Here is a 72,089-nt window from a genome sequence, read left to right on the forward strand (position 1 = left end):
ACCGGTGAGTAACCGGGCATTACCTCCTCGTCCTGTCTTCCCGTCCCATTCCTTACCAGTGAGCCCATACCAAAGCACACGGTGATTGCAAGAAAGAAAGACCAGAAATCCGTGCAAAAACAGGTCCATTTAATCAAATGAATGCAGTACAACTCAAGCATCATGTACAGCAGACAGAACATGATAACCAAATGCAGCCAACTGAAGACGGTAGTGGGACACAAACGTATGAGGAGAGGCCCAAGTGGCAGCATTGCAAATGTCACGCAAGGAGGCACCCTTGAACAAGGCCCAAGATGAGGAGACACCTCTGATAGAACGACCCTGCACCGAAGAAGGGAGGGGACAGTGAGCTGACTCATAGGCAGAAATCACAGCACATTTCACCCAACGGGACAAGGTGGACAGGGAGGGACGAAGCCCCTTACCCGAGGTCCCGTAGGTAACAAATAAAGAGTCGACCTTACGAAAGGCACTGGAGCGATCCAAATAGATGCGGAGAGCCCGCAAGACTTCCAAAGTATGCAGAACCACCTCCTCCGGGGAAGAGGGGTCGGAAAAAAAACAGGGAGGACGATATCCTCCTGACAGTGGAAATCAGACAACACTTTGGGAAGAAAAAACTGACAAGGACGTAGAATCACTTTGTCCAAGCAGAAACGTAAAAAAGGGGGAGAGGCCGTCAAAGCACTAATCTCACCAACCCTCCTACCAGAAGAAACGGCCACCAAAAACACAACCTTAGCCGTAAGGAACTTAAGGTCCACCGAAAGCAGAGGCTCAAAGGGGGGCCCAGTCAAGGCCTGCAGAACAAGGGGAAGATCCCAGGCCGGGACGGGAGAGCGAGAAAAAGGACGCTGAATCAGAAAACTCCGCAGAAGGCAGGCCACCAAGGGGGAGATAGAGGACAACTCAGAATCCCGGAAAGCAAGAATGGCAGCCCACTGCGCACGGAGCGTCGAAACAGCAAGACCCAAGACAAAGCCATCACGCAAGAAGTCCAGAACCCGAGCAGCCACACAGGAGGATGACAACAAACCCTTCCCAAGGCACCAAGAGGAAAAGTTATTCCAATGACGGTCGTAAGACCGTAAGGTGGAAGGACGCCTCAACAACTGGATACTCAGGGCCACTCCATCATAACAACCCTGTACCAACAAATTCAACCTTTCAAGTGCCAGACCCCCAGCCGGAGGTGACACAGAGAGGACACCCAGAGGAAAGGAGTCCGCAGGGGGGACGGCCATAGAGGAAACTGCCAATGGGGGCAAACCGACAAGGACAACAGAAGGGGAAACGAAGGCCGCCGGGGCCACTCCGGCACCACCAGAAGAATCTCTGCCCAATCCAACCGAAGCTTCCGGAGGACCCGGGGGATCAAAGAAAAAGGCAGGAAGGCAAACAGAAGATCCAGGGACCAAGGAACCGTGAAGGCGTCGACCGCCCAGGCAAGGTGAGAAGGAACCAGGCTGCAAAAATAAGGAAGAAGGGCTGACTCCACCGAGGCAAACAGATCCAGCCAGGGAAGGCCTAACCGGAGGACAATCTGCTGAAACAGAAGAGGAGACAGACACATCGTCCCAGAGGAAGGGAACACCCTGCACAGAGAGTCCACAGGCCCATTTTCCGTCCCCGGGAGATACACCGCCGTCAGAGACAACAGATTACGCTCGGCCCAAAGACCGATCATCCTGGAGAGGAGAAACAGAGACCGGCACATGCCCCCTTGGTGATTGACATGAGCCCGAACAACCTGGTTGTCGGTCTGCACCGAGACAGCACGACCCATAAGAAGCGGAGCAAACCATAGTAGAGCCAACCAAACTGCCCTCAACTCCTTCCAGTTCGATGACTGGCGAGACTCGAACAGGGACCACCGACCCTGCACCTTGGACGGACCCAAGACCGCCCCCCAACCCATGGCACTAGCATCCGTCGACAGAACAACCACAGCCTGAGGAGGAAGCAGGTCGAAGCCCCGGGAAAGAGACTGAGGGGACAACCACCATTGGAGGGCAGCCCGAATCTCCGGGGTGACAGGAATAAGAGTCTCGTAGTCCAGAGAGGCAGGGTCCCAGTGGGCCAGAACATGATGCAGGAGGGGATACAAATGCAACCGGGCCCAAGGAAGGAGATGTAGAGTGGAAGCCATCTCCCCCTGACTCCGCAACCAGAGCCGGGCAGACACCTGGGAACGGGACAGAACCCAAGAAAGGTGACTAAACAAAGTCAACTGATGCTCCTTGGAAAGGAACACCAACCCCAGATCCATGCGGAACAGAGCCCCGAGGAACTTCAGAGACTGGGAGGGCACTAGGGAGGTCTTCCGGTGGTTGATGAGGAACCCAAAGGACCCTAGAAGATGGCACACCAGGTCCACATCCGACAGAGCCTGAGAAAAAGAAGGAGAGACAGTCAACCAATTGTCAAGATAGGGAAAAACCTGAACACCCCTGGAATGGAGAATACCCACCAGAGAGGCCAAGAGCTTCGTGAAAACCCTTGGCGCCGATGAAAGGCCGAAAGGAAGCACCCGGAACTGGAAGTGCCGGGAGCCAACAGCAAAGCGGAGATACTTCTGATCAGCAGGATGGATAGGGACGTGTAGGTAAGCATCCATCAAGTCCAGGGAAGTCAAAAAGTTCCCGGGAAGCACCAGAAGCAGGATGGACAACAAAGTCACCATCTTGAACGTGCGACGGGGGATGGAGAGATTGACACGCTTGAGATCCAATACAGGGCGCAGATCCAGCGTATCCTTCTTGGAAACCAGGAAGAGGATCGAATAACAGCCCTGGCCCCGCTCCAGAGGAGAAAACTCCACTATAGCCGCCTTGTCCAACAGACGGCGCACACCGTCCAACAAAGCCTCCCGATGGAGAGGATGACGGGGAAGGGGTGTCACCTGGAAGACGGGGGGGGGGGGGGGAAGAGAACTCGATCCGGTAGCCCTCAGACACAGTCTTCACCGCCCAGGCATCCGGAACCGACAACCACTGGGACAGGAAAAAATGCAGGCGACCCCCAACTGGAAAAGGCAGACAGTCATTGTGCAGAGGAAGGGGCGGGGGCAGCACCACCGGCAGGGGCACGGGGCTTGGCACCTCCAGGGGCTCCCCGGCCTCGAAAGGGCTGCGAAGCACCTCGAGCCGCAGGACCAAAGGCACGGCAATAGCTAAAACCACGACCCCGAGAAGGAGGGCGGACTGGAGCCAGCAAAAGGTCGAGGACCCACAGAAAAAAACACCCTTTTAAAGGGAAGGAATTCCCGAGGCCCCCAACCTCTCGCGAAACTGACTGAGAGGCGGAAGCATAAAGGAGATCCCCGGCCGCCGGAAACCTCTTAACGAGGTGGGGAACCCAGAAGGACGCTCCGCGCCGCAGGGAACCCAAGAACACCCGCGCCCGCTAAAGCAGGGCGCAAACGGGACAAAAAACAGGTGAGCGGCCGCTACAGCATGCCGTACACCACATGCGATGAAAAAATAGGAGCAGACGGCCGCTAGTGCGAGCCGCGGAAAAGCACGCACAGAGTCACCACACGCAATGAAACACAGAAGAAGGCAGCCGCTACAGCAGGCCGCCGGCAACAAGAAAAAAACGATAAACTTACTGCACCACGACCACCCACGTCCTGCTAAGCAAAGAGACTGCGAAGGCAGAAAAAAATGAACAGGAAGTTTGTGTGACGCACTTCCCCCTATATGCTCGCCTGATTGGTGGCGCCATATTGGGGGAAGTGCTAAAAACGTTCTGCTAGGTATAGGGTTCTGGGGAGCAGACTAGCTGCTCACTGGTAAGGAATGGGACGGGAAGACCGGACGAGGAGGTAATGAGTGCATTATCCATGGGACGGACAAACCAAAGAAAATGAATGAAATCCCAAGATAATGAATAAGAAGCCAGCAAAGGACAATATAGCCAACCAATGGTAAGCAATGGGCAGGTTCTGAGCCCACTGTACGATAATAATATGTCTCGCGACAGACAACGCTTGCGATGTATGCATGTCTTTAAGTGAGACCTAAAAACAATTGTTTTGTTTTCTGTAGTATCCACATTTCAGATGCTTTTGTCAGCGCTAAAGTAACCATTGTTTCTGCAGCATCCATCTTTCAGATGCTTTTATCTGCATTTTAGTGCAATAGGTTTGGTCTTTGTATGGCATGTGCATGTCTGAGCAGCATGCCGTAGAACCGCAAACCTGTTGGCTTTGTTCGCCTTTGTTATCCCTTTCCAACCTACACTGGCTAGGCTACTGGATTAAAACAAGGGTCCCACTGTCAGTCAACTTATGTAATATGTATAATCAACTGTATATATGCTAATATAGAGCTGACGCCCCATTTGAAAGAAAGTCTGATTTAAAAAGAAAAATTGGTTAGGCTATTTTTGAGTTTACGTTCAAGCTAAAGCTGTCTAGGCCACCTATCGAACAGAGGGCGGTTTTCCGCCTGTGGCATCGAATCACATTGTGTTATCACTTACTCAGGGGCCATTACAGAACTTAGGGCTTGATTCTGAGGTTGGGCCCGAAAGAAAATGTGATTTGTGTAGAAAATTCTACATCCGCAGGAGAATCCATTGCAGATGTTTTTCTACTCCATCCTAAGGAGGAAATTCACCTGATGCAGTCTTCTCCGGAATTAGTAAAAAATCAGGCTACTCTTGCACTCTTGCACTCTTTATCACTTTTTCTTTTAAAGCCAGCCACCACTCCACTCTTGATTTCATTAAGAGCATAATTTTCATTATATATGTATCTGTATATCCTGCTGTTTGTAATAACATTTGTGAATTTGTTTTAATAGCGGCTCAAAGCAATACTGCAAACTTAGCATTACTACACATGTACATGTATTTGAAATGCACTGCCATTTTGTTATCCCATGATGCACACTGCACGTTTAGCCTGGCTGTTGAAGTAAGGATAGCCTCGTTTAGAAGTTGGCACTACACAGAGAGAACTATAGATTTAGTGAAGCAAGCCTTTTGCCAAAGCTTGTTGTATCATAATTTCATTCCCTTCTCGCATTCTTCCCAGAAGAGTCTGGTCGTGCACGTTAGTGTCTAACTGAAGTTTCTGGTTGATCACATGTACTGTACCCCGCTTATTATATTAACATCAAATGTAAAACGTTAGTGCTGAAATGTATAGAATTTAGCATTACATGCTCCAACTGATCAGACGGCGGAGCACTGGACACATAGATTACTTTTGATGCTTCCTAGTTTGCATTAAATACGTGTGCCGGATATCTGTTTCCACTGACATCATTCTTTCTAAACCAGCTACTGTCTGCACTCTCTATCACTTTCTCTTTCAAAGTCAGCATTCTTATACAGCTCTCTGTGCGGCTTAGGCTTTGGGTTCCTTCGACCTTCAGAGGAGACAGCGGGTCATGTTGTCCAAGTCCTGTAGATGTAATGAAAAGCGACATCTGTGTGAACAAAACCAATGTGCAACTCAGGTCCTGGTTCCGGGGAACCCACCCGATGAAAGGGGCGTATCGTCTTGGAGCCACAAAGTTCTGTCATAAGGAGTTGACCATCAGGCTTCATCTTGTGTGGCCTCGTCTTTCCTACTGGGAAGACGGTGATCTAGTTTTATTCATGTAACGCCATAGCCTTTCGTTCACCTTCATCGAGTGAGGCCCAATGTCTTTCCCAGGTGGAGAAGGTGATCAAGCTTTTCTCATGTGAGGCCTAAACATTTTTCCTACTGGAGAGACGGTGATTAGGTCTTCATCATGTGAGACATCGATGAGTTTCCTACCGATGAGGAGCAATCCGTAATTCGTTGTGCATGGCATGCTCATCTTTCCTACTGGGAAGAAAAGTTTTTTATGTTTTGCCTTCAAGGGAGAAAGCTATCCGGTCTACATCGTGTAGAGCCTCAACGTCTTTTCTATGGGGGAAGGTTTCAGGTCTTCATCGTGAGGGTCCTCAACGTATTTCATATTGGGGAGGAGGTGCTCGGGTCTTCATTGGGTGAGGACTCCATCCCTTTCCTTGTATAAATAATGTAATTAGATCTTCACTATGTGAACCGTGACCTCTTTCCTACTGGGAAGTAAATGGTTAGGCATTTGTGTAAGGCCAAGACGCCGTTCATACCCCGGAGAAAAAAGCGATCCAGTAAGACCATAATGCCTTTCCTACTACAAAGAAAGCGAGTAATACGTCTTCCTCATGTAAGGTCTTGATGTCTTTCTTTCTTCGGAGAAGGTGATCCGGTCTTCAAGAGTGGCCACAACATACATCCTGCTGGAGAGAAAGCAAGTGGTGCTGCATTGTACGAGGACGTGCTCTCTTTTACAATAAGACAGCAAACAGGTTTTCATTGTGTGAGGCCTCCACTTCTTCCTTACTGGTAAGAAGGTAAGGAGGTTTTCACTGTGTGAGGCCTCCACTTCTTCCTTACTGGTAAGAAGGTAAGGAGGTTTTCACTGTGTGAGGCCTCCACTTCTTTCTTACTGGGAAGGTAAGGAGGTTTTCACTCTGTGAGGCCTCCACTTCTTTCTTACTGGCAAGGTAAGGAGGTTTTCACTGTGTGAGGCCTCCACTTCTTTCTTACTGGTAAGAAGGTAAGGAGGTTTTCATTGTGTGAGGCCTCCACTTCTTCCTTACTGGTAAGAAGGTAAGGAGGTTTTCACTGTGTGAGGCCTCCACTTCTTCCTTACTGGTAAGAAGGTTTTCATTGTGTGAGGCCTCCACTTCTTCCTTACTGGTAAGAAGGTAAGGAGGTTTTCACTGTGTGAGGCCTCCACTTCTTCCTTACTGGTAAGAAGGTTTTCACTGTGTGAGGCCTCCACTTCTTTCTTACTGGTAAGAAGGTAATGAGGTTTTCACAGTGTGAGGCCTCCACTTCTTCCTTACTGGTAAGAAGGTAATCGGGTTTCCGTGTATGCGACCTCCTCTTTCGTTCAATAGCGGAGGCCGCCAGGTCTTCATCAGGTCAGCACTCCTCTACTGCCCATGGGGTGAAGCAGAAATGTTTCATCCACAAACAAATATGTTTTCAGGTCAAAACAATAACAAGGGGGGCAGAGGGCAGAAACAGTTTGCCTGATCACCAAACTGAGCACAAGTTACTGTCCATCAAAGGTGTTTCGCCTTGCAGGGCTACACAATTGAGAGTGTGGGAAAAAGAGTCAAACAACAATAGAGATGATTCATGAGAGAGGGGATGAGAGTAAGAGAGGGGCATTAGATAGTTTGGACTCTACCTCTTCTTCTGTATCTCTCCCTCTTTGTCTCTCTGTGAAAGGGAGAGAGGGGCAGACATAAAGGGAAAGAAAAACAACAGCAGGTCAGATGGGGAAGCTTTCGATGAGAGGAATGTGATGGACAGATGGCTAAAGGACAGGGAATCCCTTCTCGGTGTGCTCTCCAGGATTATCCTGGGGCCTCCCTCCTACCTCCCTACCCACCACAACACTCACTCACTCACGTACTCTCTCCCCCGCCCATCAAAGCTACTTATCGTCTGTGAGCCTGTGCATGCAGTCTCAGCAAATGCACCTGTGTCTGAGCTGTAAACGAGAGAGAAGGCTGTACCTGCCTCTGTGGCCTGCAGTGAAAGAACACAAAAGAAGTGACCGCTGGCCCCTACTAGAGAGGACCTCCAACTTCAACATACAGGGTCCTGAAGAGAAAATCGATTCAATGAATATGGCTTAAACACCAACACTGGCAAAGACTACCCTTGCAACAGAACCAGGAGAGCCCGAGGGGTCCGAGAGAAGGTCAGGATGGGCACGCGGGACACCTGGGGACCAACTTAAGACCAGGAAGTGCAAAGTGAGGAACTACAGGGGACCTAAAGCAGGCACGATGCAGAAGTAAAACGCGCCTCTCAATCAGGTGCAGGATTGGCAGCAAACGGAACCTCGAAATGCAAGTTTACATCCGTTTCCGGTATCCAGGATAGATCCATTAAACCGTGCATTTTAGACCTGAAGGGAAGCTTGGTGTGCTCTTGGGGCGTTCGGTTTTCCAGTTGGATCAAACACTGGTTCTGCAAGTTGTGATATTTTATACCCCTTGACCAACCGTAGACTTCAGCCTGGTTCTCTCTGTATTGCAACCGACCAGGCCTTGTGTGCACCTCTCATGGGCTTCACAGACCCAGGAAATGCCGCGGCGGCGATGGTGGTCCCGCCCCCGGATGGCGGCTGGGGCTGGATGGTATTGTTGGGCTGCTTCATCATCACTGGCTTCTCTTACGCCTTCCCCAAGGCGGTTAGTGTTTACTTCAAGGAGCTGATGCGTGACTTTGGTGTGGGGTACAGCGACACGGCGTGGATCTCATCCATCATGCTGGCCATGCTCTACGGCACAGGTGAGGCGCAAAACCCATCCCACGCTCCACGACCCAGCCCATGGCGTTGGATCGCACGAGCACCAAGAGTTATACTCACATTGGAAACAGAGAGGTGCTTGTACTCACTGTCCCACAGCACCTGTTCTCTAAAGAGAAGCTCTCACCCATGAAAATAACTGAGGACCCTGCTGAGAAGTGCAGGTGTTGTCCTAGCTAAATTTAAGAAGTACAGGCACTCAGTACCGCCCCATTCAAAGCACTGATAATGTTCATCGGTAAGGTGCTAGGTGGGGGCCAGGCCCAGCCTCTTAAGGGCATGCCTGGGAGGCGGTTGACTCTGGGAACAGTAATTGGGCTTTGGACATAAATCCCTGCTTAAAATTGGCCTCTCCTTCGCAAAAAGCATGAAGCGCAAGCCAAGCATTCATTTCTCAAAATGAAGGCGCTTTTGTGTTTATCTAAAGATTGGCCAACATATACGTATGTGGGTGGTGTTTCACATCAAGCCCTTGGCGAACGTTGGCCTAGGCCTGTGGCGAACATTTCCTTATGATTTCGTCATTTATTTTCGGGCACAATAAAGAAAGGTGGCAAATGTTTAAAAGAGGGGGTGGAAGTTGTTCAAACTTTCTGAAATGGGACATCTGTGTCTAAAAGAAGGCGCCCGACCGTTAACAACAAAAGGCCGACCTTTGTAAGTGTGACCTGAAGCTCACCGGTTCGAATCCCAGCAGGAAGAAGTCACATTGAGTACTATTAAACTGAGTAATAGTAATACCTGTAACATGTATCTATATGAAATGCTTTAACAAGCGCTATATTAAAAGGTTAGTAAAATAAGCTTGTGGGGTGCAAAAAAATTACTTAACGTGTGGCAGAGGGAGTTTAATTCCAGGCCAACGTTTAAAGTTGATGTTAAAATATAAGATTTCGCAACATGAAAACAAAAAATGTATTCCTCCCGTTTGAGCTCAAATATTGGGGTGTGTGATCGCATGGGTTGGTAACAAGAGCTGTATGATATGATGTGATGGGTGAGGACCTACAGCTTGTAGCTATGCTTCTAGGAGCTATTCTAAGTTTTAAGTTAGCCTTGTGCTTCCACCCTCCTAATAACTAGGGAATACGTTCCGGCGTGGCACTCAAGGGCCCCAGGGAACGAGAAGCAATAGGTGTTTAATGGTACCCAAAGGGAGGTGCTCCAGCGTACGCAGACCGTAACGTACTCGCCGGGCCAGGAGCGGCCGGCACCGATCAGGGGTGGCGGAGTTAAGTGGGCTTAAAAAAGAAAAGAAATAACTTACGCCCTTGCTGCGCCTCTCCGCCGTCATCCCGCCATCTTCTGTCCTGGCCGGTCTTCCAAACAGGAAGCACCCAGGCTGAGGACCCCCGAGCCAATCACAACACTGCAATGCAGCCTTGTGATTGGTCTGAGCGTCGTCGTTCAGCTCAGACAGGGTCTGGGGGTCTGGGCATGTTCTTCACGTGGGCTGCAATGAAGCCTGCATGGAGAAAAGGCAAAGTGCGCATGACGGTTTGGCTGACTCGAGAGGGCTGGGGAAGCAGTCATGCGCACTTTGAAATGGGCAAACCTCTCCTTCCCTGCTCCTCTGTCATCGGAGAAACCACGCCCTGCCCGCAAAGCTGGCTGCAGCAGGAGAACATAAAATGATAATAACCTTGAGTTATTATCTCTTTATTATTCCTTTCTTTCACTGCAGCAAAGCAGTGGGGAGATGCTCCTCCGCCTTAGCGGAGAAGCCGCCACTGCGCAGGGCACCGAGAAGGGCAAGTACCTTCTGGTGACTCTGAGTGTCATGTACCCAGCGGCAGAGGGATATCTAGCCATGGGCGGGTGTGTACTCTGAAAAGTAGATACCCCAGAGCAGGAAGACGATATACCTTCGCCAGGCACACAGAGGCTAGGTGCCCCGGAACACCTAAATGGGCAGATGCTCCTAGACGTCTAGTAAGGTGTCTACACCAGGTCACCGAGAGAGGTGGAGAGACCAGATCACCAAGCGGGTACCTCTTTGTACCTCAAGGCACTGAGGGTGTGCAGTACTCATAGGCCATCCAGAGGGTATCTGCCCTCATTGAATACAGGGGACAGATAATCCAGTGCATCTGAAATCTGAGAAACCATCTAGAGCCCTAGTAGGGCAAGGGCCCCGGCACACAGAGGCGAGTGGCGCTCGGGACAGAGAGGCATGGATATCCTCAGTACACTGAGATCAAGGTTCACAGACAGGTTCAATACGCCCTGGACACGCAAACAGCAGGTGCCCTATTGAAACTACCCCTGGAGTATCAAAAGACTCAAGTACCACTGGGAACTAAGAAGTAAATACCCAGGACTCCCTGAAGGAAAGGTACTTGCGGGGCACTGAGACTTGTAGAGACCCCTAGAGGATCAATGTGTGCAGACACCCACCTAAAGTACTATCCTAGGCCACCACAAATGGCAACCTGATGGGCCAGTGTCTATGTCAACTACAATGACAGGTAACCCTGGGGCATCGAGGCAGGAGCTTGTAGGTTACTCAGTAGACATGCATCCCAGAGGGACAAGGAAAGTCCGGTTCCGTTGGGACTACCGGAGGAGTATGTATCCCTGCGGTCACCATCCAAATGATAGAGGGTTCTTCTAAGACTTCCACTGAAGATCCTGGCACCTGAGTGTGCCTCCTTGCGCACCAGTATGAGCTATCTACATGTCTTCTCACATGCAGCATGGGAATATGTACCTCCAGCATTTTCCCTGCCCAGGAAGGGGGTGTGGCCTATGAAGGTGGCTGGCTTGCGGAGCGCCTCTATATTGTTATATCGATGAGACTATTTCCCTCGGAATGACCACAAGAAAGTGCTTTAGGTTGGTGGTCAGCAAGCCCCCCGGCATGCTTTCAATTGTCCATCTCCTAGGCTTTAAGGGTAGGGCTGTTTTGATTTGTTTATGAGAAAAAATAAGGGCTCCCTATTTATGAACTCCTCACTTTGGCCTGCCTGACAAGGGTGGTAGTTTTCAGTAGTACAGTTGCAGTTATTGTATGCAGGTAAAATAAAACTACGTTTGTTATGTTGGTAGAAAATGGTCTCTCCTGCTTTCTTTATCTTGTGAATGCAAAGCAGCTCCTTCCACATGTGGCCTCTGGAAACGTTTTCTGCTGGAAACGTTCAATTAGCTGACTGGCGCTGTCACATAACCTCCCCTCTGGCCCTAGGATTTTGAACATGGGCATCCGCAGAATTTGTTTCGGGGGGGGGCATAATTTTAATGCCATCCCTCCTCCAACCTTTTTTGACAATGTCAAAGGGCAGGGGTATAGTCATTAAAGGACAAGTGAAAAATCCGGGGGGGGGGGGGGAGTTTGAATTGGCTGTGCTTGTGAATGGAGAGCCAGTGAAGCTTACTGAGACAATGAAGAACAAGATGCAGAAGTCACATGTCATCCATACTGGTAGGCAACATTTTTTTAAAGTGTGTGGTCTGGCACAAAGACAGGATTTAAAACCTTAACACAATGGTTGAGGTTGGCTTTATGAATAAGAATGTATTTCTATTAAATATGCCCTTCTTAGAAACATTAGGATAATGGAAAATGAGGAAAAACATAACCTTCTAACCTGTACCCTATTTTCCGCATGCAGTTTTTTTATAACAAACAAATGATGGACGGAATGCTGACAATGCATACATTCTCCCCCAGTCAAGAGATCTGGGTTAAATCCATCGTTCTTTTGCCCACTACACCACCCCAGTTCAGACATGGCCATATGCAAATCAGTCTTGACCCTGTGCCTCATGGGAACAGTCCAGCCCGAACTGCCAAGCCATGTCTTCCCTGGACCGGAATCAAGCATTCTAGGACCGGTTTCTGGCTATCAGCCGTCATCAGCCAGGATAGCTTGACTCCAGTGGCGTAGTGAGCACGGGTCCCACGTCTGGGAATACCCATCCCATTTAGGGCGAAAAGCGTTACAACAAACAAATGATGGACGGAATGCTGACAATGCATACATTCTCCCCCAGTCAAGAGATCTGGGTTAAATCCATCGTTCTTTTGCCCACTACACCACCCCAGTTCAGACATGGCCATATGCAAATCAGTCTTGACCCTGTGCCTCATGGGAACAGTCCAGCCCGAACTGCCAAGCCATGTCTTCCCTGGACCGGAATCAAGCATCCTAGGACCGGTTTCTGGCTATCAGCCGTCATCAGCCAGGATAGCTTGACTCCAGTGGCGTAGTGAGCACGGGTCCCACGTCTGGGAATACCCATCCCACTTAGGGCGAAAAGCGTTACAACAAACAAATGATGGACGGAATGCTGACAATGCATACATTCTCCCCCAGTCAAGAGATCTGGGTTAAATCCATCGTTCTTTTGCCCACTACACCACCCCAGTTCAGACATGGCCATATGCAAATCAGTCTTGACCCTGTGCCTCATGGGAACAGTCCAGCCCGAACTGCCAAACCATGTCTTCCCTGGACCGGAATCAAGCTATGGCTGGGTTCAAACTGGAACGGCATGGTGAGCAAAAAAACGATGGATTTAGGCCCAGATCTCTGTACTGGGGTGAATGTATGACATTGTTCTACATTCTGTCCATCAATTGTTGTTTTGCATTTGTCACCCCGAGTGGAAAGGGTATGCCCAGACGTGGGTCCCTTGCTCTCCATGCCACTGAAAATCAAGCAAGCCTGGCTGAAGACGGCTGAAATGCCAGAAACCGGTCCTAGGATGCTTGTTTCCAGTCCAGGGAGGACCTGGCTTGGCAGTTCGGTCTGGACTGTTCCCATGAGGCACAGGGTCAAGACTGATTTGCATATGGCTGGGTTCAAACTGGAACGGCATGGTGAGCAAAAAAACGATGGATTTAGGCCCAGATCTCTGTACTGGGGTGAATGTATGACATTGTTCTACATTCTGTCCATCAATTGTTGTTTTGCATTTGTCACCCCGAGTGGAAAGGGTATGCCCAGACGTGGGTCCCTTGCTCTCCATGCCACTGAAAATCAAGCAAGCCTGGCTGAAGACGGCTGAAATGCCAGAAACCGGTCCTAGGATGCTTGCTTCCAGTCCAGGGAGGACCTGGCTTGGCAGTTCGGTCTGGACTGTTCCCATGAGGCACAGGGTCAAGACTGATTTGCATATGGCTGGGTTCAAACTGGAACGGCATGGTGAGCAAAAAAACGATGGATTTAGGCCCAGATCTCTGTACTGGGGTGAATGTATGACATTGTTCTACATTCTGTCCATCAATTGTTGTTTTGCATTTGTCACCCCGAGTGGAAAGGGTATGCCCAGACGTGGGTCCCTTGCTCTCCATGCCACTGAAAATCAAGCAAGCCTGGCTGAAGACGGCTGAAATGCCAGAAACCGGTCCTAGGATGCTTGTTTCCAGTCCAGGGAGGACCTGGCTTGGCAGTTCGGTCTGGACTGTTCCCATGAGGCACAGGGTCAAGACTGATTTGCATATGGCTGGGTTCAAACTGGAATGGCATGGTGAGCAAAAAAACGATGGATTTAGGCCCAGATCTCTGTACTGGGGTGAATGTATGACATTGTTCTACATTCTGTCCACCAATTGTTGTTTTGCATTTGTCACCCCGAGTGGAAAGGGTATGCCCAGACGTGGGTCCCTTGCTCTCCATGCCACTGAAAATCAAGCAAGCCTGGCTGAAGACGGCTGAAATGCCAGAAACCGGTCCTAGGATGCTTGCTTCCAGTCCAGGGAGGACCTGGCTTGGCAGTTCGGTCTGGACTGTTCCCATGAGGCACAGGGTCAAGACTGATTTGCATATGGCTGGGTTCAAACTGGAACGGCATGGTGAGCAAAAAAACGATGGATTTAGGCCCAGATCTCTGTACTGGGGTGAATGTATGACATTGTTCTACATTCTGTCCATCAATTGTTGTTTTGCATTTGTCACCCCGAGTGGAAAGGGTATGCCCAGACGTGGGTCCCTTGCTCTCCATGCCACTGAAAATCAAGCAAGCCTGGCTGAAGACGGCTGAAATGCCAGAAACCGGTCCTAGGATGCTTGTTTCCAGTCCAGGGAGGACCTGGCTTGGCAGTTCGGTCTGGACTGTTCCCATGAGGCACAGGGTCAAGACTGATTTGCATATGGCTGGGTTCAAACTGGAACGGCATGGTGAGCAAAAAAACGATGGATTTAGGCCCAGATCTCTGTACTGGGGTGAATGTATGACATTGTTCTACATTCTGTCCATCAATTGTTGTTTTGCATTTGTCACCCCGAGTGGAAAGGGTATGCCCAGACGTGGGTCCCTTGCTCTCCATGCCACTGAAAATCAAGCAAGCCTGGCTGAAGACGGCTGAAATGCCAGAAACCGGTCCTAGGATGCTTGTTTCCAGTCCAGGGAGGACCTGGCTTGGCAGTTCGGTCTGGACTGTTCCAATGAGGCACAGGGTCAAGACTGATTTGCATATGGCTGGGTTCAAACTGGAACGGCATGGTGAGCAAAAAAACGATGGATTTAGGCCCAGATCTCTGTACTGGGGTGAATGTATGACATTGTTCTACATTCTGTCCATCAATTGTTGTTTTGCAGTTTTTTTATGGCAGTTAATAGCTCACTGAGGTATATTAGGTTTGTAATTTACACAAGGCACAGTCACAGTCCGACAATGACCTGTCGCAGTGACATCTTGTCCATAAATGTTGTCCCCTTTTAGTTTCCAGACTTTTACTCTAAGAGGGTCCGAAAAATTCTAGTGGTGGGGGGGTGAGTGATGAAGAATGTGGAAAGGTAACAAAGTATCCATTATCAATCAATCAATCAATAAACTTTATTCGGATACAAATACATATCCATAAAAGTGCAGACAAACAGCAGTATATTCAACGAAAAATATCAGCATCAAAAGAACAGTTAAAAAGAATCCAGTTGAAATTAAAATTAGTCCTCCAGTAGTACAGTACACAAGATAGATAGTGCAAATCCATTAAAATGACATATAACTTAAAAAGTTGAAATATCAAGGTAAAATACAAAGAATTCAGCAGGGGCACAAAGAGTTATATTATAACCAGCACTGCTGCAGCTATGTAACTTTTATTCTTTTAAAATATTCTATTACCTCTATGTATTCTTTAGCTTTAAAAGATTCACTAGCAATACCTAGTCATTTAGATCGAAGATCCCTTATCGTAAAGAATATAAGAGATCTTCCTTACAACATGCCAGATACCTGGTCTTTCAAACCAAGCATCAGTCACCGCGCCTGACTCCAGGCAACCATGTTTCACAAACCTGAGAAGGGAACGCCAATTGGTGGTCTACAAAGCTCCCTTCTTAATAAACCAGCACTGACTGCTCTGCAACTGCTAGAAGGTGCTGCTATTTTACCAGGTGGACTTCTGTTGGCTGCTTCAAAGAACCCCCTAACGCAGGGCACTATTTTACATAATATCAGCTTTTTGTAATGAACACACCTTTGGAATCACTCCCAGAAGTGACAAAGAGCTGTGGAGCGTATTTATGAGATGACCATGCAGCTCAGTAAGGCACCCTGCTGCGCTGCGTGATAGGGAAAGGGCAGGAAAGCGCCGTACTTATTAATATATGGCGCACTCCTGTCATTTCCCAGCGCAGCAAACAAATCCACGAGCCAACATCTTAACTCTTTAAGACTTCAGACCACAAATCCCACAGTGCTGAAGGCTCCTCTTCCATGAAGACATCTGATGCCTGAGAGCATGCGCTTCAAAACTGCTATCACCCATCAGATGAACTGCTTGACAGTAGCTAGCTCCTGGCAGGGGTAGTAGACAGCATTCCCGGCTGGGTGGCATAGGGGCAAATTATTTTTAAAAATCTTGACGGAGTAGGGAGCATGGCTGGTCCTGGTGCCAGGAGGAGATGGTTCAAATGCAGAGGTGGCTTCTCTGCTAAGAAGTGTCGCCCCACTGCTTTTCAGCAGTGCGAAAAAGGAAAAATAAAATGATAATAACATAATGTCATTTTTGTTATATTTTTCTCTGCTAAAGCCGGTTTTGGAGCGGGCGGGGCTTGGAAGTCATCACAGTCAGCAAGAGAGGAGTGGTAAGTGCACTTAAGTGTGCATGACAGTTTGGCCGGATGTCTTGGGCGGGCCAAACAGTCAAGCGCACTTCGCATGTTCTCCACCTGGCTGTATGCACAGGCTCCCACTCTGCCTGGACCAATCACGATGCTGCAGTCATGCTGGTAACAGCAGCGTCTCGATTGGCTACAGGAACCTGGGAGCCTGTGTGCTTTCAGTTCACAGAAGGAGAGGAATAGAGGTGAACCAGCCGACAGGTAAGTAATAGTTTTTTTTTAAAGTTTTTTTTTTAACCTTCTCATCCCCCGCCCACCGCTACTGCCCGGGAGCAGCTGCCACTGTTCAAATGTAGTTACTAAAGACATATATATATAAATACTATACATAGCTCGAAACACAGTAGAATTTAATGGCTAATTTACAAAGAGTTGGTTATGTTTAACCGCATTAGGCTAACAGTGTAAAGTTATTGCATAAAATAAGGGCTGGAGCTCTCCTAAAGCATTTACAAAATATAATAGAGAATATGAAATGAAATGAAATGAAAGGTAAATTTATAAAAGCGCGATTGCTGCCCGGGGGCGTCCAAGCGCTAGGAACCAACAGAGAAGGCGTGACAGAGTAGCTAGCTAAATTTACTGAGGGAGGTTAAATAGAAATGTTTTTAGCTGTTTTCGGAATAAAGAAAGGTTGGGGTTAGATCTGAGATGAAGAGGGAGTGAATTCCAGGACTTGGAGGCATTATGGGTGAACGTCCTGCCGCCAGACCTTGCCTTTTTTATTCTCGGAGCTATAGCCATGAAGGCTTGGCTAGATCGGAGGCTTCTGCTGGGTTGATACTGTTTTACAAGGTCACTGGTGATCATAGGACCTGTATCCCAGAAAGCCTGGTGGGCAATACACATGGCTTTGAAGAGGATTCTCTGACGCACTGGTAGCCAATGCAGGCTAATCAGTCCAGCTTTGGCTGATAGTCTGCGTGGGAGCTGTAACAGTGTGCGGGCCGCACAGTTCTGCACTGTCTGAAGTCTACGCAAGGTGTACTCCGGAGCACCAAGGTAGAAGACATTATTGAAGTCTAAGCGGGAATGTATCAAACCCTGGATGGCCACCTGCTTTGCCTCCATAGGTAGAAGAGGGAGGATTTTCTTTAGCATCCTAAGAAGGCCAAAGCAGGTAGCCGAAAGTTTTGTAGCCTGGATGTTAAAAGAAAGGGTCTTGTCCAGCCACACCCCGAGGCTCTTAATATTGTCCTTGGGTGCTGGAGGGGTGCCTAGACAGGGGGGCCACCAAGAGTTGAAGAAGATGGGGTTTGAGGGGCCCAGGAGCATCAGCTCCGTTTTATCCCCATTGAGCTTAAGGGATGATGAAGACATCCAGCCCTTTACCTCCTCGAAGCACTTTCTTAGCCCACCTGACCGTGGCATGTCGGCCTCCTGCGCCAATGAGACCACCAGCTGGGTGTCGTCCGCGTAAGAAATAATCTTAACCCCAAATGGACGAACAACCTCAGCAGGTGGTCTCATATAGATGTTGAAAAGCGCAGGGCTTAAGGAGGAGCCTTGTGGGACTCCACACCTCAATGGTCTACTCATGGACACTGTCTCTCCATCAAATACTTGAAAAGATCTATCCCTCAAGAAGGACTTGAACCAAAGCCAGGCTTTATCCATTATTCCGACACTCGAGAGACGGCTCAGCAGGGTGTCATGGCTGACCGTATCGAATGCCGCGCTAAGGTCAAGGAGGATCACTGCCACTGATCCTCCCTGATCTAGGATTTTTCTGGATTCCTCGGTGACTACTAGGAGGGCGGACTCAGTTCCATGTTTGGGTCTAAAACCCATCTGGGTGGTATCTAACAGCTGGTTGTTTTCCAGGAAGTTCACCAGTTGGAGGTTAATGTATCTCTCCAAGATTTTACTCACCCAGGGGAGCAGGGAAATAGGCTGGTAGTTGCTAAAATCCGAGGGATCCAGATTGGGTTTTTTCAGCAGGGCTCGGACCATGGCCCGCTTCCAAGCGGGGGGGACAGTGCCAGAGGTAATGGATGCGTTCAGGAGGTCCATAATGGTTGGTAAGGTGACCTGGGATGCTGACATCATGACCTCTGGAGATGCCGGATCGCCTGGGGATCCAGATTTTACCTTACGAGCCATGGATTCCAAGGTTTCCAGATCTAAAAGGGGGAAGTGATCCAGTATAGGTGGAGGCTCTGATGGAGTGTCTACCAGATTTGCTTTGGCCTGAGCTAAGGGGACAGTGGCTATAGAGGGGAAGGATGAGTAGATTTTGTTGACTTTTTGGTGGAAAAATTCTGCCAAGTCATTGCAGTGGGCTGTTGTTTTTACCTCGTGCAGGCTAGAAGATGGAAGTTTTGTAAGTTTTTTCAGTATTTGAAAAATTTCTTTGGGTTTGGATTTGGCTAGTATAATTCTATCAGAGAAGTATACAGATTGGGCAGCTTTGACTTCGGCTTTGTAGGCATTAATTGCCTCTCGATATCGACTTTTTACCTCCAAAGAGTAGTCTAGACGCCATTGTCTTTCTATTTTCCTACATTGGCGTTTCTTTTCCCTGAGAGCCTCTGAGTACCAGGGGCAGTTTTGTGGGAACGTTTCAGCGTTATTTTACTCAGGGGGAGAGTGGCTTCGAGGGATTGTGTGATCCAGTCTTCGTAAGCCTGATTGGCCAGACAAGGGTCCTCTTTGTAAAAGGGTTGATCACTGGCGAGCTTACTTGTCCATTCATCAACTGGCAGCTGCGCCCAAGATCTGGCGTGTCTTATCGTGGGTCTTACGGGGGGTGGCTTAAAAGTGGTCCAGGTAAAAGGCACCAGTAAATGATCTGTCCACGGGAGGGGGATAGGAGGTCCTACCGCAAGGTCTGCACAGTTGCTGAACACAGGGTCCAGCAAGTGGCCCTTAACGTGAGTCGGGGTCTTGACATGTTGGATTAATTGTAAAGCGGCTAGGTCATCTGCAAGTGTCATGGCTGTATGATCCAGAGCAGTGTCGAAATGAAGGTTGAGATCACCTAGCAAAGTAAAGTTAGAGGCAGTGCTAACGCGTTCAGCCACAATCGAAGGGAGGTGATTGTGGAACTGCTTAGGGGGGCCTGGGGGGCGATATATTACTGTTCCCGAGAAGCAGTTGTTAGGAGAGAGTTCCAGAGTGAAGGCTAAGCTCTCACAATCTGGGATTGCTTCCGGGATAACTCGACAGTGAAACTGTTCTTTGTGAATAATTGCTAGGCCTCCTCCTCTCCCCTCAGGTCGATCCTGCCGAGTAATTTGGAAGCCTGGAGGGAGGGCTGTTACTAGGACAGGGTCGGAGTCTGTCGCAAGCCACGTTTCCGTGAGGAACACTACGACGTCTGGCATGCGTTCTTCTAACAAAAGGGCAATTTCCGCCCTGTGTTTAGGCAGGGATCTGCAGTTTAACATAAACATACAGTACTCGTGTGTCGTTTCTTGAGTCTGCTTAGGTTTGAGAGTTAGTTTACATTTTGGACAAGTATCTGGAAGTTCTACTGCATGATAATGCAGGCCACAGTCCATTCCTAGGGGCCTAATACTGTGGAGAGTATCGGCGCTGTATTGTCTGGTCTTTTGAGGCTGAGATGTAGGGGGTATGGCCCTGGGCCCGGTCTCGGCACGGACGAGCGCAGACGAGCTTGCTTGTCCATTCATCAACTGGCAGCCACGCCCAACATCTGGCGTGTCTTATCGTGGGTCTTACGGGGGGTGGCTTAAAAGTGGTCCAGGTAAAAGGCACCAGTAAATGATCTGTCCACGGGAGGGGGATAGGAGGTCCTACCGCAAGGTCTGCACAGTTGCTGAACACAGGGTCCAGCAAGTGGCCCTTAACGTGAGTCGGGGTCTTCACATGTTGGATTAATTGTAAAGCGGCTAGGTCATCTGCAAGTGTCATGGCTGTATGATCCAGAGCAGTGTCGAAATGAAGGTTGAGATTACCTAGCAAAGTAAAGTTAGAGGTAGTGCTAACGCGTTCAGCCACAATCGAAGGGAGGTTATTGTGGAACTGCTTAGGGGGGCCTGCGGGGCGATATATTACTGTTCCCGAGAAGCAGTTGTTAGGAGAGAGTTCCAGAGTGAAGGCTAAGCTCTCACAATCTGGGATTGCTTCCGGGATAACTCGACAGTGAAACTTTCTTTGTGAATAATTGCTAGGCCTCCTCCTCTCCCCTCAAGTCGATCCTGCCGAGTAATTTGGAAGCCTGGAGGGAGGGCTGTTACTAGGACAGGGTCGGAGTCTGTCGCAAGCCACGTTTCCGTGAGGAACACTACGTCTGGCATGCGTTCTTCTAACAAAAGGGCAATTTCCGCCCTGTGTTTAGGCAGGGATCTGCAGTTTAACATAAACATACAGTACTCGTGTGTCGTTTCTTGAGTCTGCTTAGGTTTGAGAGTTAGTTTACATTTTGGACAAGTATCTGGAAGTTCTACTGCATGATAATGCAGGCCACAGTCCATTCCTAAGGGCCTAATACTGTGGAGAGTGCTCCCGGCTTCCGCCTCAGGAGTAAAGGTTCTGGTCAGATGCTAGCACTCAGCGCCTTTTAAGCTTGGGCGGGGGGCATGGCCTCGAAGGGGCGTGGCCTCGGTGCACGCCGGTAATGGCGGCAGCAAGTGTTTGTATTAGCGAAGTCCGCGACAGCGTTAAATCCGCTGCACGGGATGTCAGGATGTGAGCTTCTGCCCCAGAAGTCAGCAGAAGTGAGGTGAGTTAAAATTGCAAATGCACACAGATAAGTGACTCTCAGATGTTATAAAAAGGACAAACAAATAGCGCTCCCGGCTTCCGCCTCAGGAGTAAAGGTTCTGGTCAGACGCTAGCACTCAGCGCCTTTTAAGCTTGGGCGGGGGGGCGCGGCCTCGAAGGGGCGTGGCCTCGGTGCACGCCGGTAATGGCGGCAGCAAGTGTTTGTATTAGCGAAGTCCGCGACAGCGTTAAATCCGCTGCACGGGATGTCAGGATGTGGGCTTCTGCCCCAGAAGTCAGCAGAAGTGAGGTGAGTTAAAATTGCAAATGCGCACAGATAAGTGACTCTCAGATGTTATAAAAAGGACAAACAAATAGCGCTCCCGGCTTCCGCCTCAGGAGTAAAGGTTCTGGTCAGACGCTAGCACTCAGCGCCTTTTAAGCTTGGGCGGGGGGCGCGGCCTCGAAGGGGCGTGGCCTCGGTGCACGCCGGTAATGGCGGCAGCAAGTGTTTGTATTAGCGAAGTCCGCGACAGCGTTAAATCCGCTGCACGGGATGTCAGGATGTGGGCTTCTGCCCCAGAAGTCAGCAGAAGTGAGGTGAGTTAAAATTGCAAATGCACACAGATAAGTGACTCTCAGATGTTATAAAAAGGACAAACAAATAGCTCTCCCGGCTTCCGCCTCAGGAGTAAAGGTTCTGGTCAGACGCTAGCACTCAGCGCCTTTTAAGCTTGGGCGGGGGGCGCGGCCTCGAAGGGGCGTGGCCTCGGTGCACGCCGGTAATGGCGGCAGCAAGTGTTTGTATTAGCGAAGTCCGCGACAGCGTTAAATCCGCTGCACGGGATGTCAGGATGTGGGCTTCTGCCCCAGAAGTCAGCAGAAGTGAGGTGAGTTAAAATTGCAAATGCGCACAGATAAGTGACTCTCAGATGTTATAAAAAGGACAAACAAATAGCGCTCCCGGCTTCCGCCTCAGGAGTAAAGGTTCTGGTCAGACGCTAGCACTCAGCGCCTTTTAAGCTTGGGCGGGGGGCGCGGCCTAGAAGGGGCGTGGCCTCGGTGCACGCCGGTAATGGCGGCAGCAAGTGTTTGTATTAGCGAAGTCCGCGACAGCGTTAAATCCGCTGCACGGGATGTCAGGATGTGGGCTTCTGCCCAGAAGTCAGCAGAAGTGAGGTGAGTTAAAATTGCAAATGCGCACAGATAAGTGACTCTCAGATGTTATAAAAAGGACAAACAAATAGCGCTCCCGGCTTCCGCCTCAGGAGTAAAGGTATCCCAATTCCATTACTATATAAAAGGTTATGGCCTCTTTGAGAGAAATAAGGTCTCTCAAATGGTTTGCTTAAACTTCATCAACTTGCAACAATCTTGTTTCATGATCTGCTGGAGTCATCAGATGCTTGTGTGGACGGTCTAAATCAATGTTTTTGCTTTAATGGTGTAATTGGACGCACTCAGTTTTGTGTGCATTTTCAATCTCCAATCAGCCTTGGTAATTTTGAGAAACACTGTTATTTTGCTGCACAAGTTTCAAAGCCTCTTCATGAAAGGGGTGTCTTGTACTATACTTGACGGCTGGCCACTCTATGTTAGCTTCCAAAACATCTTGCTTTATTTTGGCTTCATTGGTAATGTATATCTTGCCATCCATTCTCTTTAACATTCTTTCCGGTATGTTTGCTGCACATATGAGCTGATAACCTACCCCTCCTAAGAGTTCCACCACAACAGGCGCACACAGATTTGCCCTTCTTTTCAATTCCAGCCATTATAAAGCACGTTCACCCCAAAGGGGCATCTTGACGCTGAATACCAGATGTTTGTTACTCAACTCGATGGTACTCATTTTATCGACCTCAGAAAGGATGAGAGGCTGATTGAACCGCTGGGATTTGAACCTGTGACCATGAGGTCGAACACAGGCCCCTGCAGTGGGTGCAATTGTCCACTGAGCCACCACTCCCGGCCATGAATACTTAATGCTTTACGGTCTCTAAAAGTAAAGTTAAAAAAACCCTATAAGCAGTGGTAAATTTGTAATAAATGAAGTGCCAGGGCCCTCGAAAGGAGGCCACTAGAGCGGGCACCACCCAGTGCCGCCAAAACTATTAACCCTCACACTCCTGAAAGTGTGACAAGTCAGACTACACCAGGCGCCCAAATCTGTAACAATCTCTTGGGCGGCAGGTAGTAGCCACTTTTAATATATAATTATTAATACACATATGTTGTTGTGCTCATCTCTAAATTAGACACCTTGTGTCAGACTGCCATATGTACCAGTGTTGACAAGTAAGTGCCGGTGCGGAGCACCGGTAACCACCGGCTCGAATTAGGCACTGCCTAAAAGATATACCTTTAAATATTAATTTACCTTAAAAGAGTATCCTAAAAATAAAAGAATGAAAGCACAAACATTATGTTCCACCACAATTGTTTGGCTAAAGCAATCATGTGCTTGTTGGTCTCTGCTACAATCTTGCCCATCTGTTAAAACCCGAACAGATGCCCTATGGAAAGCCACTGTTCATACTACTCCAAGGCAAACTGAAGGTAGGGGCACATTTTGAGCACGTAGTTCTAATAATGGAATCAGCATCTTCGAACAAACAAGTGCCATTACCAAGGACTTGCTGCCCACCACACTTCTAAAATAATCTGGCCATCTGACTGCAAGGGGCCTTCTGTATGCCACATGTATCTGAGCCTCCCTTAATGAGGTTGGATTCGAATATGCAGAACAGTTTACCTCACCAGAAAAGGTGCAAGGATGTTTGGACATCCAGGCAAAATATGTTTTGCTGCTGGAGCGCTCCTCATCTACTAACGGAACTTAATTTTTTCTGCTGTCTTCTTGCAGTTATGGATGCATCGAAACTGAATCTGGCATCTCAAACCACCTGCAATTCAAACAGTATTCCCTTGAATTGTTTAGTTTTATACCGCTAGAGTCTGCTCTTAAGGTCCTACATCCCTCAATGGAGGGAACATCATGTAACATTATCACATAATAAGAAATTGTAAAATAGTTTTCAAATTATGGGATGCAGAAAAACAAACTGCAAACCAGCACCATGGAGGCAGGAAGAACCCAATGCAGAAGCCTCAGCCTTGTTATTTTACCCCCATAAACACTGCCTACCCATGCGGCAAGTGACAGGTAAAACCCCACTGGCACAGCACAGCACAGCACAAAACACACTGATATATCTCCAGGAGTGAAGGTAGACTGCAGAGAAGATCCTGCAGGGATACACAGTGTACATTGAGCACTTAGTCCTGGCTTTTTAGTCAACAGCAGGTGCATTCAGGAGCTTTTCATTTTTTTTTTTTTTTTTTTTTTTTTTTTAAAACCTTTATTTGTGCATATGAAAAGAACAAATACGGGCCTACAACCGTCAGGCCGGCCACGGTACGGTTAAGCACTGGTACAAACATTACATCCCCTGCGCATCCACGGTCAAGATTAGCAACGAGTCATGAGGTATAAACTGGAGAGATCCTTGACACCAGGGGAAGGAGAAGTGAAGGTTAATTTTAAGGTTTTCAAAATAATTTTATCAGGGAAAAAATCAGTAAAGAATAAGAACCAAGGAGATTCGAGTCCGCAAGATAGCTTCACCACACGGGAGAGCAGCAGCATCATTAAAACGGTCATGGAAGGAAAATCTCAGGCAGTGAGGCGATGCAGTTATATAACAGGATAGTCACATGAGTAAATATGCACCCCTCCAGAGCCGCCCCCACTCAATCCACCCCACACCCGGACCCCGAATCGAAACAAGTATAGCGCAGAGACATAAAAGAAAAAGGCCCATAGAACTAAGTAGAAACAGTGAATTACCCCCCCACCCTACACCAATGCGGAGGCTACGGCCTGCCCCCCCCCGGCATAGTGCCTGTCGCCCAATGAACCCGAAATATAGACAAGAGAGAAAGTAGGAATAGAGTAAAGAAAAATAAGAGAACAGAGAGATAAGTGGGGAGGAGCCTACGTTACCCCAGAGCGCCCGAAACCATCGGCCAACTATGGCCGCCACACACTGAGACCCCACTACGCCAAAAGCGGTCGTGTGAAGATAACGTGTCACAACAATTTAAATGAAGGCGGACAAACCGCGACGAGTGCGCACAACATATGCAAAAAGTTCCAGTCCCAGTCCAGCCCATCCGTGAAACCATGGCGATATAAATCAGTTTAGCCCTGGCCCGATCGCGGGCTTAAGTTTACACCAGCCCCTACATGAAGGCCCCGCACCTCGTGCAGACAAAGACAATATGGCCGCTTGGGAGAGGATGGTGAAGTAGAGTCACAAAATGGCCGCCGACCATCTATTGAGGTCCCCTTGTGCACCACATAAAGTCCAGACCTGGCATGTAAAGTACAGGAGTTCCACAGAAAAGAAGCAGTAGGCCACCGTGAACGGTTCCTCGAGGACGTCAGGTGTCGCTCTGCTGGATACTCTTGCGGGCACGGTGAGGCAGGCAACAACGAAGCAGGCAGCAATGAACGGGGAGACAAAGTATCCGCAATTGAGCTGGAGAGCGATTGATCCTGGGTGCCGGTAAAGCCAGATGCAGGCACCAGTGTAGCACGATCATAAACAGCCATTGCGTCCCCGCAAGAGGACAAAAGCACTGGCAGACCCACGCCTTGTTGATGACAAACGGGGCGCTCACGACCCGCAGCCGACAGTATGGAGTCAAACCGCTCACTCAGCGCTTGCAAGCCAAGACACATTTGTAGACGAAAGTCCCGCAGGGCAGCCAGAACGGAGCCGCATGTCAGCGGAGGCTGCGCCCTCACATCGGTAGCAATCCGGGACGGCACTATGGGGCTGGTGTCTGGTAGAGGGAGGGCGAAGCGGGCAGCGGGCGAGACCGGAGTAGCATCCCCCAGCCGCGAGCAGGCAATCAACGCCATGTTTTACCGCAGAACGGTACAGTGGCCAGGGGGGGGGTCGTAGCAAGGAGGCAATTCCCCTCAGGTCTGCGCCGCAACAGGGAAAAGCCAACAGTCACTGCCCTTCCCTCGGGTTCTCTTTGCAGCCGACTAGGCAATAGAAAAAGGGGGTCTGCAGCCTCCCACAGCGCGGTCCACAGAACGGGGCAGGAGACCCGCCGCACCGGGGCTTACCCTATAGCTCCAGCCCATCAGGTGCGGGGTGCAGGGGGTGTCCGGGCGTCCCTCCCCCGGCTCATCCGGCGACAGTCCGTGGTGTCAGGTGGGACCGGGACCGCGGGGCTCAGGTTTACGCTAGCGGGTCCGGTAACTGCGGAGCTTCCAGGGGGCCGGCCAAGGCCACAATAGAGCAGGGGTCCAATGCGGAGAACAAAAGCACCAAGAACTCCGGCGTCCGGGCGGGCTAAGACTCCGGGAAAGCGGCGGCGCAGTCAGCGCGTCATCGCACACGTTGCACCTCGAAAATCGGCGAGGATAGTAGTCAGGATGATAGTCCGAGGCCAAGGGCCGACGGAGCCGGGCGCTCAAGCGTCTGCTCCGGTCGCCATCTTGGCTCCTCCCCCTTCATTTTACTTTTAACATTATAAGTTTAACTAAACAATTCCCAGGGTGCAAAGTGCCTTTGGCTAAACAAAGGCCAAAACTAGATGAAGGGGTCACTCATGAAAGGAGGAATGCCACCCATAAACAGTGATTTCATGCACGCGCTTTCTGAAATAGACCAAAAGACGGTGAGCCCAATCAAAGTAGGTCAGATCTTCACTACACAAGTGAAGGGCTCATGTTATGCTTTCATTTGAGAACGCGTCAGCGGGAGATTTATGGAAACAAATCAGTGGGAGTGGGGAGGGGGGAGGTTTCAATCACCCCATAATTTACATGACTAAAGAGGAAATTTTAAAAAGGCGGAAGATAAATGAAGATTGTTTTTAGGTTCAAGAATAGGGAGTATTCCAACTAGACTGAAAATCTGCCCTTTTAATAAGCCATATAAAACTGAGCACAAGAAAAGCCAATAACAAAAGGACAAGATGTAAATAGATTATGAAAAACAGAAGTGAAGGGGTGTATTGGAGAAGTTTTAAATTGCACTCAAAAATCCAACTAATTTACAGATGCACTCTCCATGAGCTCACTGAAATATTTCTCTACTAACAAAATGAAATGACATATTACATTTAGGGAGCTGTGTAAATGATGGAAAACCAGAGGCCCACCTCTGAGGGGTAGCTTTGAAGCTTCAAGGCATCAGGGCTTCCATGTACAGTGCGTGAACAATTAAACTGAAACCCAGCTCAGCGATACATTTAAGTCAACATGCCCAATGCCTTGAGAAAGGTAGATTTGAGGAAAATTATCTGCTTGCCCCCCTTGTAGGACCTTCTTTAGATACTAGCAGTTGGTCCTTAACACTACCAGCCTTCCATGCCCCAAAGGTGTTCAAAGATCCCCCCTGGCGCTCGGTGAACTCCAGATAGCCCTCACATAATATTTCACAATCAGAGGCGCTGGGCTATCTGTAAAATAAACCCAGATTATACATGCCAACATTGGGGAAGAGCAAAGAGAGAGATTTAGATTAAAAGAGTTGGGGACTTTAATTTCCACTTTAAATTGCATTGAAGATGAGGCAATTTTAATAGGGAGAAAGGTGAAATCACTTTGGGTTGGAAAATTTGGAGTCTTCTGCCTAAATTATGACAGCTGGCATATATGCCAAATGCTCCATTAGCATCCCATTGCACTTACACTCTGAGACCCTTGGCAGGTACTTTGATACTCCTACAAGGCTTTCTGAGATCTGTCAGCCATGTCCAGAAACAATTTGTCTGCCTTCGGTCATCCCTAGTAAACTCAACACACCCCTGGCCCCACTCAGACTCTCCAGACCAGCTCTAATAGATCAACAGTATGCCCTCATAGATCTTAAGGCCAGCTGGATTTCAGACACCCCTATTTGGCATTAAGATAACTCGAAAGAAACCCTGGGTCTTGGAACCAGATGAATGCTAATGGGGCATCACCTTTATGGGCCGTTTTCCCTCACCCACCCGAAGATGGCATGCTTCATCATAGGGTAACCTCCTCGCACTATGAGCCTAGTCATAGTGCGGGCTACAACTCCCTCTCTGAGAGGGAGGAGCTCAGGAATGTTTTAGTTTGTCTGACAGAGGTACACTAATTACCTTAAGTGAAGTAGGTGTGGTAAGGGACACAAAGCAAAATATAAATGTGAATTAAAACTAGTTCAGAGGACGCAATCAGTTTTATTCAGGCGTCCCCAAACCAGGATTGAAAACAAAACTATAACAGGATGGGATTAAACCTGTCATAGGGCATCAAATTGATCATAGGGCCACATGTTTCAGCCTAGTACCCTCGAAAGAGGTGTGGCGGCCTTCTTCGGGACCTTGTGAGCATTACTACCATGTGTGTGTAACTAATTTGTGGACTGTGACAAAATAAATTGTTAAATACAAAACCAGTGGTTGGAGTGGAAATGCCGCTTGGTCAGTGATCCACCGTTCTGAATTGTCTGAGAAGAGACACCATGTTTCGAAAGTCAAACATATCGTGTGAAAGGGGAAACAACCATAGCATTCACACAAAAAGGGTTTTAACAGTAATACCTTGGAACGCATAATAATTAGCATATCTTGATGGGGATCAATACATCAAAAGGCTAAATATAATAAATTGGGATGTATTAGCTTACCTGCGAAAGTCAGGCAACCGACCCCAACTTAACCTTGGTGCAAACACTCAAGATGGCATCGGGTCCTACAAGATTAAGAGGAAGATGTACATCAAAAACTCGAGAGACAAACTCATTATAAACCATATACAGTAGGTTTGTATCATGTAAATGTAAATGTAAATGTTGTAGACTTGTAAAGCGCACAGCTACCCCAGCAACGGGGCGTCCCGGCGCTGTAGACCGCTGGGGAACCCGTCCTGGCTATCCCTGTGAGATGGTCCCTTTCTGGGTATCTCCAAGGTGAAACCAGGCATCCCCGGCGTCTGTGGGGGGCCGTTGTAGAGGTGTAGGTAAACATGATGTATCTAAATCAGTGAACCTTAGACACTGCATATCAACATAGTAGGCAGTACCCTAAATATCTAAGGTATAACTGCATCGGAGCCGTAATTAACTGTAAAATTTCTAAAGACCAGTTATCCAGATATAATGCATGATAAAAAGGTAGGTAGTATCCAAATTATCGAGAGTGTAGCTGACTTGATATTGAATAACATATCAGCAGGAAAAACACTCTACAACAGAAGTTGTGATATGTGCTACTTTTCACTAATGTGGCTTAGGCATATAGTAATATACTCAAACAATGGTTGTCGATATCGTTTTTTGGTTTCTTCTGCCTGTGTCTGTGTATGCAAGTAAGTGAAGACAAACAAACCAGGGGTCACGTTAGATGCCGGGGGAATTTTCATGTGGTTGGTGGTGCCTGCTGCCCACGTGGACAAACATAACAAAACACCAAAGACAGCACTTTGTGCCAGATCGCGACCATAGGCGTAGGGTGAAAACATCTAATGGTGACACAGGAGGAGAGAGTCTCTGTCTCCGAGTCTACTATACTGTGGGGGCGCATTCTATTGAACAAGTTACTTACCTTAGGTAACGATGTATTTGTAAGAGACATATGTTAGTTATAGATTCCTTACATTAGAATTACCCCCAGCTGTCAGACTGGATTCGGAGCATATTTTTTCAAGCAGTACCCCTGTGAGTCAATAGATGGCGTTGGTCGACTCCGCGTCCATCGTCGGCATCGTGGTCGCCGGGATGATGTCGCAGTGCCTACATAGACTCCGCGCCTGCAGCTGACGTCAGTTCTGACACGACTTTCCATGCCAGAAGTGCAGAGCCATGAAAGACACTGACCACTGGTGCGGCACAACTAGTGCTCTATAAGGGATTCCTTATCCCTAGAAGTCAGTTCGCTGACCAGGGAGGATGGGTGGGGCGGTAATGAATCTATAACTAACATATGTCTCTTACAGATACATTGTTACCGAAGGTAAGTAACTTGTTCATCTGAAAGAGAATGGTAGTTATAGATTCCTTACCTTAGAATAGATACCCCAGCAATACCAACCCCGGAGGAGAGTCTGCAAACTAAATTCACACCAAAAAGTCCTGGTGGACCGAACGGGCAAAATAGCTGTCCCTTCGGACTTGGCTGTCCAGGTAGTAATGTCTGGTGAATGTGTGCAAGGATACCCACGTGGCTGCCTGACAGATGTCAAGATGTGGAACTCCATGTACCAAAGCACTGGTTGCTGGTGCAGCCCCAGTGGAATGAGCACGCAGCCCAACTGGAGGTTCCTTTTTTGCTAAAGCGCAACAGACTTTAATACAAAGGACAACCCATAGAGAGATGGTACGATTTTGAGCAGCCTGACCTTTCTTGGCACCTACACAACCAACGGAGAGTTGATCATCCACACGGAAATCTTTTGTGCAGTCAAGGTTAAAGGACAGCGCATGTTTAGGGTCCAGACGGTGGAGTCTCTCCTCCTCCTTGGAACGGTGCAGAGGTGGGAAAAAGGTGGGCAAATTGATTGTTTGTTCTATGTGAAATGGTGTAACCACTTTAGGAAGGACTGAGGGCCACGTCCTAAGCACCACTTTGTCCGGATGCACAGAGAAGAAAGGGGGTTTAGAAGATAGAGCTTGAAGCTCACTCACACTGCGAGCAGAGCCGATAGCAATAAGGAAGGCAGTTTTCAGAGTGAGTAACCTGAGAGGACAGTTGTGAAGAGGCTTGAAGGGAGCACACATAAGATAAGTTGGAACACCATTCAAGTCCCACTGGGGCATTATGAAAGGAGATAGAGGAAAGAGATGAGTAATGCCCTTTAAGACTCTATTTACAATAGGGGATTTGAATAAAGATGGTTGATCAGGCAGCCAAAGAAAAGCAGAGATAGTTGCCAGGTAACCTTCAAGAGTGCCCAGACCAGACCCCAGCTGGGCCAAAGAAAGTAGAAACAGAAAGACCTCCAAAAGAGGAGCAGAAAGGGCATCCACAGCCTCTGCTATGCACCATGCCACAAACTTGTTCCATCTACTCGCATATACTGTTATACATGGAGGGACGCCTGGCTGCCAAGATGAAATTACAAACTTCGGGTGGAAGGTCGAAAGCTGTCAACTGTCGCCGCTCAATCTCCACGCAAGGAGGTGGAGATTGGACAGGTTCTGGTGAAGAACCGTCCCCTTCTGCTGCGACAGAAGATCCTCCTGATGGGTCAGTTTGATCGGAGGATCGATGGCCATGCTCTGGAGTTCAGGATACCAGACTCTCCGTGCCCAGTCCAGAATCACAGGAATAAGTTGAGCCCGGTTGTACATGATTTTCTTCAGCCTTCGGGGCAGAAGTGGTACAGGGGTAAAGGTGTACAGGAGGCCACAGCTCCACTCGCGGCGACAAGCGCCGCCGAGCGAGTGCCACCTTGGAAATTCCAGTGCGCAGAACTGCTGACATTGTGCGTTCTGTTCGGTGGTGAACAGATCTCACCAAGGCTCTCCCCACTGCTGAAAGAGACCTTGCACCACCTCCGAGTGAAGATGCCAATCGTGATCTACCAGGCACCGACGTCTGAGTTCGTCCGCCCTGGCGTTCAGGGAACCTGCCAGGTGTTAATCCACCGGGGTCATGCACTGATGTTCCAGCCATGTCCAGAGGTGAAGAGCCTCCTGACACAGGGTCCACAACCCCACTCTGCCCTGTTTGTTGCAGTACCACATGGAGGTGGTGTTGGTGAAAACATGCACCACTTTCCCTTTGAGAGAGGGAAGGAATGCTTTCAGTGCCCGGCAGATCGCCCGGAGCTCCAACAGGTTGATATAGAGCCCGGATTCCACCAGAGACCAGGCACCTCTGATCTCCTCTTATCCCAGAAGTGACACATCTGGCACCACTGTTATGTCTGGTTGGGGAAGGGAGAGGGATCTGCCTCTGACCCAAGCTTGGTTTGTTAACCACCACTGCAATTTTTGCGCAGTTCCTTCTAATATCTGGACATAGTCAGAAAGATTCCCCTGGTGCTGCACCCACTGGAACTTCAGGTCCCACTGCAGAGCCCACATATGCCATCTGGCATGATCCACTAGCAGGATGCAAGAGGCCATGAGGTCCAGCAGCTTCAGGGTCCTTCTCACTGAAATCCGGGATAGAAGCTGAAACATCATTATTAGAGCCCGAATATCCCGGACTCGCTGCTCAGGAGGATAGGCCCGAACCTGCACTGTGTCCAAAACAGCTCCAATAAAAAGGAGCATCTGAAGGGGAGTCAGTGAACCCCAGCGAGTGCAGGAGGTCCGTAGTAGTCTGGAGGTGGGAGACGACATCTTGGGGCAAGTCCGCCGTCAACAGCCATTCGTCGAGATAGAAGAAGACTGGAACCCCTGATCTGCGCAGATGAGCTGCGACCACTGCCATCACTTTCATGAACACCCAGGGGGCACTGGTGATGCCAAAGGGAAGCACGGTAAACTGAAAATGCTCGTGGCCTACTGTGAACCGCAAGTAGAGTCTGTGGGCCCGCAGGACGGGAATATGGAAATAGGCGTCCTGCAAGACCAGCGCCACCATCCATTCTCAAGGGTTGAGGGTAGACAGGACCTGAGCCAACATGAGCACTTTGAACTTCTCCTTCCGGAGGAAGCGGTTGAGGGCCCGAAGGTCTAGAATAGGACGCAGGCCTTTGTCCTTTGGGCACCAGAAAGTAGCGGTAATAGCAAACACAACCTACTTCTGGCGCCGGGACACTCTCAATAACTCCCTTGGCCAGGAGAGCTGAGACTTCCTGGTAGAGAAGCACCAAATGATCCTCTGACATGCGATCGAAAGACGGTGGTATGGAGGGAGGGGTAGTCTGGAAGGGGAGGGAGTAGCCCCTTCAGAGTAATTGCAAAACCCACCTGTCCGACGTGATGGAATGCTAGTGGGGGACGTGATGGCAAATCCTGCCACCCATGGCAGTTGATGGGCCTGAAATGTCGGACTAGGAGGGTTTGGAGGCTGCGGCGGGGGGGAAAGGGTGGACAGGCCCGACCACTGGCTCCCAGACCCGCGAGGTCGCTGGGTCCCACGTCCAGGGCCACGCAGAGGCTGGGCAGCTTGCATGAACCAGTGGCTAGGCTGGGCCAGACGTGGCTGGGCACCCCTTCCGTGGCCATGAAAGGGGCACAAAGCAGACTGGAGTGGTCAGGAAGGCGCAGCGAGGCCCAAAGATCTGGCCATACCCCGAGAATCTTTAAAGCACTTGAGCTCCGAGTCTGCTTTGTCGCCAAAAAGATGGCGGCCATTGAAGGGCATGTCCAGCAAAGTTGACTGGACATCCTCCGAAAAGCCAGATGTCCTCAACCAGGCGTAGCGCCTAACGGCTACCGATGTGGCAATCGTTCTGCCTAGTAATCAGAATCATGGGTATCCAGTCCATATCTGATTGTGAATTTAGCTGCGTCTCTCCCATCCGCCACTGCCTGGGAGAGAATGGCCAGGGCCTCCTACGGGCACTAAGGCAGCACCTGCGCAACCGTATCCCATATGGTGTCTGAATAATGGCCCATGAGGCATGCGGTATTCACAGACAGCAGCGCCAAGCTGGAGGAGAGCACTTGCGCTTTTCAAGGTGATCCAGCTTCTTGGATTCCCTATCTGGTGGAGCAGAAGGGAATGCGCCCTTTGAAGAAGAGGCTTGGACCACCAAGCTCTCAGGGGAATGGATTTGGGTGAGGAAAACTGGGTCGCCCGTGGCCAAGCGGTGGTGGCGGGCAGTTGTCCTTTTTTACAGGAGCCCCTGTGCTCGGCTTGGACCAGGTGCCCAGGAGGACGTCAGTGAGGACTCCGTTGAAGGGCAGAAGGGGTTCAGAGGAGGATGCCTCAGGCTGAAGCACCTCTATCAGGTGGTTAGTCCTGACTGCCACTGAATGGAGCACAAGACCCTCATACCATCGGCCGCCCTTCGCATCACCACAGCATAGGACACTCCCTCCTCTGTAGCCACGATAGGGGGAGAAAGCATGCCAAGGTCTGGAGAAGTGTCCAGACCACCGGCGTCACCCAGGTCCTCTCTCCAGTCTGGATCTTCCAGCTGGTCTGCTAAAGGGTCCAGCGACCCCTCCTAGTCCTCATTAGCACCTTGTGGGTGGTAGGAAACACCAGGGATGAACAGGGGAACGAAAGTACCCTCCGGTGTCGGTTCTGACGTCGACCGACGTCAGTCAGGCTCCGGGTCCATCTTGGGGATGAGGATGGGGACTGCGCCGGCTGGGGGCATGACCTGTGCTGGGGTTGTCATTGCCGGGATCAACGCCAGGGAAGGTCAAGTGAGATTGACCAGCGTGGATCCAGTTCCAGGCCTGGATCCACAGGGGTCCTCCGGCACCGGGGCCGGAGCACCCGGCATCGCAGGCCCAGGGCCCCCCACGGGGCCCAAAGGCATTCCAGCGGAGTCGGGCTGCCTAAAGACGAGGTGGAGGGCCTCGTAGATCTTGACAAGGTGGGCAGGGGCGCTCTGGCTCCTGGAAATGGGGGGAGAGGTGGAGCTGTTACTGAAGTAGGCACCGGAGAAGGAGCCCTAGTGCGACGACCCTCCGAGTCCTGTGCCATGTCAGCCGACTGACAGGGAGAAGGTGAAGAGCGCCAGTGCTTCTTACCCTTCTTCTTCTTGGACTTACCCGAAGACCTCGAAGACTGGAGTGCGACAAGGTGTGGGCCGACGGCCAGGCCTCCAATAACTTTCAGGTCTGCTCCCGCAAACACTTTGGATTCATGGCTCGTCAGTTGGAGCACAACTTCGAGTCGTGGTCGCACTCCGGACACCAAAGACACACGAGGATCGGATCCATCACAGACATCAGCTTGTGACAGAAGTCGCAAGGCTTGAACCCGGTCTGGCATTGGGACATCCCTCGTGCACCAGGAGTCGATAAACTTGAAAGTCAACAAAACGTCGAAAAAGGTTAGGCAAAAAATGACTAAGGGGTAGCTCTCTTGGCGTGGGAAAAGATAGAACTGACATCAGCGCAAACGGGCGGCGTCTATATAGGCCCAGCAACATCATCCCAGCGACCACGATGCCGACGATGGATGCGGAGTCGACCGACACCACCTACCGATGCGCAGGGGTACTGCTGAGAAAACATTCTCTGAATCCAGTCTGACGTCTAGGTGTAATTCTAAGGTAAGGAATCTATAACTAACAGTCTCTTTCAGGTTATAAGTGTTCTTGCATTTTCACGTATCTTAATCACGATATCAGGTGGCATGGATTACGCATGGAAAGAGGTGAGTCGCGGCTCAGAGCCGAGCTGGTTATGTGATTTTCCAAAGTTGAGTGTAGCGCGTCACGTGACGCAACCCACCCTTCTCTTCCGGGTCTGCTGAGTGACCAATCCCAGAACTACAAAGAAGATGGGGAACGTAGCTCTTGATTAATTCCTTCTTTTAGATGATATTGAGAAGTGGAAAAACCTGAGAACCCAGACCTATGGGCCTCATATGTGGCTGGTTGAAAAGTAGACCAAAAAGTAATACATTTTAAAAGCTGTTGTTTGCGTTTTCTTCTAGGAAAAGATGTTGCTTGCAGTTCCTTCCAAGAAAAAAATGGTGGCCCCTTGTATATAGTCATATTGCCTCACAACCTAAAGAAGCGAGGGGGAATTTTTCCAAACTCTCATGGTATGTTGACAAGACAGAGGTTATATCAGGGTGGTGATCCCCCATACCTCTAAAGGCACAATGTGTGGTCTGGGACTCCACTCCTCATGGTGTGTACACATCTTGGAGGGGAGCTAGTCGTGTATTACTCTCATGATCCTTACGTACCCGTCCAAATTCTTAGGTGTTTGAAAAAAAGCGGGTGGGCTAGCTCAGGTCTTTGAGAGCGAGGCCCAGGGGATCTCATCGTTCAAGCCATGTTTGTCAATCTTTAGTCTGAAGACCCATATCTGTTCACTTCTAAATAGGTACTGGGTCATATTTGGAACAGACATAGGGATGTTTGGTTTGTCTAATACAGTTCATGTTAGATAATCAGCCTGGTGACCTTTCTCTAGAAAGTGTGCAGTCAGTTTTGTAGCTTGTTTGCTGCACCTAATGGTGCTCCTATGTTCCATTATCCGTATTTTGACCTTGCGTGTCGTCATCCCAATGTATCTTAACCCACACGGACATGTAATCAAGTATATCACCCATTTACTATTGCAATTAGTGAACGGGTGATATACTAAATAGTGACAAACATTGCTTGAATGATGAGATCTCCTGGGCCTCCCTCTCAAAGACCTGAGGTAGCCCACCCCTTTTTATCACTTCCTAGCACTGACATCCTGTGTGTTTGTCATGCATGTATGTGTGTATAGCCTGCAGGGACCTCCATGTATATGTGCGAGTGGGCTAGAATGACAGAGGCCTTAGGGATCTATTTTGTATACCCCTGTCCTGTCTTTTGCACAAGATGGAGGTGAGGTTGTCTTCCCAGACAGTGGAAGAGTACTGCTAAGGTTCCTGGAGATGGAGGGAGGAAACCTAGATAGTGAATTGAGGGGAGTGGACACAACTCCATTAGAAATTCTATTAGGACTTTTGCTTGGCAAAGAGCTTCTGACTAGTTTTCCTGAACACTGCCATTTGGTGAATGGTAGAGGTAGGGGTGGGACTGTAATCTTTGCTGTGTAAGGTGAGTGGAACCTTTAGGTAAGGCCTTTTGGCTTTCCCAAATTAACTCCTTCAGTTGACTGACGACAGTCCGGCTCCGAAACCTCACATCCCTTTGTCCCTCTGTTGTGGGTGTGCTAGGCATCTCTTTGTCCCTCTGTTGTGGGTGTGCTAGGTTAAAGACTACCTTGGTACTTGACACCAAGGCTGTGTCTGGAAAAAAGTGTGGAGATGAAACTTGAAAGGAGAAGTACCTCTAACCGCTTCTGAAACTGCAGAAAGTGGATACATATCTCCTGTGTGATTTTGGTGTACAAAAGTGGCACCTCACTACCCCACTTATTATCCCGTGTTCTCTATGGCCAAGGAAGGAAGTGTTTCACAGAGTATGGCCAGCCAGCATCCCAGAAGTGAAGGAACATACCTGGATCTCTTGTTAGAATTGCTGTGTACCTGTCCTGGAGAACCCAGAGGCCTGCGTGCTTGCTGAGAGGGAAAGAGCCTGCCTAACCCTGCAGGAGGAGTGCCTGCCAAGGAGGAGAGAGGTGCAGCATGTCCCAGGGGTCTGTGTGGACACCTACAAGAGAAGCACTGAGGAGAGCATCCTGTGGACCCTGTATGTGAGTTTGCAGCCTCTGCATGTCATTTTCTTGCAGGAACCGCAAAGATCGGCATTGCTAAGCCCAGTCAGGACTGTGATCATGTGTCAGAAGTAACTGCTCTTGGCATAGCCGCATCTGTCCCGAGTAACCAGCAGGTGCATGGCCGCTACTGCCCAGTGTGTTTGGCCTACGTGTGGCTGTATCTCCTGGCCCATGCAAGGCCACATCTACCTACGTCACGAAGAGTCTGAAGAGCCTCACCTGTGACCATCGCCAAAACCCCCACCTGCTGCAACATCCAACGGAGGTCCGGCTGGGACTGCGATGACCCAGGACTGCCAAAGCAGCACCAGCCGGGTCCAATGCCGGAATGCAAGCCCGGTGGACATAGTGGACGATACGAAGGAAGCTGCCAGCTAGTGCGCCACCTCTCTAGAGAGGGTGAAAATGCACAGGAGGAAGCAAGCCGAGCTGCTGAAATGACTCACTGAGGACTGACCCATCAAGTGCGATAAGACTAGAGAGACTGAGCAGTAAAGACTGAGCACAGTAATTTCAGTAGTGATAACTGCACTTGAGCTATAATCACACTAATACCTCTTACCCCAAAGAGGGGCAGGTCACTTTGACCTGAGGGGCTAGGGGGTGGCAGGGGAATGATCATAGAAGATACTAGATAGAGGCAAGCACTGCGTACATGCGTACATAGTATTCAATTTTCGAGAGCATTAAAGTACTTGGGCCTGGCATTGATTTTTTGTGCTTTTGTGTGATTGTTGAGCTCTGAACTCGAACACTCTGACACTACTGTTGTGAGAAGCCTGTGACTGCTTGCCATCGCTGCCACTGAGAGTCAAGTGTGGAAGGTTTGCTGAGCCATAGTAGGATGGGCCAGGGACATCAGAGGCAAATAACCTCCGCCCACACAGTTGAAGCTCACTAGTCCCTGCCTGTCCTGTGGCACCCTAAATGGGATCTGATACGCAGTTATTATGGGTTAGAGATATGCATGGAAGGAAAGTAGGGGGGATTTGTGTGCAGACAAAGCATGCAGGAAATCATTTAATGATTCTAGACTCATTAATTACACTTATTCGAGGCCGAAAAACTTGCAATTACACAGTGTAGGGACAGAAATGCCAGCCAAAAAGGTAATTCTGCCCTATATTCAGGGGCACTGGAATTATGTGAATTTGCGGCAATGGCATTTTCTGCATAATTATGAATTTGCTGCATTTTCCACATGATCCACCATCTGCTGCATAATCTGCAGGTTTTAAGTAAAAAATTGCTTCTAGCTCAAACAGTTAAAAATTTACTAGACACGCTGTAACACATGCTGCCGCGCAGTGCATGGCTCCTCCCATGGCCTATTGGTGTCTATTACGCGCACCAAGCGCGTAATAGACACCAATAGGCCGTGGGAGGAGCTATGATCGTACCCAGACACAGGCGCGCCACTTGTTTTTCTTTACTTTTGGTATAAGCGCGGCACCCGCGCTTTACTTTTGATGTTATAGGTAAAGCGCGGGTGCCGCGATTATACCAAAGGTAAAGAAATAGAAAAAAACATCTATTTCTTTACTTTTGGTATAATTGCGGCACCTGTGCTTTACTTATAACATTAAAAGTAAAGCGCGGGTGCCGCAATAATGCCAAAGGTAAAGAAATAGATTTTTATTTCTATTTCTTTACTTTTGGTATAATCGCGGCACCCGCGCTTTACCTATAACATTAAAAGTAAAGCGCGGGTGCCGCGATTATACCAAAGGTAAAGCATTTGCAATGCAATAAGTCTGGCATTACTGAAAGTCTGAGCTATTGGCTTTGCAAATAATTATGCAACACCAATAACTCAAACTTTTAGTAATGCGAGACGTATTGCATTGCAAATGCTTGTTTTTATTGTGATTATTCTGTGTTCCACAAAGCAATGTGGGATTGTTTCACCAAATGCCACTTGCGCTCAGAAGCCCAAAGCCTGTTCCCCACCTCATCATGGAGGTCTCTTCCAACACCTCTACCTGACACCCCAGAAGAGTTCAATCATGTCATGGCAACATGTTTTTATCATATATCAACCTTCCTTAATTCTAGCAAAGGTCCTTTCTGAAAGTCCTAATAAACAATAGGCATGTGCATTTTTTAAGCGCAAAACTACAAATCAGAATGCAAGCGCAGTGTTTAGAACTCAAGTGGCAGTTCATTCAATCTGGGTGATCAACAACCATTTCAGGTAGATTTATTTTACCCAAGAGTACCGTTTGGGTAGCTTTTGAGTGCAAAACTACAAATCTGAGCATAAGAGGCTCTTTTGAATGTGAGCGACCAGAAATCAACTTGAAATTACATTTTCAAGTTGAATTTTTATCCAAACTGACCATTTGGATATTTTTTTGAGTGTGAGATGCATTTTGTGTAATTACGCATAATTTTGTATAATTGTACTGTAATTTCCCATAATTACGCTACAGCAAATTTCACGAGTTTCGCACACCCCTTATATACAACCAGCTGCCTGAAACATTGTCACCACTGAATGCTCAGTAATCAATGGAACAACTGCACAGGACCACATACATTGCTCAATGGTGGGCGCCACAAGGCCTAGAAATCACAGAAACTGATTACCTGGGATGTTCCTGCAGTGTAGAAATACGGCACAGTTGATGGTGGAAAAGCCATCTTATAAGAAGTGTTCATCTCTGCCCCAATAATTTATATTTTTGTGGTTGCACCAGGCTCATCTTTGTCAGAGTTAATGAAAACCTCAAATGATCAGTCTATGTTCACCGAGGGTGCCCCAAAAAATGGACAAGGGTATGGGGGAAGTGGAACACCTATTGTGGAAATATATGCAAACCCCCCTCCCCCACAAGAGACATCTGGGTCAGATAATAGTGAATGACCACACCTTGATTTGTGACAATTCTGTACGGTTTTAATTGGTCTCCTGTCCCAGTTGACACAGAGCGACAAGATGTTACAGTATATATGCCCCGAGACTATTATACCTACGATATCTCATCTTTGTTTGTACACCGTAACCTATTGATGTAACACAAGACATTGTGATGATACGCAAAATGTTAATAAAATTGTTTAACAAAAAAAAAACCCTCAAATGATGCTGCTGGGGAGCAAGCAACACCTTACGTGAGAAATATTCTTTGAAAGTAATTTGGCCCAGATAGGGAAATTTCTGCGTCTCTTGCAAGCGCCATTGTGTAGCAGCCAATATTAGCACCTTTGAGAACAGGAGGGGCTGATATAAGGCGAAAAGCAGATTCCTTAGTTAAATTTGGGCATCTTCTCTTCATCTATTTGAACACAGATACATTGCAAGCTAGCAATACTGGAACATGAAAGCAAGCATCTTGTCCAGTCTCTTTGCAGCACTGCTGGAGTGTCTCCTAAAGACACAGTTCTGCACCTGTCCGTTCTTATGCATTTTTTGAGCCATCTCACATCTTTTATTAACTTCAGGCTAGAAATCCTCTTTTCTGGCATAAAAAAAGTACCTGGGAAAAAATCTTCCATTCTATTTTATCAGCAGCACACTTTTCTCTAGTACACATATGTAACATTTTTAACAACTTTTGGTGACATTCTGCCGAGAGGTGTTTTAGGGGTGACGGAATTCTCTTCAATGGAAAACTGCACCTCTTCTTTTCAATCTGAGGAACCCAGTAGCAAATGTAAGCTACTCTAACGACCTTTCCTATTTCTAGAGTTGTGTGACTTAAAGGACGTCTCAAAGCGGCTTTGCCGGGGCCACATAATCACCATCGCCAAAGCCTGAGATGCCATTTTCTGCTTCACTATCACTCTGCCCCATATATTATCTTATCTGGAGCTGCTGATGCCTCACAGGTGGGTGAAGTGACTTCAGAACTGCTGTTCAAGCCCTCGTAATCTAGCCTCTGGATGGTGGGAACGCCCGGCTCCATGGGAACCCAGACTCCACACTGGCACCTCTGAAGGGTCTCCTAGACGCCACCGCTAGGGTTACCAGCTGTCCCGGATTTGCCAGGACGGTCCTGGTTTTTCACCAGCTGTCCCGGCAGATTTCAGGAAATTTAGCTCACGTCCCGGTTTTTAGAGAGGGTCGACTGAAAACGGCAGGAGGTTCTTTTTATGTTTTACAAAGCAGGGATTGGTGGCAGTTGTTTCAAGAAAGCAATTTATTAACAGGCAAGCTACTGGGTTTAAAAATTGCATTTTATTTATGTTCTTATTGCCTGTTCTGTGATTCTCTGCTGAGGAGAGCTGTCATTCTGTGCACTTGCTTGAAGTAAAATTGTCGTCCTTCTTCTATTTTTGTGAATGTCCCGGTTTTTGGCTTTAAAATTCTGGTCACCCTAGCCACCGCACATCTCATCTTGGGCCTGAAGAAATATGACCACCTAACCACCATAGTGATGGAACTCCATTGACTCCCCTTGTTCCCCTTGCTGGATCGCACCATCTTTAAAATCAGCTGGATCATTTATAAAGCAATCATTACAAGCACCCCGTTTATCTTGCATTCAAGCTCATCATCTTTGGGGGTCCCAGCAGACCCAGACTGGAGACTAAGAAGTGCAAAAATGCAACAACAACAAAAAAACAGAAGGCAGCAAGCCTTTTCCATCCAGGAGCTGGAACAACTTCCTGTATCCGCCAGGACCAGCCTAAAGCTGCTTCAATTGAAGAAAGAGATGAAGACACACCTCTTTAAAGAATACTACATCAGAATGTATTAACAGTCCCTAACCCAGCTACCTCAACTATCACTCATTGGTTTTATGATTGTCTTTGACCCTGTACAGAACGTCGCTGCCTTTGTCTAGGTTTGTGCTATAAAAATACCACATACATACATACATTTGCTTTCACAGTGGGCATGAAGGCATTACTTCCTACTCAGTCCAACTCAAAGTCTTCAACATAAGAAATAAGCCTGTTTGCCTGGATGCATGTCACCAAAGAAATTTCTACCACTGAGGTGTACGTCAGGAGGAAAATCAGACAACCCCTATGAAGGATGCAGTCTCATTACTGATGATGTGGTTATCCTCCTCTTAGTATAAGAACCAACCGAGTCTGGGCCGAATGAATAAAATGCGTGCAAGACATCAGTAAAGACTAGTGTCAAATCTTCCACCTCCGCCACGTGAATATGGTCAATCACCTGCTTCATTAAGTGCCACAGCAGGCATGGGTACGTGACCAAACATCTTGACCACATTGAAAGATTTCAAGGCTTATGAGCCTGACGCAAAAAATCTATTCACATAGACTATCAAGAGGCAAAGGTGGAAAATCATTAGGCATCCCCCTTGCATCAACATCTATCAAAGAGGTCACCGAATATGATGGTCAATTTGAAAAGATCTTCCAACGGAGGTCTGTGTTTCCTCAATATGGGTATAGAGATTGCCAAAGTCGAAGGTGGCTTCTTACAAATATCTGCAATTGGAGTCATAAATGCCTCGACAAATGGGAGGATAGGTGCCTTATCTTTTGGTCCTTACTGTAGGACATGTGTCACAGTGTTATGAACATTGACTTCCTCCAGTATCAGTGCCACAACCTCAAAATGGAAGATATCCTGCTTTAAAGAGCTACACAAGAACCATGCTGGAGTTGTGGACACAATCTCATCCACAACACAACCTATGAAGTGACCAGCCTTTTGCTATACAGTAGACATCTCTTTGCAGTCATTCCTGGACAAAAAGCTGCCTGCTTTTACTGAAATCACTATCTCAACCGCTGACATCAGAACATTCCTATTAGTGGAATGGAATGAACACCATGATCGCTTACATCGAAATGATGATGTAAATGGCATGAGCTGTTGTTAAGATTGTGCCGTATGGCCTCCACTGTTTCTGGACTTGCCTTTGCTGTGGGTGCTGTAAACAGCAACCTGGGTCTTATTGCAGAGGTCAAACGCAACCCGCCTAGCTTCTGTAGCATGGTTCGGTCCTCACAGGAAACCAAATCATGGATCCCTGGGGTCTCAGCCACAATCCTCAGTAGGGCCTGCCACAGAGCCATACCCATGGTTAAATTGTCCATCAACCTATCATTGGTTATCCTATGTTTTGTACAAAGATCTCTGATATCAGCGGCAGCATACACCAAGATACGCTGTGGAGGGAAAAGAGGCCAACTCTTTCTTTCATTGAGACATGATCAAAATAATATCACTCTTAAGTAACTTTAACTAATCTTAAGTGAGTGCCACAGGAAATGTGTCTTCTGTGTACTGGAGCGGCGCTTGAAGGCTTACAATACACTACAAACACTGCTTTAAGTTTTTATCTCCAAGGTCTGTCGATGTGGAGAAGACGGTAACTCACTCCTAGATTTTAATCTCTTTATGTTGAATCTCTTAATGTTTCTTCTGCAAAAAATTGGGTTGAATAAGTCTGATGCCTGGAGCCCAAGGTCTCAAGCAACGTGGCAGGGGTTGCCAATGGGTCACTATCGCAAACCCAAATAGGCGGCCATGCTGGGATGTGTCCCTGTGGCTCAAAGGCACGGAACAATTCTGTGCTGTCGGGATTCAAACTGGAATGAACAATTAAGTGCAAGACTTGTGAGGCAATACAAAGGCAAGTGCTGCATGTTCAGCTTTCATGCTGAAATCATAAACACCACATACATCAGTCATCTTTGAAATCGCCTTTTTGCATTTGGTCAAACTTTTGAACCTTAAGGCCTTTTTCTAATCCTGAGAAGACAATGAAAAAATAAATGAGGACAAATTTGTAACCGTTGCCTATATCTCCCCACTCATTCCATGGTCCTCTCAACTGGGCAATGAAAACATAATTAAGAGTGGCAGACAGAGTGGCGGTTGCCCAGGGGGCAAAATTCTTAGGGGTGGAAATTGTAAAAAGAGAAGTGGAAGGATACTTGCCTTGCTCCAGGCATTGGCAACCCATGCTACGCTGCTGGCTTCGTGAAAAGCACAACAGCCAAGCAAGCTCTGGCTCTGTTTCCAGTGGACAGTATTCATTAGGCGCATACACTGCACCCAGTTCAGTCATCCCCATTACCTGCTCGTTATCACCTTCAGACATTCGAAGCACCGGATCCATTACCCACCAGACATATCCTAGAAGTGGTTCCCCTTGGGTATTGAGCGGGGTCTACACACAGTAGATGCTGGGTGAGGCACATAACATTTGGCCATGGAATATGATGCCACCACAGTATCCTGGTAATGGCCTTTGGCTGTGCTGACATTTTACTCTTAAAAGGCATCACCTTCACGCATGTCTTGCACCCCGCCACCTGATCAGCACAAGCTTCATTTTTTCCAGGTGTAATGGGTGCAAGGCATGGCCACAACAGCCTCAAGATATTGAGAAGAAAGCTTTCAGCCATTAACTGTTTTCAGTTTTGTTCCCCCTTACACTTTGAGGACACCATTCACCATGCCCCAAGCGTACTGATGGCACGGCCTGGTCTCCAGCCACACGCTGCATGGAGTACCCCGGCCATCCCAGTACACACAGGAACTGCCTCAGCAGGCCTACCAGGCATTGAATGCATATGTTCTCACTCAGTGATCTCTGGGTAGGACCTTTTTTTGAATCAGCAGATTTCATCTATATGCTTATTTTTGGTCGCCTAAGTTTAGCAATGGCCGGGAATGGCTCACATGAGTTTCCTTTTTAGGTTGAGGAGGGCCTCAACAAATATCATTATAAAGCAAATCATTGACACAGCCTAAGACAGGCTTCTCCAACGAGTTGCTCGTGAGCTACTAGTAGCCTTTAACTACCTGTAAGTAGCTCTCCTGTGTGCAGCCCAGCCCACTAAATTAGAAGCTTTTGGTTTTGGTTAAATTAAGATACGTATACCAGTCGAGACGAAAATGTGTATAATTTCAGAGCTGATTAGCGGATGCTTGGGGGAAAATGGCTGAATTTTCAAATATATTTAAAGTAGAGATTTCAGTGATAAATCATGAGGCATCAAGGAGACATTACTAATATTATTGTGTTTTTGCTGGGGGCATTGCAGCCACGGCCGTTTTGTATTACACTCAACGAGGCATTCCATATGGACAAAACATTTTTTTACATTACTGCTAGCAACCCTGCCTGATTAACTGTGGTGATCGCTGCTAGTAATCTTGGAAATGGTGCCCACTAATCTTGTCTGATATTTTCACTATCACAAAATTAATATTTGTAGCTCAGGATGATTTCCATTGATCATGAGTAGCTGTTATTATAGAAAAGGTTGGAGACCCCTGGTCTAAGGCTTATTTGCTTTGCCAATTCTTATTTTGGTTTGCCTGTGCCCAGCCCTGGCAGACCTTGGTCCATTTAGAGTACAGCCCGAGTCACTTGTATTGTGTCTTGTTTCTGCTTACAAAAGTATCCTCATGAGATTTTATCATTGCAATATGATTACAAAAAAGTCAGAGAAAAGAGAAGAGGGAAGGACTGTCCTGTGTGTAAGGAAAGGGGTGATAGAGTGGCTTGTTCCATCACATGTACATTCTCATAATCAGTTGTCAGTGTGTACTGGTGGGTAGATTTGATAAATGCATGGTTCTGGAGGCAGAGCATGCTGGTGTGAGGTGTTGATTGTTTTTTTGTTTAATATGTATGCACCCTGGGACTCTTCGTCACTATGTACAAATGGGAAAGAACTATGACAGGTACGTAGTACTAGCACGGCTGGACTCAGAACGCAAACCAGCCCTGGCAATTAAGTCGAACCGGCCCAGGTAAAGTGCTGGTGGGAAACACTGCTGATGCTTTAGTTATTTTGTTACAGGGGGCTGATATTGCAGCACTGCTGGAAACCCGGCCCCCAGTATAAAGAAACGGCCCCACCGCTCCAAAACTGGCCCCCACCTTTCCCACCCACCAGGAAAACGCCCAGTGCCCACACGGCCAGTACGGCCCTGAGTACTGGAGGCAGAGTACATTGCTGTTTGTCTTGTTGAAGACTTGTTGACGCGTTGGGGTGTGCGAGTGTTTTAGCTTGGTTTGGTTAGCTGGTGCGGCTGGGCTTTGGGAGTGGTGGATTGTTGGGATGCACCTTTGAGTGAGTGTGTCTGGCTGGGTTGTCCTTGAGGCCATGTGTGCTGTAGCTTGTGGAAGAGGAAGAAGAGGTGGGAGTTTGTCTTGTTTCTCAATGATTTTTGCATCCATTTGACATTTTTAATGTGAAAGGGAGCGATGTAGTGGTGTGGTGTGACTCGGGTGTCCAGAAAGGAAAAAGGATGATGTAATGGCATGGTGTGTGTGGGCAGAGAGGGAATGCTGTATTATGTTAAATGTGGAGGAGTGAGTATGTGTTGATGCATGGGAAGTTGGGTCTGTGTGCTGGGAATAGCCTGGCAGTGAACTAGTGCTAAAAGGAGGATGGAGTCCTGACAGGAGCTTGAAGGCTGTGTCTGCATGTACCTAAGGTGGAATACAGAACTTACTTCCTACCTCAGTAACTCCAGACTCATCTGTAAGAAGACCATATCTTTCCAAACATAAAATGCTGATCTGCTGTGTGTATATATGTTCTACACTGTTCTGATGTGCTGTGTGTATATGTGTTCTACACTGTTCTGATGTACTGTGTGTATATGTGATCTACACTGTTCTGATGTGCTGTGTGTATATGTGATCTGCACTGTTATGATGTGCTGTGTGTATATGTGATCTAGACTGTTCTGATGTGCTGTGTGGGAGACAACAATCCTCAGATGCATTGTAAAGGCAGGGCTACAGCACTGAGATGGTGTGTTTGGTGTGTGTGATTGCAGTGTCATGATGGTCTACATGTGTTAGATCTACAGTGCCCTGATCTTCTGTGAATGTGCATGCAGCAGTGCCCTGGTGTGCCGAGTTATGTGGGATATGCATGCTCTTTTTAGCTGTGTGGTGTAATATACAGTGACAAAAGTGGGCGGGATCGGAGGGGCACGATGTGACCATACTTTTTTAATTTAAGGAAAACAGTTCCCCTACTTACTGTGAAAGCATAACCATCCCGGGACAGTTAATTCAGAGAGCTGAAATGCTTAAGCTGAAGTGTAAGGCAGGGAATCTTCTGTGCTGTGAAGCTGAAGGGGGGCAGGCAGCTAAACAAGTCTTCTTGACAGGGTGCCTGAAAGAAATGTAAATGTGCACAACTGGTTAATCTGCAAATGTAAAGGGTGCTTGGAGCCCGGAATTGGCTCTGATTAATGGAATCACCCGACGCTTCCTGATTACACAGATTTATTGTTTTTGAGTGGTATTGGAAAGGAGTTACCAGCTGAGCTGTCAAGTGTGTGCTTTTTAAAGGGGCGTAACACAGGCCCTTGTGCCTCAGAGGCCTGTGTTAACCTCTCACTATTCTCCTCTGCTCCAACCAGGGTTCCATTCCGTGGCTCTCTGGTTACAAACACTGACCTTTGCAGTGCATTGACTAATAGAGGTTTCATTAAGTTTGATGCATTTACCACTGATTAGCCTAACTTGCATTTATTTTACATTTAAGCTGTGTGTTATTTTATATGTACATACCTGAAGGTGAAAGACAGAAAAAAATTACAGAATATTTGGGGTTTTTTTGCCACACCTTTGACCATGCCCCATGCTCACTCGCCCCACCCCTATTGTGCACAGTATCACAGTTCTCCTTGCTTTTTTTAATGCACTTCAACTGATGGTACTATCCTAGTTAACACTACCCTCTCCCACCCACAGGCCCCGTTTCCAGTATCCTGGTGAACAAATATGGATGCCGCCCAGTCATGCTGGTGGGGGGACTGCTGGCCTCCTCTGGCATGATCCTGGCCTCTTTCGCAACCAACATTCTACAGCTGTACCTGACGGCCGGCATGTTAACAGGTTGGTGCTTGTAAGGAGGCGACACGTTAGGGCACAGGAGCACTGCCTCGATGGACTTCAGACCCAGGCCCAGTGGCTACATTAGGGCATCGCCCCCCAGCATTCCCCTTCGAAGCTGCAATTGTCTCATGCTAATAATTCTTGGGTACCTTGCTCTCAAACAGGGAGTAAAAGTGCCACCATGAGCACCTGCCCACACACATGGAGTCCAGACAGCATCTCACACAATGAGCAAGAGCGCCTAGCCCTCACAAAGGAAACCCTTGCAACATCGCACTCTCCCCCTGAAGCACCAGTGTTCTACACCACACAGGGAGCCAAGCATCTCACCCTAGAATGGAGAGCCTCACTGTGTGAGCACCGGTCCACCCTCACAGGGGGAGCAAGAGCATTTCACCCTTCTGCAAAGAAGCTGAGTCTATCACCTCAGAACGAGTCTAAGCCTTTCACACTCACACAGGGAGCATGAACATCCTAACACAACCAGCTTGGGGGTCTTTTATCCTCACATAAAAACCCACGTGCCTCACCCTCACACAAGATGCATAAGCGTTTCACCATCACAAAGAGGCTGAGCATTCCATGCGGACACAAGCAGCATGAGCGCCTGACCACCACACGCATGGAGCATGGGTATCTTGGTGTCACAATCCAAACCATGATAGTGTACAGCATCAGAGGAAAAACCTAATGTATGTTTTATTTGTCTTCCCTCCATCTGTTATCCTTCCCATCTATTTCCCTTTTCAGGGCTGGGCCTGGCTCTCAACTTCCAGCCATCGCTCATCATGCTCGGCGCTTACTTCGACAAGAGAAGACCCTTGGCCAACGGGCTGGCAGCTGCTGGGAGCCCAGTCTTCCTATCAACCCTCTCGCCTCTGAACCAGGTCCTGCTGGAGACCTTTGGCTGGAGAGGTGGCTTCTTGATCATGGGGGGGCTACTGCTGAACTGCTGCACATGCGGTGCCCTGATGCGGCCCCTAGAAAACCAGAAGGGGGCAAATAAAAAGTGTGAAGCCAAGAAAATGCTGGCTATAGGAAGGGCAGAAGAAGGTATACCCATCGACAACAAGGCCAACCTCCACAGCAAGGACATTCTTGATGACAAAGACTGCCTTAACAGTAAAGTCAAGAAGTCCAAGAAGCTTCTGGACTTATCAGTCTTCTCCAACAAAGGTTTTGTCGTCTACACCATTGCCAAGTTCTGCCTTGTTCTGGGACTTTTTGCACCTCCCATTCTCCTGGTGAACTACGCCAAGGACATGGGTGTGCCTGATGTGGATGCCGCCTTTCTGCTCTCGATCATTGGCTTTGTCGACATTGTGGCCCGGCCATCTTGTGGAGTTCTCGCGGGACTACCCCAGGTGAGGCCACGCGTGGCCTACTTCTTCAGCCTTGCAATCCTCTTCAATGGACTGACGGATCTATGTGGTGCCAGGGCTGTTGACTATAGGGGTCTGGTGACCTTCTGTGTCTTCTTTGGGGTCTCCTATGGCATGGTGGGGGCCCTACAGTTCGAGGTGCTCATGGCAACCGTGGGGCCCCAGGCATTCTCCAGCGCCATTGGTCTGGTGCTGCTCTTTGAGGCTGTGGCTGTCCTCATCGGGCCTCCTTCTGCAGGTACAGTATACCAAGGTTCGACAATAAGATCATGCCTGGTTTATGGAGGGTTCACAGCTAACATCACCTCTATGCATCAAGGGAAGTGGAGGTGGGATGCTACGAGCCAATTTAAAAACAGCGGCTCTTTGGTCAGCCCTTATCAAAGGGTTTGGATTGAGAGGGCCAACTACTAGTCGAGGGCCACTGGCCCCTTTTGCAATGCAGAAAATCAAATTGTTCATGGTTCCTGAGTTTTGAAGCTAAATCGTAGGACTATGAGAGACTTGGCGTCCAATATCATGCAAATAAAGTTGCCTTTATAGGGGTCTGTGGACAAAATGGATGCCATCTGATGACATTGTAACCCAGACTAATTTTGCAGGAGAAGTCCTGACACCCTGCTGCCCACACAGATGTGGATACCGCAGCGCTGTCTGCCTTTCATATACGAAAATAAATGGTGGGAGGACTGACAACAACAATTATTCTTATAGTACAACTTTACAGGCTCCCGCATGTTATGGAATTAGGTTACATTTGAATGGAAAAGTAAGAACATTTTTTTTGCAACAAATGTGTATTCAAAGTGTTAGAACTGTATGCCTTAGGGTGGTCTTCCCCCAAACCTTTTGCCTTACTCCTCCATTTTTTTCTGATCTTGTTGTGTTGGCCTTAATCAGAAATACAGTTAATTTGAAATCTGAGTGAAAACATACAGAGGAAGGAGTGAGGAGGATAAAGGTTAAAAAAAACTCATAACAATTACTATAGGAATGTTGCTTAGAGGAAACAATCTGAGCAAAAGAAGAGGGGTGGGTGCAGGAGTCAAACAGGAGAACTGGGGTGCTGTGAGAATTGTATGGGGGCAAGAGGAGGTCAGAAAAAGGTACCTTTGCGATATACATTGGGTCACTTCTTAATTTGAGACAGTGCTTTACGGTGTTCGGCACCGGCACTTAATAGTCATCACCACACTTATGACACTCTGCCACATAGTGGCGCTTCTCATCTAATTTAGAGATGAGCAGAACAACGGTTGTTTGTGAATACAATATACATTACAAAATATCTGCCTCCCCAGCAACTCCTTTAGCTTTAGGGACCTGGAATAATCTGAACTGTCGCACTTAAAGGTGAGAGAGATGGTTAGTAGTTGTTTTGGTACCGTCATTGGCTGCGAAGACGGGGCAATGGGTGGTGCAAGCTGCAGTGGCCTCCTGATCAGGGCCCTGGGACTTAATATTTTACAAATTAAGCACTGCATTGGGTTATTATGGGTACGAGATGGGCAGCATCAGAGAGACTAGTACTCAGGTGCCCCCATTTTGCACACCTAAAGGTGAGGAGTATATTAAGCATGAGTGAAGTACATCACTTGTGCCAGTGGTTGCAGTTGGGCCCCCGACACTCATTTATGGGGACCAAGATTGAGACCCAGAACAAGTAAGAGAAAGGCAGAAAAGGAAGAAGGAGCAAGAGAAAGAAGGAAAAACAATGACAGTTGAACAACGCAGGGTTGACAAAGAAGCTGCAAGAGTGAGATAAAGATAAAGGCAGTCTCTAGGGTACTGGAAGATGAATTAGATGAAATCAATACTAGGTGGCAGTGGCAGCCGCGGCCCGTGCAGGTAAGAACGGTGGGGCCGGGTGGGGCGGAGTGATTACGAGGGGAAATTATTTATTTATTTAATTTTCCCTCGTTATCATCCGTCGAAATTTCCCCCCCCCCCCCCCCCCCCTTCCCGGCCCCACCACTCTTACCTGCATGGGCCGCGGCTGGGCAGTGGTAATGGAACCCCGGTGGCAAGCTTCTACGAAAACTGTAGGAGGTGGTGAAAAATATTAAATGAAAGAGGCCTACACAATTACTCTGAAACAATGCTTGTGAATGAGAGGAGCCTTAAAACTGTTTTTCTCCAGCTGTCGTCTGATTTTTTAGGTCCAGCCTACTAGAGAGTGCATGCGCTGTCTGTTGCGAGGAGTATTGTGGTATACCAACGCCTCCACCCGCCTCCTCCTCCTCACTCCCTGTTGTTCCTTTCCTCACCCGTGCCCTCCTCGTTGCTTTCCCCTAAACCCCTTGTTGCTTCCTCATCCCTAACACGCGTTGCTTTTGTGTCCCTCACACCCCATGTTGCTTCGCCACACCCACCATCCTCAATGTCGCTTCCACGTTCCCCTATCCTACACCATGCTGCTTCCACCAACCCAATGTTCGCCCTTACACAAAAAATGCTTTCTTATGTTTTACTTTCCTTTGACTGATCCAACTCAGATCGGTAACTAAAATGAAAAAAAGCACCTGCGTCATTTTGAAGGGTGTGCTTGCATGGTGTGTGCCTACAAACCATCGAGGGTAGCCGCATCAACTTTTTTTTTTTTTACTTTAGCCACGCTGCACAGTATCTGGGATGCTGTGCAGCGTGGCTGGAAACCATAGGCAAAGTCAATAAGCCACAAAGGCAAGACCCTTTGCCAGTGCTTGTTTCACTAGATCCAGTGCCAGACACAGAGCAGACACTGGGCAGCAAAGGGTAGTGGCAAGAACCAAGGGTAAGGCCTTATGCAGACAGAACCACTGCAGAGCTGCAAGAAGGGCTTATATGGACATGTGCAAAAGTCGTAGGAGAGAGTTGTAGTTCAAATGCAGTTTCAAAGCTCTACATCACAATAGTGAAAAAGGAAAAAGAACTTAAAGGGGGGAGGAAGACGAACCATAAAACAAGAAAAGGATGTCAGTGAAAGAGGGCTGGCATGGTATGGAATAGGGCTGCAGTTCTGCAAAGGCCAAGATCTCACATATTTGGGGGAAAAGCAGTACTTTCTCATAAAGCTCCCCCTTTCATATGTATTAAAATTAATTCCCATAAAGTGGCTAAATTAACATGTAATGTTGTGATTGGCTAGCTGGGAGAAAAGGAAACAGAGATATATTTTTGGCACTAAATAGGTATACAGATTTTAGAGTGAGTTGATCAGAAAAAGATAAAGGACTGGCTATGGAGGGAAGTTTTTGCCCTGTTTTGTAACTTGAAACAATTTTATATTCACATGTTGAGTATCTCCCGCAATCCATTGGCCATACTGAAATGTTTTTCTCCTAACGCAAAACTTTTTATCCCTCCAACATGGTTGTGTCCGAAACCAGGCCCATCATGACAAATTACGATAGTACTATTGTCAAGATGCGGTGAAGGGACCTGAAAGTTCACATGCAAAAAAAAAAGTCATACCTTTCCCCAAAATTGCCACTTTCCATCATGCTGCCACATGGGTGCCATAACAAGGCTAGCACAGGGTGTACTGTTCATGTTCCAAATCAGGAGGTAAAAAAGGCGGGAATTTGTTTTCAAGGATTCCGGAAATACCAGACCTTAGGGCGTCACCAAGACAATAGAGAAGCCCAGAATGGGTTGGTACTTCTACATTGGTCGCTGGTGTGGCTGACAGATCAAGGAGGGCTCTGTAAGCAAGGCCTGGTTGGGCAGAGAGACTGGTCCCTCCTTATTTCTAGATCAATAACACCGCAGGTTATCAGGCAACCCATCCCAATAGAGATGCTTCAACCCTAAACAATGGTACCAAACTTCCCTTTGGCACAAAGACAAGGACGTTCTTAAGTAATCTGTGGACAATGTGATGTAACGCAACAACGTCTCATCTTAATAATGGAGTAAATGATGGTTCCACTTAGGAAGAAGTTGCTTTGGAAGCGAGCTGGCCACAGGCTCTGCTTCTTCTAAATGACCTCTTTAGTGGTTACATGCAATAACTGTGTTTTTTCCATTTCAGGGCGACTAGTGGACGCCTTCAAGAACTATGAGCTCATCTTCTACATGTCAGGGGCGGAGATCGTCTTCTCTTCCCTTTTTCTGGCTGTTTCCACATTCTACCTCCTTAGGACAGAATTGTCAGAGCCTCCGCAGCTGGCGGTGGATGGCTGGAAAGACACCGATGGGGAGCCAGAGCCTCATGAATCAGATGAAGGCATTGGAGTGGACATCCTTCCCAATGGGCCAGATGTTGCCCCGCAGTGCCTGGTAGAGCCAAACCAAGCCCAGCCTAGCCCGACCCAGCACAACTCAGCCCAACACAACCTAGAGCGGCAAGGCCTGGAAGACAAAATAGAAATAAACGAAGTGGAGGAGTCAACAGTGGAAGAGAAGGAAGAGGAGAAGGAGAAAGAGATGGAAGAGGAGAAGGAGGAGGAGCAGGAAGAGGAGGAGCAGGAAGAGGAGGAGCAGGAAGAGGAGGAGCAGGAAGAGGAGGAGCAGGAAGGGGAGGAGCAGGAAGGGGTTACCAACAGCCACTCCACAGAGACTGAGGGCGACAGCAGTGGAAGCGACGTAAACTCGGACGAAACCGTGGAAAAAGAACGATTTTAGGAGGGAGCAGCAACAGCTGGGGCTGTATGAACACCCTGTACATTTCCACTTTGGACGGGGGTGGAATGTAATCCCTGTGGGACCAGAAGTGGGAGAACTTATCAGGGAGGAGGCGGGCTGTGTGGAAACCCGGCAGCAGGGAGACTGGAGTACCCTGCTCACACGAAACAAAAGACATGTACAAAGTCTGCATTTAAGATTTACTATGGAGACGCTTTCCATTGAAAAATGGACGTCTCTCAAGTATATAGCACATGATTTCATGTGATTTTTTTTATTTTTGCTGGTTTTATTAAATTGTTTTTCTCTCCTAGTTTTGGAGGGGAGGTGGTGTACTTATTTTGACTGTCTGTTTATGTATTTCTTATGCCACAGAACTCCCACCAAGGAGCAGAGGAGCATTTTATAGCCAACATTTTATTGAACCAGGGGTTTATCATGACGCGCTGCGCCGGCTCAGTGCACAGCGAGAGCCTGCAGTATGTAAAGTGAATTCATTTAACACATGATCTTGTAGTATGTAAAGTGGGGAGACGCTTCGTTGGACCAGGGGCATTCAGTGGAGGCGAGTGGACATAACTACGTGTGCCAGAAGGCTGAGGACTGGACCCGTGACAGAGATCCCGCCCCCTGTGACCGGGGATTGTTGAAATACAGCTCGCGCCTCCCACTTCGCGGGAGACGCTTCGTTGGACCAGGGGCATTCAGTGGAGGCGAGTGGACATAACTACGTGTCCCAGAAGGCTGAGGGACTGGACCCGTGACAGAGATCCCACCCCCTGTGACCGGGGATTGTTGAAATACAGCTCGCGCCTCCCGCAACGCGGGAGACGCTTCGTTGGACCAGGGGCATTCAGTGGAGGCGAGTGGACATAACTACGTGTCCCAGAAGGCTGAGGGACTGGACCCGTGACAGAGATCCCGCCCCCTGTGACCGGGGATTGATGAAATACAGCTCGCGCCTCCCGCTTCGCGGGAGACGCTTCGTTGGACCAGGGGCATTCAGTGGAGGCGAGTGGACATAACTAGGTGTCCCAGAAGGCTGAGGGACTGGACCCGTGACAGAGATCCCGCCCCCTGTGACCGGGGATTGTTGAAATACAGCTCGCACCTCCTGCAACGCGGGAGATGCTTCGTTGGACCAGGGGCATTCAGTGGAGGCGAGTGGACATAACTACGTGTCCCAGAAGGCTGAGGGACTGGACCCGTGACAGAGATCCCGCCCCCTGTGACCGGGAATTTGTAATTAAATACAGCTCGCGCCTCCCGCTTCGCGGGAGACGCTTCGTTGGACCAGGGGCATTCAGTGGAGGCGAGTGGACATAACTACATGTCCCAGAAGGCTGAGGGACTGGACCCGTGACAGAGATCCTGCCCCCTGTGACCGGGGATTGTGGAAATACAGCTCGTGCCTCCCGCAACGCGGGAGACGCTTCGTTGGACCAGAGGCATTCAGTGGAGGCGAGTGGACATAACTACGTGTCCCAGAAGGCTGAGGGACTGGACCTGTGACAGTAATCCCGCCCCCTGTGACCGGGGATTGTTGAAATACAGCTCGCGCCTCCCGCTTCGCGGGAGACGCTTCGTTGGACCAGGGGCATTCAGTGGAGGCGAGTGGACATAACTACGTGTCCCAGAAGGCTGAGGGACTGGACCCGTGACAGAGATCCCGCCCCCTGTGACCGGGGATTGTTGAAATACAGCTCGCGCCTCCCGCAACGCAGGAGACGCTTCGTTGGACCAGGGGCATTCAGTGGAGGCGAGTGGACATAACTACGTGTCCCAGAAGGGTGAGGGACTGGACCCGTGACAGAGATCCCGCCCCCTGTGACCGGTGATTGTTGAAATACAGCTCGCGCCTCCCGCTTCGCGGGAGACGCTTCGTTGGACCAGGGGCATTCAGTGGAGGCGAGTGGACATAACTACGTGTCCCAGAAGGCTGAGGGACTGGACCCGTGACAGAGATCCCGCCCCCTGTGACCGGGGATTGTTGAAATACAGCTCGCACCTCCCGCAACACGGGACGCGCGCGGGCGGGCACCGGGCGAGGCCCGGGCAAAGAGCGGGCCGTCTGAGGCCGTCGGAGGCAGACTGAGGCAGGGCTGGGCCAGGACTCTTTCGCTATTGTCTGGTAGAGGAACCCCTTGACCACTATTCATTATCTGGCTCTCCCTGAGTTGTCCCTATAGTTGTGTCCGGTTGTTCAGAGGAAGCATTGTTACTAGCCCATCACAGAGTATTATTTGTTGATTAAGTGTTTGGTGAAGGTACTGTAGGGGGGTCTTAATCAGGACTGATGGGGAAGAGGAAAGCCATGGAGGGGATGGTTGCCCACAATACTTCTACCTCTATCCAAAGTAAGAAAAAGAGGTTAAAGAAATCGGCTAAAGGTGCTGCTGCCAATCGTGTGATGGACAGAATTGATACTGTTATTGAAGAGTGTGAGAGTATCTTAGAAAATGCCCCCAGTCCCAACCCAGAGGAAGCCACCAAAAAAGTCGCTGTATCCCCTCCCAAGAGCCTAGTGATACCTGAGTTATTCCTTAAACATAAGAAAAGAGGGGTAAAGCGGACAGCGGGGGATTCTTATGTGTCTGTAGACTTAAATGAAAGCAACAAGGGAGACGCTCAGGTCGAGGGCGAGAGCAGTTGTGAACCGATCCCAAATGTAATCTGCTCTAATAGATTTGCCCCTCTAGCCCCAATAAGTGTTAACCATGATGTTACCCCTTTTGTGCCCGGTCAGACCCATTCTAGTCCGGGACACTGTTGTAGTTGTAATTGTTCCCATACAATTGGAGAATTAGAAAGGGTCATTATGGAGCTTAGTGGGGAGGTCATGGGTATTAGGGGACTATTAAAGGACCTCTTGGATCGTACCCAACACAGATATTCAGAAAACTTACATCACATTGTGGACGGTCCTATATCTACAAATGGAAATGACCTTGCCCCTACTGGTGGGGGTAATTTGAACAACACTCTAGCAGGGGTTGAGACTTGGAAGCAGTTCCCTAGGGGGGACGGGGTAGCTCCCAAGACCATTCGTAAAGATCGTATTACCATCCCCAGCTGGAGAGGTGGTCACCAACAGGGCCCTACGCCCAGAACATCGCATTTAGGGCTAATTGAGACGTCTAGACCCCCTGTGGACCGAGACCTAATGGCCCCTGGCCAGAGATCACCTAACATTATTTTCATAACTAATGTTCCAAAGATATCCTCCCTAGGCTCTTATGAGTCTGTCGACTCACTAATTAATAAATCAATCCATTGGATCCGCCATGTACGAGGGTGTCGTTCAATTATTAGGGAGGACATTGTGAAGGCTAAGAGATGTTCTATCCCAGATTCTAACTTTGATATGATTGAGCTAACCTTGGTGGATGCCTTATTGGCTGAGAATCTGGTTGCACTGGAATATAGAACCTCTTCCCCAGACCATTCTAGAATTCAGTTCAGGCGATGGGCAGTGACTTCTCCTAATACTATACCTAAAAGAGGAGTCCCACTCTTATCTTCCCTTGATAAATATGATTGACTCCCTATGCCCCATTTAGATGAGAACACAATTAGTTCAAGTTCTACTGTCCAGGGCTCCTTCCCCTTACTTAATTCTAAATTCCCATCTTCCCAGACATTATATGCCCAACCACCCATTCCACTCAATCCTGCTAGCTTATCCGCGACAAATGAATTAAAAATACTGTCCTGAAATATAGCAGGCCTTAAGAAAAATGTGAATATTCCGTCTTGGGTTGAGTTTGTGAGCACGCATGACGTCTGTGTTTTTCAGGAGACATGGAGCATGGTAGCGCTCTCGATCTCAGGGTTTGCCACCTATTTTATCCCTGCAATCTCTAGTGGCAAGGGTAGACCCTCAGGTGGACTTCTAATATGGATTAACCTCGATCTGGGATGGTCTATTACTTCTAAAGAAAGTAATAATCATGACATCTTGTGGCTATCTATCAAGGCCCCAAAAAAAGATGAATCACTTAACCTCTTTAATGTCTACATCAGGGGAACAGTGAGTGGCAGGTCTTCGACCATCTTGAGTGAATTAGAACTCCTCTTAGCACACTGCCCTCCCTCCTCAAAAACCATCATAGCCGGGGACTTCAATTGTACATTCGAGCCCTTGGGTTCCGAGGACCCCCTGAACGTAGATGGAGAAGACATTAGATGGGGAGTGCCTCCTCTTTCCTTGGCCCCAATTAAAAAATGGACGAGATTGTCATGCAGGTTAACGCCCTCACACTCTAATACGGCTTAAGAGCCTTAAACGGAAGAACCTTGTCAGACCTTAAGGGGGCAAACACTTTTAACAAGCTGACATGTCCTTCCCGTATTGATTATATTCTGCTGGATCTATGTCTCTGGGAAAGTCTAGTCAATATGGAGGTTAGTTTTACAGTAGACAGCGATCACAATCCTTTATCCCTAACCTTGCAGAACCGTTGGGCTGCTTCGCTGACAATAGCATCTGTATGTGATGCTGACCCCCTTCTTTCCAAAGAGGTAGTACCTTCCAATTGTGGCAGGCGGTTACGGTGGCCTAGAGTACTAGCAGACAAAAAGAAGATCTCCTCTATATCTTTAATAGTGACCGAAAAAACTAGAGATCTTGAGGAAGCCATGGCCTCGATCCAGACGAGAGGCAATATCCCTATAATTCACCAGGAAACTATTTCTTAGGTTGCGGAACAATTTCTTGGTAGCACTAGCTTAGGAAAAATAAGATCTGGAAAAAACACCCTTAACCCTTGGTTCACAGATCTCTGTAAAGAGAAAAGAAAAGCACTAATAGCTGCGGTCAAGGAGAAAAATAACATCAGGGTCAAATTAGCAAGGAAAGATTATAACTCATCCTTGACATTAGCTAAGCGTGCTTGGGAAGAGGACCACTGGGATGAGCTGAAAATAGCGGCCTCTAAGAGAAATTCTGCCTCCTTCTGGTCACTAATTAGCATTAAAAGTAGGGCAGGCACTGTCCCAATCCCAAACCATATAGACAGCCAGAATTGGTGGGACCACTTTGCAAACTTATATGCCGTTGACGTAGAGGGAGAGCGAGTGTCTAGTAGGGTTAATCAATATTTACTCAATCCGGACCATATAATTCCTTTTAGTTGGGAGGAGGTTTTAAGTGCTATTAATAGCATTGTTCCAGCTAAAGCCGCAGGACCTGATGGCATCCCAGGGGATTTGTTCCATTTGGAACCAGGCGGTTGGGCTAAATATATCCAACACCTGATTAATAGCATGTTAGAAGGTGGTGAAGTCCCCCCATCCTGGAAACAAGCCGAAGTTATTCCTATTTTTAAGAAAGGTGACTGCCAAGTCCCTGCCAACTACAGGCCTATTAGCCTTGTAGACTGTATGCAAAAAGTGGTAGGACGTACTCTCCTTAATAGAATTCACCTTTGGATGGAGGAAGGGGGAATCTTATCTAAATGTCAAGCGGGTTTCAGGAAAGCTACTAGTACCATAGACCAAGTCTTCCGTCTATTATTATTATACTGGAAAGTGGTTGTTATTGCAAAGGGGAGCTTATATCTTGCTTTCATCGATCTAAAGACGGCATCTGATCTAGTTCCACGCGCTGTGGGCCGTCTTGCAGGAAATGGGCATACCCCCCTATATTTTATCCCTTTTAGTTCGCCTCCATGACGGTACCTCCGCAAGAATTAGTTGGGGAGATCAAGGGCAGACTACTGAGAGTATCCCAGTAAAGAGAGGGATCCGCCAGGGCTGTGTTTTGGCTCCCACACTCTTCTCGCTTTATGTGAATGGTGTGGTGGATTTTTTGAGCCACTTTCCAGCTGATGCACCAGCCCTGGCGGGGGAAAAAATAGCTACACTTCTCTTTGCTGACGATACTCTCTTGATCTCCAAATCCCCCATGGGTCTTCAATTACTACTCACCCGTTTCCAGGAGTTCTGTACTCAAAGGGGCCTTATTATTAATATTTCTAAAACAAAATTCATGGCTTTTAACCCTGGAAAACAGTTTAGACCGAAACTCATCCTTAATGGCTCTCATCTTGAGCAAGTTCACTGCTTTGATTATTTGGGGATGAGCCTATCGGACCAATTATCATGGAGACCACACTTGAATAAAATGCTACTAAATCATAAAAGGGTAGCAGGGGCAATTGTAAGAGAACAGCGCCTGTCTATTTCTAGACTAGTCTCCCCTGCCCTGGCTGTTTATGAGGGTAAGGCAGTTAGCGCGGCAACCTATGGAGCAGAACTTTGGGGGTTCGAAAAAATAGCTGAAATTCAAAAGTTAGAGAATACGTTTTTAAGAGATATCCTCTCTGTCCCCCAATGCACTCCATTAACCCCCTTATTCCTCGATACTGGGAGGCGCAGGGTGAGTGACACGATTAGACTACGCCCCCTCTTATACTGGGCAAGATTAAGATCCACCCCGGAACTATCACATTACGCGGCAGGTCTCAGTGAACTGATTTCTCTGGATATGGGCAAAAGGGTAAAATGGCTCACCGAACTGAAGGAACTCCTAGTCTTGTTGGGTTTAGCTGACGCATGGAGGAACCAAGCGCAGCCCTCCAAGGCTGAGTTAAAAAAGATCTACTGGAACTGGATACTCCAGCGTCATCTATCCTATCCGAGGCATGGGAAACTCTCAGAAGACTTTTTACTGTTTAAACATGTTGGCCATCTGGAACCCTATCTTGACTTCATTCGAGTCCCTATGGATAGAAAGCTGTATATACTTTTCCGGTTTGGGTCATTGTATCTCAATGTTTCAGTTGCTCAGAGGGATCCAGCTAAAAAATTCTCTCCTAGTTGCCCGTGTTGCGAAGCTCCCCACGAAACAATAGCTCATTGCCTATTTGCATGCCCGGCTTATCAGCAGGCCAGGAATAAATGGCTTAAACCTATTTGTGTTCAGCTAGGAATAAGGAACCATCTAGTTGCACTACGCATCTTGAGATCAGATGCGTCTAGACCAGTAATTGTGTGCGGAGTTGCCAAATTTTTGGGTCGGGCTTGGATCATTCGCACGAAAGCCATTTCCAAAGCCACAAAATTAGCCAATGTTGCTATCGATTAAATTTGAACCCACTTTCTAGTGTAAGAGGTCTAAAGGAATGAACTGTGTTTCTGAGACCCCTTGTTGATTATAGTAATTTGTTTTTAAAGGGAATTTTTATGAATTGCTATTTCCTTCTATTGTTGTTATACCATGTACTCTTAAATATTTTATCCTTTTTAACTATTACAAAAATTTGACTTATATAATATTGACCGTATTGTATGAAAGCTTTTATGATAGTAATTATCGAATAAAGCAAAATTGAATTGAATTGAATTCATTTAACACATGATCTTGCAGTATGTAAAGTGAATTCATTAAACACATGAGCTTGCAGTATGTAAAGTTAATTAATTTAACCCATGAACCTGCAGTATGTAAAGTAATTTAACCCATGTGCTTGCAGTATGTAAAGTGAATTAATTTAACCAAATATTTCTCCAAGTTAGTGCATTCGTTTATGGCAGAAAAGCTCAGAAAGAGGCAAACCTTGCTCACTTTTTCCAAGCTGTAGTGCCAGAAAATCAAGCTCTAACTCGGAGAAATATTGGGTTAAAGGAATGCACATTCCACGCTCCAGGAATGCACATTCCACGCTCCAGGAACGCTCTTTAGGCTTGCGGCTCTGCGCTGAGCCCGTGCAGCCCACCCTGATACAGCCCCAGGAGCACCCCTGGATGACGACAGGATGCTGCTTGCTGGGCCTGTCTGCAGTTGGACTACAGAAACCCTGATTTGTTCGGGAGAGGGGGCTCCAACACAAAGCTGGCACGGTACCAGACAGCACACTCGGTAGTGTGCTTTATAATATATTTACAGAGACCTCATTTACATTATATCATCATCATAAAACTTTATTTTCGATCACAAAGATCTTTTAAAGTACATCTCAATACATACATATACATACAACATCATAAAAGAATAATTTAAAACACCAAAGTTACTTTCTAGTTAACACGGAGGCAAGTAAATAGTTAGCAAGGGGGTACAGCTTTACTTATTACGAAAAGAACCTAGTAAAAGCAAATAATCACATTTATACTTACAAATACAAAGAATAGACAATTCATTACAAATAATAAAAAAATTAAAACACAATGAAAAAGAGGGCAGAAGGCAATATTAAAAGGACATCCATCCATTATATCACACATTGTTACAGTTTACGGCACAGGATGATAGAGGGGTTAGTCCCAAATCACACAATTCTTTGGTCAGGTATCAGAGCTGGGATTACAAACAAGGACGTTGAGTTACAAGGTAAGCATTTTAGCCACTAGACAGCCTCTTCACCACGTTTGCATACAAACCTCATAAGCAGTGAGCTTCTCTCACTAACAAACCAGCCCCCGAACCAATCCCTAACACAATATCTCTGTGCACCTCACAGCCCTACTGACCACTTCTCTTAAGGGGCAAGGAGGACCTAGGTTACTGGAGGTCGGACTCTCATATGGGGAGGGCCCTGCGGACACAGCATGGCTAGGGAGGTGGATTACCAGAGGTTTCTGTCCTGCAGCCGGAGGTCTGTCTCCGGAGGATTAAATCAGCAGATCCCCTTCTGAGCTCTTGGAGACGTGCGCCATTGCGAGGCCTCCTCGACATGCTACTAAGCCCCTATTAAGATCCCTCCCATCCCCTCTTAGCTTTGACAGACAGCTGCAGCTCCGTCGTGGCTGGCTGATGCCCCATAGATGTTGGGGCTCATAACAGCCAGGGATCCGCGTACAGAACATCCTGGAGCTACTATGGTTTTCTGCCATGGTATTCTCTCTGATATTCATAAACTGTACAACATCCCTGCACCTGTGTGGGATCCCTTGAGAACTAAGTTTACTCCGAGTTGCAGGGTAGGAGGGAAGTTTACTCAGACTATGGCACTAACGAATGGTGTACGGATTATTAGTGTTCCACGTAAACAAGCATTATTTCATTTTTAGTGCTGAAGCACACCTCTACTAGCCAAGAAGGAAATTGTCAGACTTTTGCAGTAATTTGGAACCAACACTAGATGTCGCCATAAGGATGCTGCCTTACCTTGCCTTATGGAAACGCAAGCCCTGTTTGGTTGCTTATCGACCCAGAGTTTAGCTAGGCTGAGAGCCAAGTTCAATGTAACGTGTGGCAGAGTGGGACTGGCCTATAGATCAAGCAGGCCATGCCAGAGGGGCTGGTACGACAGGTCAGTGTGTGGGACTTTTTAGTGGCTGTTTGTGGACCTGTTTATGGTCTGATGGGTTGGTTTTTTTCTGTTGATTTCCCTGATATTGCCATAAACATTACTTGCAACAGTACACATGCATGCAGTCTCCCATACCTTGAAAAACATCCAGACAGCGTGTCTTTACGATTTCAAAACTGCCCCGATTTGCAAATATGGGCCACTTTCTTTAGCTCTCTGATTTGCTAATGGGGGCAACTTTTATTTTGGAGTCCAGGCCTATATTCTGACCCAGGTGAACTAGACGTGCGGCACTCTGCAGACAGCCGGGCTCAAATTGAGAGAGAAGGGTCAGAGAGCAGTTTGGAGCCTGCCTTAGGCAAGAGCACTTTTCAACAGTGGGTTAGCAAGAACAACAGCCTCTCTATGGGACCAGTGAGCCTAAGGATGTGTGAGTGACAAGAAACATCAACCAATAAAAACTGCCATTATTATTAATTGGGAAGTGTGTCCATATGTGTTGATGACACTTACCACAGAAGGACAAGCCTCGCAATAATACCCTCTTTTTAGTTCCCATCTACCAGCCCGATTTTAACATTCTGTAAGCAAAAGCCTGTTATGGACCACACCAAGAACTTATAGTAAGCTTAGAGTTCGGCCATTACTTTCCATTGGGTTGGCTTTATTGTCACTCTCATTTGCTTGCTTCCGATTCAATGTCTAGCCTTCCTCTTCTTGTCTTTGTCCCTCCCCTGGAGCATGGACTCTTTGCCATCCTTCTGAATGGCTGACTTGTATCCGTCACCTGCTCACATTTAGGAAACAACATTGTTCTTTTCAAACTCTACATTAAAGTGCATGAATTTTCCAGTTCTCTTCATCATGTGCTACTTACCCCCACACACCTGAACCCCGCTCTCCGTGTTGCTTCCCCCTTCTCCACTTGCTCTCTCCCTCTTGTGCTGTTGTTCATGGTGGATACCTTTCTCCCACCCCATGCGTTCTGTGTTGCTCCCTTCTCACTCCAGATATTTCAATTTATATTTATTACCCCCTCTCTCCACGTCTGTTGCTCTACTCACTTCTATAACACGTCAGAAGTATTGGGAAATCCCAATGACTAGGGGGGTAGGAGAGGCAGGATTGTATAGAGTATATCCTCCCATATAAACTCAATGCACAAAAAATACTCTAACAGATCTATAGAGATCTAGTAAAATAATGAAACAGGGGAAGAGAAATGGAAATTCTAGGTTGTGCCTAATACAACCGTGGTCGTGGGGAAACTAAGTCTTTTTTTAAAAGTTACCCTCACACACCCTAGTGGTGTCATGCTTCATCATCGGGTCACCCAGACCCCTAGAAGTCCGGGTGGGCTCGACCACAGTGTTGGGAGTGCTTTTGATATGTTCTACGGCAGAGGGAGTTAACTAGATAAAATACCCAAGACAGATCCCCAGTATCCCTTTATTCTTGGGTCTGTCCGAGTAATTAAAATACTTAAAAAAGTGGGTCTTATAGGAGTTTTATGGTCCTATGACCCTAGTGCCGACATGTTTCAGTCCGAAAAGGGGCCAAAAAAGGTCCAGGACTTTCTTCAGGGCAAAAAAAGTAACTCCCCTATGTGAGTGTAATTAACACGTAATGGGGTGTCCCTATCCTGTCAGTATGGTGAGGGCAGAGTAGCTGCTCCACGTGGTTTTTAAGGTGGATGTGTGTGAACTGCCAGGCTCCATCTGCGAGGGAAAAATAGAGACAAACAACATATAAAAGTACCAGCGGTTTGATGGCCGCTTATTTCATTTCTCTCATGCAAAAAAAGATCTCCAAATTACAAAAAGATTTAAAAAAATTCAGCCATGAGAAGGTATATCCCTACATAAAGGATGATTATAAAGGAGAGGACAATTCGGACTCAGGTTCCTCACGCAATGATCGGTCGGGATCTTCTGATTCCGAACAGGACAATTGGTCTAGTGATGGCTCATACAAAAACTGGCAGAACAAACCGAGAAGACCGCGACGCGGGAACTTCAATCAAAGATTTGGACACCCCCAAATGTACCCCTGGAATGGCCCATTTGGTCCAGTCCCATTTCAAGGACCGCCTCAGTTTCCAATGGGTCCTTACTTCCAGCCCGAATTTAACCAGCATTTTTTAGGACAGGGTGGGAGAAGGGGGAAACGAGGAAGACGAGGCAACAGGAGAGTACAGTGGGAGGAGGAAAGGTCAGGACCGAACACAAGGAGCAACTCCAGAGACCAACCACAACCGGGGACAAGCGCAATGAGGGATTAGTAGTTAACTTAACGGACATAACCCTCACCGCAGATGAGATGTCAGTCTTGGAAAAAGGCCTCGGATTTGTTCCCACCACCCATCTAGACAAATTCCAGTTACGCTGTGAACTTGGGGAATTTTTTAGGAAGATAAGACTCAATGTCTTCTTCCAAGACAAAGAAGAAGTCATTAGCGATGGGGAATACACTGACCTAAGACCAAGATCGACCTTTTACCCTCCTTCAAACATGATGCCACCAGAAGTACTGGCTTTTGAAGAAGCAGTTGTTAAGGAAATAGAGGAATTACAACCCAGAATGGATTCTTTCAATAACTTGAACAACAAAGAACGCCTGGCTTTGACAAAATTGCAAAATCGCACAGAAATAATAATAAAACCCGCAGACAAAGGGGGTGCCACAGTCATCCAGAGTTCGATGGCATATAAGACCGCATGCCTCACCTTGCTGGCAGACACGAAATTCTACAAGAAAATCAACAGAGATCCTACAAACAGACTGAGGACAACTATATCGGCCCTGACCTCAGATGCACTTGGGAAGGGGTGGATCACTAAAAAAGAACACGCATTTCTGAACCAGGAGGAACCTAGGATTCCACTATTTTATACCATTCCTAAGATCCACAAGGGTAAGGTACCCCCCCCAGGGAGACCCATAGTATCAGGAATTGGCTCGATTTTGGAACCCCTATCCCAATATACTGATTGGTTCCTACGCCCCCTGGTGAAACAGATAACGTCATATGTACAGGACACAAAACACCTCCTGAACCTCCTGACCAACATTGAGTACGACCCAACTAATTGCTTTCTGGTAAGTCTAGATGTGGAAGCACTTTACACAAGTATACCCCAGACCGAAAGCATTGGAGTCATTGAACGACTTCTGGAGAATGAGGAATGGCAATGGACTGCACCAAAAGAATGGATCATTACACTAATGAGATTAGCACTAACGGAAAATTTCTTCAGGTTCGAATCTCAACTGTATTGGCAAATCCATGGAACTTCTATGGGAAGCACTTTTGCTCCTAGTATAGCATGTCTGTACATGAGCCACTTTGAAAACCAACATATTTGGAATGCTAACCCATACACTAATAACATCTGTAAGTGGTATCGCTATATCGATGACATTCTTATGGTATGGCGCGGCGATACCCAGAGCCTTTCTAACTTCAGCCTATGGATCAATGATCTTAACCCTCATTTACGGTTCACCGTCAACAAAGACAGGGAAACCATCCCGTTTTTGGACATCAACATCATTGCTAAAGAAGGTACTCTGTGTAGCTCGCTATATACAAAACCGACTGACAGGAACAGCCTGTTGAGATTCGACAGTGCCCATCCGCGATCTCTCAGAGAAAATCTCCCGGTGGGACAATTCCTACGTATACGTAGGAATTGCTCTGATATTCGAGACTACAAAAAAGAGGCAATAACACTCACTAACAAATTGAAACAAAGGAATTACCCAACTAAAATAATTGAACAGGCCAATAAAAGAGCACGGAATACTCCCAGAGAGGCCCTACTCGAGACTCAAGAAAGACAACAACCTCAAAATATGATCTGTGTTACCACTTTCAACTCATCCTCCAACGATGTTAAAAAGATCATAAATAAAAGATGGTCGATTCTAACCTCCAACAAACTTTCACTGAACAAACCTATGTTCTCCTTTAAAAAGAACCGTAGTCTGAGGGACACTCTGATCCATACAGACTCTATTGGAAATGTTGAACACGTTCAAACAACACTATGGGATATGCCCCCAGTGACGGGACACTACCCCTGCGGGTCCTGTGTAGCCTGTGAATTCACCAGCGCTAGCAAGACACTTGAACTCGGCCTCAAAACCCCCTGGGAGCAACGATCTCATACCAACTGCAACTCTGAAGGGGTCATCTACCTCATAAAATGCCCATGTGACTTAACCTACATAGGTATGACCAGCCGAAAAATAAAAGTTCGGATATGCGAACATAGAAGTACCATCAGACGCATGGTCTCAGCTACTAGACTCACCACACACTTTGTCGAGAAACATCACAAAGACACTGACATACGATGGACAGTCATTGAGAAGATCAAGGGCACCAGGAACCTACAGAAAAGACTCCTAGAGAGAGAACAACGGTGGGTGTATCGCCTGGGAACACATGAGACAGGACTAAATGATTCTATACCGTGGAGTCAACTTAAGAAGTAAATCAGCCCCATTGACCTTATACCTGTTAACATGATCATCTAACACTACGTCTGATTTACGTAATGACAGTACTGATAATACACTTCCCCACTGTTTAACTACTTGGACGCTGGATGGTTTTTGCTGTCACTAGTATGACAACATATTCCACCATAGAGTCACACCAGCACTCAACTAAGACGTCTTCTACTAGTCTCATATGGGTCATTAATTCACCAATTCTTCATCCCACGCTTCTCACCCCATGTGGTTTGAATATACTAACAGGTCTTATCACACATAGACCACGTCCGCTAAAACGCGGTAATAACTATTTTTCTTACGCTCAGTTTCCACTCTGGGCATTACCGGCTTATTTTGTTTCATCAGCGGCGATTTACAAATTCTGGTTATATTTAACCTATGTTCCCTCACACCGCTTTATACACACAAGCGCTCAGCCTGCACTCGTGTATATATGTGCCCGATTAATATTTCATATTTTTTATTTTTATTCACTTTACCTCCCACCGTGGCAAAAAGTCACGTATACCTAGCGTAGATCGCTATCTTCCAGTTCAGCCTATTTTTTCACTAAGAACTACTTCTCCCATCAACCCCGCACGCCGCGACGTTTGACGTCGCTTCCTGCAATCTAGGGGCGTGTCTCTCAATCAGCCTTTGACTATGGCGCGCTTTCGCGCTATATTTACCTGTCCCAGGCTTCACTACTTTGCGCAAGCCGAGGACCAGTACCAAACAGGTAGCAGGCAGGGCGGTTGATCTTTACTAAGTAAGTACTCTAATCCACACGATGTCCCATCCATTATGTAACAACTTTCGTTCCTTGACTGCACCGATACGGAACGACTCCCCCCCTGTTTCCTTTTGCTATTTACCGCGTGACACAACTCTTATTCACGGTTCCCCCAGGACAGCCCCATCTGGCCCCTGGTCCTGAGAGATTCAATCTACCTTCCCGATTTGGGTAAAGTATAACTGTAGATATAGTACGTATGATTGTGTTGTATGTATGTATAGTATGTTTTTAGTCACTTACTCACCTGCCCACTCATAACATGGTTCCTGGCACCGCCAGGAACACACTTGGTTTTAATGTGCACTAGTACCTGGAGACACTGCGTGCACGCTATTTTTACAAAAACAGACATCACTCTGTTATCGCTAGAATGCGAATTATCTCGCCACATTCACAGTATGTCTGTCACATTTTCTATGATATGTTGCAGATATGATGAGTGGCATGATAGGAGGACACTCCTCCTCACGTGAGCATGCACACGAATGTCCACGCATGTTCACGGGCGGTATACACCGTACCGCTCTAAGAGAAATGAAATAAGCGGCCATCAAACCGCTGGTACTTTTATATGTTGTTTGTCTCTATTTTTCCCTCGCAGATGGAGCCTGGCAGTTCACACACATCCACCTTAAAAACCACGTGGAGCAGCTACTCTGCCCTCACCATACTGACAGGATAGGGACACCCCATTACGTGTTAATTACACTCACATAGGGGAGTTACTTTTTTTGCCCTGAAGAAAGTCCTGGACCTTTTTTGGCCCCTTTTCGGACTGAAACATGTCGGCACTAGGGTCATAGGACCATAAAACTCCTATAAGACCCACTTTTTTAAGTATTTTAATTACTCGGACAGACCCAAGAATAAAGGGATACTGGGGATCTGTCTTGGGTATTTTATCTAGTTAACTCCCTCTGCCGTAGAACATATCAAAAGCACTCCCAACACTGTGGTCGAGCCCACCCGGACTTCTAGGGGTCTGGGTGACCCGATGATGAAGCATGACACCACTAGGGTGTGTGAGGGTAACTTTTAAAAAAAGACTTAGTTTCCCCACGACCACGGTTGTATTAGGCACAACCTAGAATTTCCATTTCTCTTCCCCTGTTTCATTATTTTACTAGATCTCTATAGATCTGTTAGAGTATTTTTTGTGCATTGGGCTCTACTCACTTCTTCATTGCTCCCCCACCACTTACAGTTCTTATAAAAAAAATTGCATGCCCGATAGCTCTTGTTTTTCTGCAGGGCTGCTCTACTTTTACAAAAGCACCTTGCATGAGTGAAAAGTCAGCTTTTATTTACCACTTCAAGTGGCATTTGCCGTCTAGGAGTGGTAAATAAAAATAAAATGCAGTCCACATCGTTCGGTGTCATCAAGCATGCGTGTGCCTATTGAATGAGGTGGCCACAAGATGTCATGCACGCGTTACATCATTATGTCTTTTTTTGTCTTGTCGATGCTGGATAGTATTGGCAACAAGCATTGGCATAGCCAATTAGTCTCGCCTTTGGGACCTTATAAGTCTTTAGCCATGCAACATGTTAATTTTGAGTTATATGGGTTGCTTTCGCTCTCATTGAGAATTAGTTCAGTCAGGCCAGTCCTTTCTGTCAGTATAAAAGATGTCAACAAACCCCCCGCATGCACCTCGGAAGGCGGGTGGCTCCATGTGAAATAGGGTGATTTGTTGCATGATGTATTCATTCACTTAATAATATGCTTTGTGTCATACATCTATGCACAAGGTTGCTATTAGTGGTTTTTTATTTAGCATTTCACACAATTAGAACAGTTGCCACTTAATAATCTTTCTGCCCAACTCATTATTTTTAATTTTTTATTAACATTCTAAGAATAAAGCCATGCATGGATTCAAATTTATAGCACACGGGTAGCGGGGTCATGTTTGCAGCAGACACACCACCTACTGAGCGGTCTCACATGATCTAAACTTGTGAACTGCAGGTTACACAAAGATCTCTACAGCAGCTGCCTGAACCCCCTGAGCTGTTAGCCTAGGAACTGAACCTGTGACCGGCAGGGATGTACAGGCCTTGCTGTGCAGAGGATACATTAATGGTGCTACTAAACGGTAAGATGGTGCCACCAAGTGGCAGGATAAAAAGCACAAGTGCTCATGCATTCACTGAAGGGTGAACACAGGCAGGTGGGGGGAGGCCGGTGGGTGGGTGGAGCTGAGAGCAGGTTGTCATAAGGGCTGTGAAATCCCTGTAATGCACTGGTAATCCAAAACGATACGTGACTGAACTCACACAGAGAAACTCTGTTCTGAAGTGCATATTATAAATTCAGAAATTACTTTTTGACCAATTACTGACTAAAGGGTCTGGAGCATGCACATTCGGGCCCACTATTTTAAATATTTTCTTGGGAGCCAGTCCCACAAACGATTATTTAGAAGAATCGAGATACATCACTTGTTCGGGCCGCTCACTAACTAATATATTGTAACCTAACCCCCTACTTAAAAGGTTTGGGCACCCGTGTCCTAGGAGAATTGAAGGTTCCATCAGCCAAAACTCCTTCTCTTCCTCTAGGCGACCTTCACCTGTCTGAGCCTCTCTCGCCTGCCAGCAGTGCCTAGCAGTGCGCCTTTCCATTTATAACACGGTGCCAGTGAAAGAAAAAGGCAGCGGCCGTGCACCTTTCTATTATCAACATGGTGCCCGTGAAAGAAATTTGGGGCGGACATGCATCTTTCAACTATCAACACGGCGCCCGCTTCACGGCCGCCCCACTTCATGAAACATGAAGTGCGGGGGCTGTGAAGCGGGCGCTGTGCTAATAAAAGAAATGCGTGCGGACTGAAGTGGGCACCACATTGTAAGAAACGCCGGTGCAGCAACGGACAACAAATGGAGGGTGAAACACAAAAGGACAAACCCCCTTGTCGTCGCTTTCCCTGTTCTGATCAGGCCGAGCCTTCTCTGCAGTTAGTGCTCTGATCTGCAAAAGGTGCGCTTTTTGAGCTGCTGCAGGGTGTGAGCATCTGGAAGGGCAGCCATTAAAACAAGCAGTGCCGTGTGCCAGTCAGTGCCGAGCAGAGGGCGGTAAGAAAAAGTAGTGCAGTTTAAGAAAACAAATGGTCCATATCGAAAGGATCCCAGTAGCAGGGTCAGTCACTAGGGCAGGAACGAAACACACAAAAGGCAGGACAAATGTGTACTATACACAAAAGAAAACTATTAAATTAGTAAAGGCAGACCAACCAACCTATGAAAAGCTGTGGGCGTGTCGTGGGTGTGTTCCATCTTCACAGACAGAATACAGCATGCCTCGTAGAGCAGCGCGTGCGCGCTGCCGGT

The 72,089-nt window shown here is 47.7% G+C and overlaps 1 protein-coding gene across 1 annotated transcript; it reads left to right on the forward strand.

Annotated features, from left to right (window-relative positions):
* Nucleotides 1-7,964: 7,964 nt before the first annotated feature.
* Nucleotides 7,965-54,310, forward strand: SLC16A8 (solute carrier family 16 member 8). Its single transcript, XM_085601320.1, has 4 exons — nucleotides 7,965-8,344; nucleotides 48,073-48,216; nucleotides 48,967-49,836; nucleotides 53,611-54,310. The coding sequence occupies exons 1-4, from the start codon at nucleotides 8,116-8,118 to the stop codon at nucleotides 54,201-54,203; spliced, it is 1,836 nt and encodes a 611-aa protein (XP_085457446.1). The 5' UTR covers nucleotides 7,965-8,115; the 3' UTR covers nucleotides 54,204-54,310.
* Nucleotides 54,311-72,089: the final 17,779 nt, after the last annotated feature.

This window comes from Triturus cristatus, chromosome 4_2 (assembly GCF_964204655.1).
Source record: "Triturus cristatus chromosome 4_2, aTriCri1.1, whole genome shotgun sequence".
NCBI lineage: Eukaryota > Metazoa > Chordata > Amphibia > Caudata > Salamandridae > Triturus > Triturus cristatus.

Excerpts from the sequence above, each read along its gene's own strand:
- SLC16A8 (XM_085601320.1), top strand. The coding sequence starts at position 8,116 with ATGGGCTTCACAGACCCAGGAAATGCCGCGGCGGCGATGGTGGTCCCG. Across the intron at positions 8,345-48,072 it reads GGCCATGCTCTACGGCACAG|GCCCCGTTTCCAGTATCCTG; the intron begins GTGAGGCGCAAA and ends TCCCACCCACAG. Across the intron at positions 49,837-53,610 it reads CATCGGGCCTCCTTCTGCAG|GGCGACTAGTGGACGCCTTC; the intron begins GTACAGTATACC and ends TTTCCATTTCAG.